Source organism: Lepisosteus oculatus, unplaced genomic scaffold (assembly GCF_040954835.1).
Source record: "Lepisosteus oculatus isolate fLepOcu1 unplaced genomic scaffold, fLepOcu1.hap2 HAP2_SCAFFOLD_68, whole genome shotgun sequence".
Lineage (NCBI taxonomy): Eukaryota > Metazoa > Chordata > Actinopteri > Semionotiformes > Lepisosteidae > Lepisosteus > Lepisosteus oculatus.
Window position 1 is genome coordinate 157,371 of NW_027168235.1, and position 72,089 is coordinate 229,459.

Genomic DNA, 72,089 nt, shown 5'->3' on the forward strand with positions numbered 1-72,089 from the left:
GTGTTTTATCATTTAAAAAAGTACTGGAAAATAATTAAAGGTTATCACGATACACAGAGGTTACTGATCTACTACTGTACGCTGTGACCAAAAATGAGAGTCCCCCGATCCTCGCAGCCTTCATGCTTTGGTCTTGGCCTGGCCGTTTTTTTTTTAAGATAATGGGGTCAAGTTAAGAAATTATGCAAGTTTCTAATCAAATCCAAGGGCGCCTCCATCTCCTAAACATCTTTAGAAGGCCGACGGACCACACTGCACGGTCCGGGTCCGGGCCCTGACCCGGTTCTGGATAATGCCAGCTTAAAGTGAAAAATTCTACTGTACATATTATGTTTCTTATTATGGTATATATGTATAATATAGCGCGACCGCTTCACGAAGCTAGAAAGAAAGTTATCCGCCATTTTTATTTTACCTGCAATTGAATTTGCCATTAAAATCATTATTAATACCGCAGCTGCTAAATTACTTACCTAAAAGCGTTCAGATACAAAAGCACTTGAGCTGTAATGTTTATATACTGTTGGCCCGATGACCTACTTCAAGAAGAATTGTTACATAGACCGCCAAGGACTGTCATCACACTTTACGTCATAAAGCGCTTTAAAACTTTTGACAAGTTCAACACCTCATATTTTGTACTGTTTATCGTGGTAAAAGCAACTCAAAGCAATTATAAAAATGATCGAAAGGTAAAAATACAAGCTTATACGAGCTGTCATTTTAACATTTATAACATATATTTAAACAAAATATATATAATCTATTTGAATAAAATAGAAAAGTGTTCTTAGTCTTCACTTAAAAGCTGTTAGAAGCTGCCTTTCTGACAAGTTCCACAGTCTCAGTGCATTAAAGTCAAAACCAGTTGCTTTTTATTTCCTGTTTTACGACAGAGCAAGGAGGGTGTCCACAGACCACTGTGCACCTGCAGGCTGATATGGGGGGTAAAAAGTCTAGAAGTGAGTAAATAAGATTTTAGCACATGTTCTAAAACAAACCGGACACTTGTACAGCGATGCCAACACAGTGATCTGAGCTCCTTCTTTGAGTTAAATCCTAGCATCTGCATTTTTTACAAGTTGTTGCTATGGCAGAGCATGACCAGAGCATAACAGAAACCACCCATTTTCTAACCGCTTCATCCAATTCAGGGTCAGGGGGTCAGGGGGTCGCGGGGCACGGGGGAGCCAGAGCCTCAGAAAGTAATAAGCAGGAGATACCTGGGACTGGATGGTAGTCCAATGCAGGGAAGACACAGACACTCACCAATTATCCCAGAAGCCAATTAACCTACCAGTAGTTCTTTGAAGTGTGGGAGGAAGCCGGAGCACCCAAAGCAAACTAATGCAAACATGGGGAGAACATACAAGCTCCATACAGATAGCACCCCAGGTCCAGAAGTGTACCCAGGGCCTCAGCACTGTGAGCTAGCAATGCTAAACGCTGGGCTACTGTGCATGCTAATTTCTAGGCATCAGGTGATCAATCAGGTAGTGTTTCTCAGATAAAAGGACACCAGTAATTTAGTATGAGATTCAAATTGACCTCAGAACAAAAAACTGTATAACTTATGTTATATAACTTATGTATAACTTACTACAGCATAACTGTCTTATTTGGCTCTTGTAGAAAATATTAACAGCATGCCTATTAAACATACAGTATCTAGCAATCAGCAATCAAAATAAAAACATTTCCAAACATGGAAACTGCCCAGTTAATGAAGCATTTCAAAGACATTAATCTATTCAATAATTACAGTTTCAAGTAGATAACAGATTTATATTCAGATTACGAAAGTATCATAACAACGGCTGCTTGTGTAAGGAATCCATGAATACCACTGTACATGAGAATTCCACACCTATTTGTAATCAATACACAAAATCCTATTGAATTTCAGGTACTTGTTCATTCAGCATTGCTTGACTCCGCGGACTCCTTGTTGTTTCAATATTCTAGCAATAGGACTAATCGCCAATACAGTGCCGTTGTAATCTATTCCTTCTGCCAGCAGAGGACGGTATTCGCACAGCCCGTTCAGGATAAGATACGGTCCTCGCAGTTCACAGTACAACTGGCCACAGCCGTACTCGGAATATGCTCTCGATAACCTCGTTTAGTTTAAGAACGGCCGTATTTCATATCAGCCCACAGATGCATTGCATAAACACTAGAATTCTGGTTGTACTTAAATTGACCTTATACGTTTTGGATTATGTTTAACCTTCTTCAATTTCTTCAACCATATTTTGAGATGATTACGTTTACAGAAGCAAATATTATTCACTGCTTTTTCTTCACTCCTTTAATCAAACCCACATTTCTTTAAGGAGGGCCATTGTGAAACTCCCCAAAGTGAGCTGAATTAATCTTTTATTCTTCACACCTGCGAAGTCATTCCTTCATTGTGTAATATAAAGGCCTTTCATTATTCACGTATACTACAACATCTGAAAATAATGGGTCTTGAAATAGTTGAATGAAAGAAAATCCTGAATAACTCCTCCAAATGCGTGTTACACTTTCATCAGGTACACACACTTTGAATGTGATGAACTATAAAAAGTTATTTTAACCATACCCAATGGAGCTCGGGAGTGCGATTGCATACACAATCATGTTTTCAGTGTTTGGACATCAGCCGTACATCAGAACAATCATTTCACTAACACAGCTCCATGTTGAGTGACTTCCCTCCAAAAACACAAAGTCACTTTCCCTTAGCAATTATTGCATGGACTTAGATTATCTGCCTTCTGCATCAAGCCCTGTTTGATATACTGTACAAAGCCAAGCTTTGGGATAGTGCTTTGTTTGGATCCTTGTACAACAGAATTCAGAAGTCACTAAGACCCATTTATTCTGTCTGGCAAATGCGCCTTTGCGGCAGTTTTTCAGAAGAGTACTTCATAAAACACTTATTTATTGTTTACATTGATTTATAAGCTGAGTCTGACTCTAGGAGAAAACAAGGGAAGCTTGGAAAGAGTTTAAGGATAGCCCTTACTACGATTGGCGGTTTAACCTTCTTCTTATGGATGTATGTCTCCAGTTCTGTTCCCTTGGCCCTGTGCTTGAAAGAGTCAAAAACCTTCCTCTTTGAATTCTGAAGCTTCTTGCAGATCTTGCTGTGTTTCTCCAGCCTCTCTACAGCAAACTTCCTGTGACACAGTTCACAGGGCACCAGCTGACGGTTTCCACTCTGGCTATTCTCATATGGAAATTGCTCAGCGGTAGGGCACATCAGACTTGTAGGGGACTGTTGTAACAGAAGAAATAAGGTTCTTGATCCCGAGATGAAGTAAAACAAATGAGTTTATTGCATGCAAGGAACAATAAAGCCGAAGTCTTGTTTCCCGCAAGAAACAACAAAACCGAAGTATTGTTCGCCGTACTGTTACAAACTTTTGGGTTATATAGTGTTTTCTTCACCGTTTCTGACGTCACTTGGTCTGATGGTAAAGAGGGGGGTTCATGGTATTTGGCCAGTTTACGATGTTCTGGACAAATGGTTAGTTTAAAATTACACCCAGGGGGGTTCCTAGCTTGCATCTACAGTCCTTATCAGTTAATCCCCTTTCCTGCCATAAACCCCAGCTTGTGACTTAGAAGTCTAAACCCCCTACAGAAAGGATTAAATTCAAACCCCCGTCTTCACATCATTCTTCAATGTCAAGTGCAAATGTTGACTGGTGATGTTATGTGAATCTTAGGAAATGGTCATTTTTCAATCGAGTCTATGTTTCTCAGAATTTGAGACAGAGAGGTCAATCTCTGCAATCCGAGCTGAGGGCATTTCTTGGAATGGAAAGGTAAGAGCAACGTGTTCTTTGATATTCTCTTAAGACTCTTCGCCAGATTTAACGATGAAAAATGTAAATAATAATAACAAACATTATTTTATATAGTGCCTTGAAAGGTGGCTTCTTTACAGAATGACAAAACCAACTACAATAAATAATACACAAGATATGCATGATGACAATACACAGTTAGAGGAGACAGTAGATGGTCATTGTCAGTGTATTCTGAAGGTAGTTTTCCAATTTTTTGGAACGGGGTAAAAGAGGCCACCTCTACTAGAATCTTTGTCCTAACCAAAAATGTAACAAAGTATAATAATAATATTTAAAATAATAATAATAAACTTTATCTATAGAGCACCTTTCATACAAATAGTGCTTTGGTGCTTTAAAAACCAAGCGTAAAAATAAAATATTAAAATTGAGAGATATACTTTCAGTTGTAAAGGAAAATACAGCAATACAGTAAAGCAACATACATGTCAATTAAATAAATAAAAATTAGGAAAGTCGTAATAAAATAAGAACAATTAAAGAGAACTAAAAAAAGAAACAGAAATAGAAAGAACAAAGAACCACTTTAACTAAAAGCAACATTTTCAAATGTTTTTTAAAACAATGTACCGAGCTTGACTGCCTAATAAAAAGTGGAAGTGAGTTTCATAATTTAGAAGCATAAAAACAAAAAGCAGCCTCTCCACTCTTTCTGCATTTCACATGTGGTATTTGCAGTAGGCCAGTATGTGCAGATCTCAGGTCACGTATAGGAACATATGAAGACAGACATTCAGTAAGGTACAGACGTGCTAGGTCGCTTAAAGCTTTAAAAACAAGTAAAAGAACTTTCAAATTTATCCTAGATAATACAGGTGACCAGTGAAGTTTTTTCAAAACAGGAATGATATTCTCTTTCTTGTATTTGTTAGGATCTGTGCTACTGCATTTCGAACAAGTAGTAAGGGATTTATTGTTTTCTTGGGAAGCCCACAAAACAGAGCATTATAATCATATCCACATCAATGTGAGCAATGGAGAAGTCAAATAAACGTGTCTAAATATCATCTAGTTCTATCCCAGGGAAGAGGGCTGTTGCCTACACAGACGACAAGACACAAAACGCTCAACTGTGCAAAACACGCATAAGGACATCAGTCAGGAGGAACAAGGTAAAGTGTTTTTTCTTCTTCACCATGGTCATGTAGTTTCACTCCAAGCACTGTCATATGAAATAACTGTGGAAACGACCTCCCCAACATTTTGGGTTGTTGCATTTTGCTTCAATGAATTTTAACCTTTTCTTTTAGACATTAAGAGGAAGGACACATTCACCCTTGGTAGAGATTCAGTTGTTCTATGAGATGTCAAGGTGAGAATTAACCACATCAGGCATAAGTCAATCCACATGACTGGAAATGGGGCAATGAACAGGATATGGGGATTTTGCTAGTTATAAAGTACAATAATCATCATTACATGATCTAAGACTACTGAAGTATAAGCTGTGTCCCTGACTGATTAATTAGCAAATTCATCTTTGTAGAGTGCAGCTACTATCTATTCAGTGGCATTTCCTTAAAACAATTGTATTCCCACATTCTGAATATGGAGTGAGATCATGTAGAGAATGTTGGACTTGTAATAACTAATTGAAGGATAATAATAATCAACGAAAGTGCTTAAAAGTATCAACAAATGCCTTCAAAGTACTTGACACGTACTTTGATTTCAAAAGGGAAACATAATTAATGCTTACGTAAGATTTCTCTTGACTTCTCAGGAGTATACTAACTCCAAGGACAAGTAACATCACAAACCATTATTTAAGTGCTGATGTTGGAGCTGCAATACTACTACCAAGACAAAAAATGATACAGGTAACACTGCTTTCAGATTTCTAAGAATTGCTAAAATAGTATGTTTACAGAGCATTCAGAGTTGAGAATATGACAAGTTCCTACCATCTCAAACACTGCCAATCTAGAACAAAAAGAAAGTACTTGAACGCCTGCAGTAATCGAACACAAACCAGAACATATCAGTGCATGACAAGGAAATGTAGTCACAAAATGATTCTACCCTTTCAAGTCCCAAAAAGGACCGAGGAACTTACCGGAGGCGATACCTGGATTTCAAACAGAGTACAATGTAGCCACTGTAGGGGAGAAGATCACAGAGAGCTCTTCTCAGATTGCTCAGAGTCAGCCCCAGCACCCTGTCCTGACTGAAGCAGACAAAGTGGTCAAACAGGTAGGTAGAAATGAGTAAGGAACAGAGAGTATGGTTATTCTTGCATTGTTTTGTTCGTCTGTCAAAGAAAAGAGTGCTTCTGACTTTTGTCAATGTTCATCTTTATTTTAGGAGAAGAACAAACGGTGGTATCACACTTTGCTCAAGTGTATGATACCATGTGTGTACAGCAGACATCACCAAAGGAACAGGAGACACCTGAGTAGAGAACAAGAACATGAAAAGACTGATGAAAAAAAGCACCAGGAGAAATCCATTGAATATGCACAATCTCGTCCAGTATTTCAATGAAAAGTTTCAGTGTTGTTTTTAGTGTCGTCGTATTGCATACATTTAAAACAATGTGTCTTGTTTAATGAACAATTTCATTTACTTTAGTAAAAAGTGTTGTTTACTGTAGTCCTAGCATGGATGCAATTGTTAGAAAAAACTTGAATGAAAAACTGAATGTTTCATACAATATGGGTTTGTGTTAACCCACACACCTAAGTGAAATGTTTGATTACGTTTACAAGACATAACACATAGTTCAGTTGAGTGTGAAAGGGAACAACAGAGAAAGTCACAAACAAAACATTTGTGAAGGACTTGATGAATGTTTTTTCTTTAGAAATGACAAAAAATAAAGAATTTTTCAACAAGATGTCTTTCTATAGCGAGTTTCATTTGAGATAGTCTTTTCTTAGAAGTGCAAGAGTGGTATTCCCTACAACTTATTCCCCAATTTGAACATTCTCAGAAATTAGGAGACGGAAACCACACCTCCTGTAATATTAGACCTTGTAACAAGGCAACTAAGTTTCAATGGCTTAAAAGGTGCAGAAAGAGGCTCATGTATAATGACCTCCAGTGTCCCACAGGTTTCCCAAATCATTTCTTAGAGTATGGAAAAAGAGGAAATAAAGTGTCTACAGAAAGCGTATACCCCCTTGAACTTTGTTCAGTTTGTTGCGCCAGTGCCAGAGTTTCATGCAATTAAATGAGGACCTCTTTCTCACACCACATATGTTATACTTTCAAAGGGAAAAAAGGAAATATTACAATTGTGTACATTTTCACCCACATGTTAATATTTGGTAGAAGCCCTTTTCACAGCAATTTCAGCTGTGAGTCTGTTGGTAATGGGCTCCACCACCTCTGCACCAACTAGATTTGATAATATTTGAGAATTTCAGAAGTCTGTCTGGTTTAGCTGAAGAATCAGTTAAGGTAAGTTTCAGGAAGAGCATCTGATTTCTTTCAAAAAAGCAGAACAGAGAAAAAACACACAATACAAAATCATGAGAATTTGTATCCATATGACACTTTGACTCGAATACTTTTATCAGACCTACACAGAGTATATACTGTACACACTTTTTCAGCCCAGGTTTATACATTTGGAACTGCCATTTGTAGGTGTTTTTGTGTCTTAGCTCAACACTGTGAAACCTGTAGTTACAAACATGGAGGATGAAGACATGAAGACATATATTGTACCTCTGACCGGCCTACCTTCCAAGAGGTGAAAGATGAAACTTTTCCTTTATCGTCAACTCAGTGAATGTCTTTAAACTTTCGAAAACTGTAACAAAGAATAAGTTAAAAAACTTATTTTCATTGGACCCACAGAAAAGTCAAAGTTGTCCATAGAAATGCCCGTCTAAATCAGAAATCTACAGCACAAAGGCAGTGGCCTTTCGGGACATAAAAATGAAATCAGACTTTACTCAGACGAATTGCCCTTGGTCACGGACATCTTGCTATCAGTCACTACAAAGATGTTTTCTCTCGTGCCATGGCTTGCCTGACTTGCTTCTTCTGCTGGATGGCTTCTGGTCGCTGGTCAGGATCGACAGCCAGCATGTCCTGGAGCAGTGTCCTTAGCTCAGTGCTTATGGCTCTATTGACTTTCAGGGGGATGTGGAACTGCAGCCAGGGGTTCTCATCCAGGGCCTCTCCAACAGGCCCTGACAGACATATGCTCCTGTATCGGAAACACACTTTAGTTCAATTCTAAAATATTTCTCATAGGACTGAAGGAACCTTTGCCTGTTAAGAGTTAACAATTAGGTCCTCAAGAACTGTTTTACGGTTTTCTACACTCCTGGCTGGCCAAGGTCTCTTTAAGGTCTCTTAAGTGGAGGTGTAACTCATGTATCCTACATGTGATTTAGCAACATGAAAGGGAATAGCTTCTTATCGGATTATGGTCTTGGTTAACTGCCTAAGGCTGACCTAAGTGCCTAACTTTCTGACTTTCTTTATACCTTATATGTTAAGAAGCTTCTTCTGACCAATCAGAAATGTATGCTTTATGTATGAACATTTTGCTCATCAAAGTGAGTGAGAGACAAGGTTAACAGAAATTAGCCACGGCAGTAAATGACAGCATATTTTTGGGTTCTTAAATGGTCTCTACCTGGCACACCTGCAGTGCAAACTGACACACACTGTTTAGAGAAACAGCTACTCTATTACTAATATTAATGAAACATTTCTTATTCTATGGAACAAAAACAAACAGTAAAACTAAAACACAGATCTCTTAGCTTCCTATTTCATGAACCAGATGACTGGATGACCAAGCCTAACTAGTAGCCAGAACCCCAGTTAACCCTCCGTAACAAAAATTAACCACACGACAGGAACTCTTTCAAACTGAGTGAAAATCATAAATGGATCCATAACTTTACATCAATTTACTATGTTGTGCCAATACCTGCATTTACATTTAGAACGAATGATGTCATAGAACCAGCATCACACCAGTTCCAGGTGTCTCCAAGGAGACAACAGAACTTCAGTTGTGTTTGCTAAAATACACACTTTGAAACATACTGTAACACTTAGTTAACATGTCTGGTTTAGTTGAAGAATCGGCTAAGGTAAGTTTCAGGGTTTAATGGTGGGATGGCACCTGTGCTTTTTTCCCCCAACCGCTAGAATATGATTCGCACCAAACCCAAAAGAAATACTGCACAGTTCAGGAACTTCATCAACCTAGCAACTGTAAAATAAGCTTACAAACAACTGAATTGAAATGCCAAAAAGTTCAGAGAAAGGCACAAACTATGTTTACTTGGGGTTTCCAAAATTAAAGCTAACTAAAACTGTAATGATAAACAATCATGCTGCCAATGGACAGAGAAATTTCATGTTTTTTGAATAATGTATTATTTGTTATATAGGAACCCAGTATAAGGGAATCCCTTGCGATCCTGTCTGCAGAGATAAAGGTAAGTATTTTTTTCTCTTTAGCTCTGTCACTCCAAGAAATATAATGAACATAAATATATTTGCCAATCTTTTCATAGTAATCCAAACAACTCTGCGTGCATCTGACATTTGTAATATTTATCTACCGCAGTATAACTCTTCTGGCAAGGCGATTGGTATTGTACCTTGAAAGAAAACTGATTGGAAATGTCATGTACTCTATGGTTTCTATTGATGTCAAGTGGCAAATGTTGACTGGTGATGTTATGTGAATCTTAGGAAATGGTCATTTTTCAATCGAGTCTATGTTTCTCAGAATTTGAGACAGAGAGGTCAATCTCTGCAATCCGAGCTGAGGGCATTTCTTGGAATGGAAAGGTAAGAGCAACGTGTTCTTTGATATTCTCTTAAGACTCTTCGCCAGATTTGACGATGAAAAATGTAAATAATAATAACAAACATTATTTTATATAGTGCCTTGAAAGGTGGCTTCTTTACAGAATGACAAAACCAACTACAATAAATAATACACAAGATATGCATGATGACAATACACAGTTAGAGGAGACAGTAGATGGTCATTGTCAGTGTATTCTGAAGGTAGTTTTCCAATTTTTTGGAACGGGGTAAAAGAGGCCACCTCTACTAGAATCTTTGTCCTAACCAAAAATGTAACAAAGTATAATAATAATATTAAAAATAATAATGATAAACTTTATCTATAGAGCACCTTTCATACAAATAGTGCTTTGGTGCTTTAAAAACCAAGCGTAAAAATAAAATATTAAAATTGAGAGATATACTTTCAGTTGTAAAGGAAAATACAGCAATACAGTAAAGCAACATACATGTCAATTAAATAAATACAAATTAGGAAAGTCGTAATAAAATAAGAACAATTAAAGAGAACTAAAAAAAGAAACAGAAATAGAAAGAACAAAGAACCACTTTAACTAAAAGCAACATTTTCAAATGTTTTTTAAAACAATGTACCGAGCTTGACTGCCTAATAAAAAGTGGAAGTGAGTTTCATAATTTGGAAGCATAAAAACAAAAAGCAGCCTCTCCACTCTTTCTGCATTTCACATGTGGTATTTGCAGTAGGCCAGTATGTGCAGATCTCAGGTCACGTATAGGAACATATGAAGACAGACATTCAGTAAGGTACAGACGTGCTAGGTCGCTTAAAGCTTTAAAAACAAGTAAAAGAACTTTCAAATTTATCCTAGATAATACAGGTGACCAGTGAAGTTTTTTCAAAACAGGAATGATATTCTCTTTCTTGTATTTGTTAGGATCTGTGCTACTGCATTTCGAACAAGTAGTAAGGGATTTATTGTTTTCTTGGGAAGCCCACAAAACAGAGCATTATAATCATATCCACATCAATGTGAGCAATGGAGAAGTCAAATTAACGTGTCTAAATATCATCTAGTTCTATCCCAGGGAAGAGGGCTGTTGCCTACACAGACGACAAGACACAAAACGCTCAACTGTGCAAAACACGCATAAGGACATCAGTCAGGAGGAACAAGGTAAAGTGTTTTTTCTTCTTCACCATGGTCATGTAGTTTCACTCCAAGCACTGTCATATGAAATAACTGTGGAAACGACCTCCCCAACATTTTGGGTTGTTGCATTTTGCTTCAATTAATTTTAACCTTTTCTTTTAGACATTAAGAGGAAGGACACATTCACCCTTGGTAGAGATTCAGTTGTTCTATGAGATGTCAAGGTGAGAATTAACCACTTCAGGGATAAGTCAATCCACATAACTGAAAAAGGGGCAATGAACAGGATATGGGGATTTTGCTAGTTATAAAGTACAATAATCATCATTACATGATCTAAGACTACTGAAGTATAAGCTGTGTCCCTGACTGATTAATTAGCAAATTCATCTTTGTAGAGTGCAGCTACTATCTATTCAGTGGCATTTCCTTAAAACAATTGTATTCCCACATTCTGAATATGGAGTGAGATCATGTAGAGAATGTTGGACTTGTAATAACTAATTGAAGGATAATAATAATCAACGAAAGTGCTTAAAAGTATCAACAAATGCCTTCAAAGTACTTGACACGTACTTTGCTTTCAAAAGGGAAACATAATTAATGCTTACGTAAGATTTCTCTTGACTTCTCAGGAGTATACTAACTCCAAGGACAAGTAACATCACAAACCATTATTTAAGTGCTGATGTTGGAGCTGCAATACTACTACCAAGACAAAAAATGATACAGGTAACACTGCTTTCAGATTTCTAAGAATTGCTAAAATAGTATGTTTACAGAGCATTCAGAGTTGAGAATATGACAAGTTCCTACCATCTCAAACACTGCCAATCTAGAACAAAAAGAAAGTACTTGAACGCCTGCAGTAATCGAACACAAACCAGAACATATCAGTGCATGACAAGGAAATGTAGTCACAAAATGATTCTACCCTTTCAAGTCCCAAAAAGGACCGAGGAACTTACCGGAGGCGATACCTGGATTTCAAACAGAGTACAATGTAGCCACTGTAGGGGAGAAGATCACAGAGAGCTCTTCTCAGATTGCTCAGAGTCAGCCCCAGCACCCTGTCCTGACTGAAGCAGACAAAGTGGTCAAACAGGTAGGTAGAAATGAGTAAGGAACAGAGAGTATGGTTATTCTTGCATTGTTTTGTTCGTCTGTCAAAGAAAAGAGTGCTTCTGACTTTTGTCAATGTTCATCTTTATTTTAGGAGAAGAACAAACGGTGGTATCACACTTTGCTCAAGTGTATGATACCATGTGTGTACAGCAGACATCACCAAAGGAACAGGAGACACCTGAGTAGAGAACAAGAATATGAAAAGACTGATGAAAAAAAGCACCAGGAGAAATCCATTGAATATGCACAATCTCGTCCAGTATTTCAATGAAAAGTTTCAGTGTTGTTTTTAGCGTCGTCGTATTGCATACATTTAAAACAATGTGTCTTGTTTAATGAACAATTTGATTTACTTTAGTAAAAAGTGTTGTTTACTGTAGTCCTAGCATGGATGCAATTGTTAGAAAAAACTTGAATGAAAAACTGAATGTTTCATACAATATGGGTTTGTGTTAACCCACACACCTAAGTGAAATGTTTGATTACGTTTACAAGACATAACACATAGTTCAGTTGAGTGTGAAAGGGAACAACAGAGAAAGTCACAAACAAAACATTTGTGAAGGACTTGATGAATGTTTTTTCTTTAGAAATGACAAAAAATAAAGAATTTTTCAACAAGATGTCTTTCTATAGCGAGTTTCATTTGAGATAGTCTTTTCTTAGAAGTGCAAGAGTGGTATTCCCTACAACTTATTCCCCAATTTGATCATTCTCAGAAATTAGGAGACGGAAACCACACCTACTGTAATATTAGACCTTGTAACAAGGCAACTAGGTTTCAATGGCTTAAAAGGTGCAGAAAGAGGCTCATGTATAATGACCTCCAGTGTCCCACAGGTTTCCCAAATCATTTCTTAGAGTATGGAAAAAGAGGAAATAAAGTGTCTACAGAAAGCGTATACCCCCTTGAACTTTGTTCAGTTTGTTGCGCCAGTGCCAGAGTTTCATGCAATTAAATGAGGACCTCTATCTCACACCACATATGTTATACTTTCAATGGGAAAAAAGGAAATATTACAATTGTATACATTTTCACCCACATGTTAATATTTGGTAGAAGCCCTTTTCACAGCAATTTCAGCTGTGAGTCTGTTGGTAATGGGCTCCACCACCTCTGCACCAACAAGATTTGATAATATTTGAGAATTTCAGAAGTCTGTCTGGTTTAGCTGAAGAATCAGCTAAGGTAAGTTTCAGGAAGAGCATCTGATTTCTTTCAATAAAGCAGAACAGAGAAAAAACACACAATACAAAATAATGAGAATTTGTATCCATATGACACTTTGACTCGAATACTTTTATCAGACCTACACAGAGTATATACTGTACACACTTTTTCAGCCCAGGATTATACATTTGATACATTTGGAACTGCCATTTGTAGGTGTTTTTGTGTCTTAGCTCAACACTGTGAAACCTGTAGTTACAAACATGGAGGATGAAGACATGAAGACATATATTGTACCTCTGACCGGCCAACCTTCCAAGAGGTGAAAGATGAAACTTTTCCTTTATCGTCAACTCAGTGAATGTCTTTAAACTTTCGAAAACTGAACAAAGAATAAGTTAAAAAACTTATTTTCATTGGACCCACAGAAAAGTCAAAGTTGTCCATAGAAATGCCCGTCTAAATCAGAAATCTACAGCACAAAGGCAGTGGCCTTTCGGGACATAAAAATGAAATCAGACATTACTCAGACGAATTGCCCTTGGTCACGGACATCTTGCTATCAGTCACTACAAAGATGTTTTCTCTCGTGCCATGGCTTGCCTGACTTGCTTCTTCAGCTGGATGGCTTCTGGTCGCTAGTCAGGATCGACAGCCAGCATGTCCTGGAGCAGTGTCCTTAGCTCCGTGCTTATGGCTCTATTTACTTTCAGGGGGATGTGGAACTGCAGCCAGGGGTTCTCATGCAGGGCCTCTCCAACAGGCCCTGACAGACATATGCTCCTGTATCGGAAACACACTTTAGTTCAATTCTAAAATATTTCTCATAGGACTGAAGGAACCTTTGCCTGTTAAGACTTAACAATTAGGTCCTCAAGAACTGTTTTACGGTTTTCTACACTCCTGGCTGGCCAAGGTCTCTTTAAGGTCTCTTAAGTGGAGGTGTAACTCATGTATCCTACATGTGATTTAGCAACATGAAAGGGAATAGCTTCTTAACGGATTATGGTCTTGGTTAACTGCCTAAGGCTGACCTAAGTGCCTAACTTTCTGACTTTCTTTATACCTTATATGTTAAGAAGCTTCTTCTGACCAATCAGAAATGTATGCTTTATGTATGAACATTTTGCTCATCAAAGTGAGTGAGAGACAAGGTTAACAGAAATTAGCCACGGCAGTAAATGACAGCATATTTTTGGGTTCTTAAATGGTCTCTACCTGGCACACCTGCAGTGCAAACTGACACACACTGTTTAGAGAAACAGCTACTCTATTACTAATATTAATGAAACATTTCTTATTCTATGGAACAAAAAAAAACAGTAAAACTAAAACACAGATCTCTTAGCTTCCTATTTCATGAACCAGATGACTGAATGACCAAGCCTAACTAGTAGCCAGAACCCCAGTTAACCCTCCGTAACACAAAGTTTAACCACACGACAGGAACTCTTTCAAACTGAGTGAAAATCATAAATGGATCCATAACTTTACATCAATTTACTATGTTGTGCCAATACCTGCATTTACATTTAGAACGAATGATGTCATAGAACCAGCATCACACCAGTTCCAGGTGTCTCCAAGGAGACAACAGAACTTCAGTTGTGTTTGCTAAAATACACACTTTGAAACATACTGTAACACTTAGTTAACATGTCTGGTTTAGTTGAAGAATCGGCTAAGGTAAGTTTCAGGGTTTAATGGTGGGATGGCACCTGTGCTTTTTTCCCCCAACCGCTAGAATATGATTCGCACCAAACCCAAAAGAAATACTGCACAGTTCAGGAACTTCATCAACCTAGCAACTGTAAAATAAGCTTACAAACAACTGAATTGAAATGCCAAAAAGTTCAGAGAAAGGCACAAACTATGTTTACTTGGGGTTTACAAAATTAAAGCTAACTAAAACTGTAATGATAAACAATCATGCTGCCAATGGACAGAGAAATATCATGTTTTTTGAATAATGTATTATTTGTTACATAGGAACCCAGTATAAGGGAATCCCTTGCGATCCTGTCTGCAGAGATAAAGGTAAGTATTGTTTTCTCTTTAGCTCTGTCACTCCAAGAAATATAATGAACATAAATATATTTGCCAATCTTTTCATAGTAATCCAAACAACTCTGCGTGTATCTGACATTTGTAATATTTATCTACCGCAGTATAACTCTTCTGGCAAGGCGATTGGTATTGTACCTTGAAAGAAAACTGATTGGAAATGTCATGTACTCTATGGTTTCTATTGATGTCAAGTGGCAAATGTTGACTGGTGATGTTATGTGAATCTTAGGAAATGGTCATTTTTCAATCGAGTCTATGTTTCTCAGAATTTGAGACAGAGAGGTCAATCTCTGCAATCCGAGCTGAGGGCATTTCTTGGAATGGAAAGGTAAGAGCAACGTGTTCTTTGATATTTTCTTAAGACTCTTCGCCAGATTTAACGATGAAAAATGTAAATAATAATAACAAACATTATTTTATATAGTGCCTTGAAAGGTGGCTTCTTTACAGAATGACAAAACCAACTACAATAAATAATACACAAGATATGCACGATGACAATACACAGTTAGAGGAGACAGTAGATGGTCATTGTCAGTGTATTCTGAAGGTAGGAATGATATTCTCTTTCTTGTATTTGTTAGGATCTGTGCTACTGCATTTCGAACAAGTAGTAAGGGATTTATTGTTTTCTTGGGAAGCCCACAAAACAGAGCATTATAATCATATCCACATCAATGTGAGCAATGGAGAAGTCAAATTAACGTGTCTAAATATCATCTAGTTCTATCCCAGGGAAGAGGGCTTTTGCCTACACAGACGACAAGACACAAAACGCTCAACCGTGCAAAACACGCATAAGGACATCAGTCAGGAGGAACAAGGTAAAGTGTTTTTTCTTCTACACCATGGTCATGTAGTTTCACTCCAAGCACTGTCATATGAAATAACTGTGGAAACGACCTCCCCAACATTTTGGGTTTTTGCATTTTGCTTCAATGAATTTTAACCTTTTCTTTTAGACATTAAGAGGAAGGACACATTCACCCTTGGTAGAGATTCAGTTGTTCTATGAGATGTCAAGGTGAGAATTAACCACTTCAGGGATAAGTCAATCCACATAACTGAAAAAGGGGCAATGAACAGGATATGGGGATTTTGCTAGTTATAAAGTACAATAATCATCATTACATGATCTAAGACTACTGAAGTATAAGCTGTGTCCCTGACTGATTAATTAGCAAATTCATCTTTGTAGAGTGCAGCTACTATCTATTCAGTAGAATTTCCTTAAAACAATTCTATTCCCACATTCTGAATATGGAGTGAGATCATGTAGAGAATGTTGGACTTGTAATAACTAATTGAAGGATAATAATAATCAACGAAAGTGCTTAAAAGTATCAACAAATGCCTTCAAAGTACTTGACACGTACTTTGCTTTCAAAAGTGAAACATAATTAATGCTTACGTAAGATTTCTCTTGACTTCTCAGGAGTATACTAACTCCAAGGACAAGTAACATCACAAACCATTATTTAAGTGCTGATGTTGGAGCTGCAATACTACTACCAAGACAAAAAATGATACAGGTAACACTGCTTTCAGATTTCTAAGAATTGCTAAAATAGTATGTTTACAGAGCATTCAGAGTTGAGAATATGACAAGTTCCTACCATCTCAAACACTGCCAATCTAGAACAAAAAGAAAGTACTTGAACGCCTGCAGTAATCAAACACAAACCAGAACATATCAGTGCATGACAAGGAAATGTAGTCACAAAATGATTCTACCCTTTCAAGTCCCAAAAAGGACCGAGGAACTTACCGGAGGCGATACCTGGATTTCAAACAGAGTACAATGTAGCCACTGTAGGGGAGAAGATCACAGAGAGCTCTTCTCAGATTGCTCAGAGTCAGCCCCAGCACCCTGTCCTGACTGAAGCAGACAAAGTGGTCAAACAGGTAGGTAGAAATGAGTAAGTAACAGAGAGTATGGTTATTCTTGCATTGTTTGGTTTGTCTGTCAAAGAAAAGAGTGCTTCTGACTTTTGTCAATGTTCATCTTTATTTTAGGAGAAGAACAAACGGTGGTATCACACCTTGCTCAAGTGTATGATACCATGTGTGTACAGCAGACATCACCAAAGGAACAGGAGACACCTGAGTAGAGAACAAGAATATGAAAAGACTGATGAAAAAAAGCACCAGGAGAAATCCATTGAATATGCACAATCTCGTCCAGTATTTCAATGAAAAGTTTCAGTGTTGTTTTTAGTGTCGTCGTATTGCATACATTTAAAACAATGTGTCTTGTTTAATGAACAATTTCATTTACTTCAGTAAAAAGTGTTGTTTACTGTAGTCCTAGCATGGATGCAATTGTTAGAAAAAACGTGAATGAAAAACTGAATGTTTCATACAATATGGGTTTGTGTTAACCCACACACCTAAGTGAAATGTTTGATTACGTTTACAAGACATAACACATAGTTCAGTTGAGTGTGAAAGGGAACAACAGAGAAAGTCACAAACAAAACATTTGTGAAGGACTTGATGAATGTTTTTTCTTTAGAAATGACAAAAAATAAAGAATTTTTCAACAAGATGTCTTTCTATAGCGAGTTTCATTTGAGATAGTCTTTTCTTAGAAGTGCAAGAGTGGTATTCCCTACAACTTATTCCCCAATTTGATCATTCTCAGAAATTAGGAGACGGAAACCACACCTACTGTAATATTAGACCTTGTAACAAGGCAACTAGGTTTCAATGGCTTAAAAGGTGCAGAAAGAGGCTCATGTATAATGACCTCCAGTGTCCCACAGGTTTCCCAAATCATTTCTTAGAGTATGGAAAAAGAGGAAATAAAGGGTCTACAGAAAGCGTATACCCCCTTGAACTTTGTTCAGTTTGTTGCGCCAGTGCCAGAGTTTCATGCAATTAAATGAGGACCTCTTTCTCACACCACATATGTTATACTTTCAAAGGGAAAAAAGGAAATATTACAATTGTATACATTTTCACCCACATGTTAATATTTGGTAGAAGCCCTTTTCACAGCAATTTCAGCTGTGAGTCTGTTGGTAATGGGCTCCACCACCTCTGAACCAACAAGATTTGATAATATTTGAGAATTTCAAAATGTCTGTCTGGTTTAGCTGAAGAATCAGCTAAGGTAAGTTTCAGGAAGAGCATCTGATTTCTTTCAATAAAGCAGAACAGAGAAAAAAACACACAATACAAAATCATGAGAATTTGTATCCATATGACACTTTGACTCGAATACTTTTATCAGACCTACACAGAGTATATACTGTACACACTTTTTCAGCCCAGGTTTATACATTTGGAACTGCCATTTGTAGGTGTTTTTGTGTCTTAGCTCAACACTGTGAAACCTGTAGTTACAAACATGGAGGATGAAGACATGAAGACATATATTGTACCTCTGACCGGCCTACCTTCCAAGAGGTGAAAGATGAAACTTTTCCTTTTATCGTCAACTCAGTGAATGTCTTTAAACTTTCGAAAACTGAACAAAGAATAAGTTAAAAAACTTATTTTCATTGGACCCACAGAAAAGTCAAAGTTGTCCATAGAAATGCCCGTCTAAATCAGAAATCTACAGCACAAAGGCAGTGGCCTTTCGGGACATAAAAATGAAATCAGACATTACTCAGACGAATTGCCCTTGGTCACGGACATCTTGCTATCAGTCACTACAAAGATGTTTTGTCTCGTGCCATGGCTTGCCTGACTTGCTTCTTCTGCTGGATGGCTTCTGGTCGCTAGTCAGGATCGACAGCCAGCATGTCCTGGAGCAGTGTCCTTAGCTCCGTGCTTATGGCTCTATTTACTTTCAGGGGGATGTGGAACTGCAGCCAGGGGTTCTCATGCAGGGCCTCTCCAACAGGCCCTGACAGACATATGCTCCTGCATCGGAAACACACTTTAGTTCAATTCTAAAATATTTCTCATAGGACTGAAGGAACCTTTGCCTGTTAAGACTTAACAATTAGGTCCTCAAGAACTGTTTTACGGTTTTCTACACTCCTGGCTGGCCAAGGTCTCTTTAAGGTCTCTTAAGTGGAGGTGTAACTCATGTATCCTACATGTGATTTAGCAACATGAAAGGGAATAGCTTCTTATCGGATTATGGTCTTGGTTAACTGCCTAAGGCTGACCTAAGTGCCTAACTTTCTGACTTTCTTTATACCTTATATGTTAAGAAGCTTCTTCTGACCAATCAGAAATGTATGCTTTATGTATGAACATTTTGCTCATCAAAGGGAGTGAGAGACAAGGTTAACAGAAATTAGCCACGGCAGTAAATGACAGCATATTTTTGGGTTCTTAAATGGTCTCTACCTGGCACACCTGCAGTGCAAACTGACACACACTGTTTAGAGAAACAGCTACTCTATTACTAATATTAATGAAACATTTCTTATTCTATGGAACAAAAACAAACAGTAAAACTAAAACACAGATCTCTTAGCTTCCTATTTCATGAACCAGATGACTGAATGACCAAGCCTAACTAGTAGCCAGAACCCCAGTTAACCCTCCGTAACACAAAGTTTAACCACACGACAGGAACTCTTTCAAACTGAGTGAAAATCATAAATGGATCCATAACTTTACATCAATTTACTATGTTGTGCCAATACCTGCATTTACATTTAGAACGAATGATGTCATAGAACCAGCATCACACCAGTTCCAGGTGTCTCCAAGGAGACAACAGAACTTCAGTTGTGTTTGCTAAAATACACACTTTGAAACATACTGTAACACTTAGTTAACATGTCTGGTTTAGTTGAAGAATCGGCTAAGGTAAGTTTCAGGGTTTAATGGTGGGATGGCACCTGTGCTTTTTTCCCCCAACCGCTAGAATATGATTCGCACCAATCCCAAAAGAAATACTGCACAGTTCAGGAACTTCATCAACCTAGCAACTGTAAAATAAGCTTACAAACAACTGAATTGAAATGCCAAAAAGTTCAGAGAAAGGCACAAACTATGTTTACTTGGGGTTTACAAAATTAAAGCTAACTAAAACTGTAATGATAAAAAATCATGCTGCCAATGGACAGAGAAATATCATGTTTTTTGAATAATGTATTATTTGTTATATAGGAACCCAGTATAAGGGAATCCCTTGCGATCCTGTCTGCAGAGATAAAGGTAAGTATTGTTTTCTCTTTAGCTCTGTCACTCCAAGAAATATAATGAACATAAATATATTTGCCAATCTTTTCATAGTAATCCAAACAACTCTGCGTGCATCTGACATTTGTAATATTTATCTACCGCAGTATAACTCTTCTGGCAAGGCGATTGGTATTGTACCTTGAAAGAAAACTGATTGGAAATGTCAGGTACTCTATGGTTTCTATTGATGTCAAGTGGCAAATGTTGACTGGTGATGTTATGTGAATCTTAGGAAATGGTCATTTTTCAATCGAGTCTATGTTTCTCAGAATTTGAGACAGAGAGGTCAATCTCTGCAATCCGAGCTGAGGGCATTTCTTGGAATGGAAAGGTAAGAGCAACGTGTTCTTTGATATTCTCTTAAGACTCTTCGCCAGATTTTACGATGAAAAATGTAAATAATAATAACAAACATTATTTTATATAGTGCCTTGAAAGGTGGCTTCTTTACAGAATGACAAAACCAACTACAATAAATAATACACAAGATATGCATGATGACAATACACAGTTAGAGGAGACAGTAGATGGTCATTGTCAGTGTATTCTGAAGGTAGTTTTCCAATTTTTTGGAACGGAGTAAAAGAGGCCACCTCTACTAGAATCTTTGTCCTAACCAAAAATGTAACAAAGTATAATAATAATATTAAAAATAATAATAATAAACTTTATCTATAGAGCACCTTTCATACAAATAGTGCTTTGGTGCTTTAAAAACCAAGCGTAAAAATAAAAAATTAAAATTGAGAGTTATACTTTCAGTTGTAAAGGAAAATACAGCAATACAGTAAAGCAACATACATGTCAATTAAATAAATAAAAATTAGGAAAGTCGTAATAAAATAAGAACAATTAAAGAGAACTAAAAAAAGAAACAGAAATAGAAAGAACAAAGAACCACTTTAACTAAAAGCAACATTTTCAAATGTTTTTTAAAACAATGTACCGAGCTTGACTGCCTAATAAAAAGTGGAAGTGAGTTTCATAATTTAGAAGCATAAAAACAAAAAGCAGCCTCTCCACTCTTTCTGCATTTCACATGTGGTATTTGCAGTAGGCCAGTATGTGCAGATCTCAGGTCACGTATAGGAACATATGAAGACAGACATTCAGTAAGGTACAGACGTGCTAGGTCGCTTAAAGCTTTAAAAACAAGTAAAAGAACTTTCAAATTTATCCTAGATAATACAGGTGACCAGTGAAGTTTTTTCAAAACAGGAATGATATTCTCTTTCTTGTATTTGTTAGGATCTGTGCTACTGCATTTCGAACAAGTAGTAAGGGATTTATTGTTTTCTTGGGAAGCCCACAAAACAGAGCATTATAATCATATCCACATCAATGTGAGCAATGGAGAAGTCAAATTAACGTGTCTAAATATCATCTAGTTCTATCCCAGGGAAGAGGGCTTTTGCCTACACAGACGACAAGACACAAAACGCTCAACCGTGCAAAACACGCATAAGGACATCAGTCAGGAGGAACAAGGTAAAGTGTTTTTTCTTCTACACCATGGTCATGTAGTTTCACTCCAAGCACTGTCATATGAAATAACTGTGGAAACGACCTCCCCAACATTTTGGGTTTTTGCATTTTGCTTCAATGAATTTTAACCTTTTCTTTTAGACATTAAGAGGAAGGACACATTCACCCTTGGTAGAGATTCAGTTGTTCTATGAGATGTCAAGGTGAGAATTAACCACTTCAGGGATAAGTCAATCCACATAACTGAAAAAGGGGCAATGAACAGGATATGGGGATTTTGATAGTTATAAAGTACAATAATCATCATTACATGATCTAAGACTACTGAAGTATAAGCTCTGTCCCTGACTGATAAATAGCAAATTCATCTTTGTAGAGTGCAGCTACTATCTATTCAGTGGCATTTCCTTAAAACAATTGTATTCCCACATTCTGAATATGGAGTGAGATCATGTAGAGAATGTTGGACTTGTAATAACTAATTGAAGGATAATAATAATCAACGAAAGTGCTTAAAAGTATCAACAAATGCCTTCAAAGTACTTGACACGTACTTTGCTTTCAAAAGTGAAACATAATTAATGCTTACGTAAGATTTCTCTTGACTTCTCAGGAGTATACTAACTCCAAGGACAAGTAACATCACAAACCATTATTTAAGTGCTGATGTTGGAGCTGCAATACTACTACCAAGACAAAAAATGATACAGGTAACACTGCTTTCAGATTTCTAAGGATTGCTAAAATAGTATGTTTACAGAGCATTCAGAGTTGAGAATATGACAAGTTCCTACCATCTCAAACACTGCCAATCTAGAACAAAAAGAAAGTACTTGAACGCCTGCAGTAATCGAACACAAACCAGAACATATCAGTGCATGACAAGGAAATGTAGTCACAAAATGATTCTACCCTTTCAAGTCCCAAAAAGGACCGAGGAACTTACCGGAGGCGATACCTGGATTTCAAACAGAGTACAATGTAGCCACTGTACGGGAGAAGATCACAGAGAGCTCTTCTCAGATTGCTCAGAGTCAGCCCCAGCACCCTGTCCTGACTGAAGCAGACAAAGTGGTCAAACAGGTAGGTAGAAATGAGTAAGGAACAGAGAGTATGGTTATTCTTGCATTGTTTTGTTCGTCTGTCAAAGAAAAGAGTGCTTCTGACTTTTGTCAATGTTCATCTTTATTTTAGGACAAGAACAAACGGTGGTATCACACTTTGCTCAAGTGTTTGATACCATGTGTGTACAGCAGACATCACCAAAGGAACAGGAGACACCTGAGTAGAGAACAAGAATATGAAAAGACTGATGAAAAAAAGCACCAGGAGAAATCCATTGAATATGCACAATCTCGTCCAGTATTTCAATGAAAAGTTTCAGTGTTGTTTTTAGTGTCGTCGTATTGCATACATTTAAAACAATGTGTCTTGTTTAATGAACAATTTCATTTACTTTAGTAAAAAGTGTTGTTTACTGTAGTCCTAGCATGAATGCAATTGTTAGAAAAAACGTGAATGAAAAACTGAATGTTTCATACAATATGGGTTTGTGTTAACCCACACACCTAAGTGAAATGTTTGATTACGTTTACAAGACATAACACATAGTTCAGTTGAGTGTGAAAGGGAACAACAGAGAAAGTCACAAACAAAACATTTGTGAAGGACTTGATGAATGTTTTTTCTTTAGAAATGACAAAAAATAAAGAATTTTTCAACAAGATGTCTTTCTATAGCGAGTTTCATTTGAGATAGTCTTTTCTTAGAAGTGCAAGAGTGGTATTCCCTACAACTTATTCCCCAATTTGATCATTCTCAGAAATTAGGAGACGGAAACCACACCTACTGTAATATTAGACCTTGTAACAAGGCAACTAGGTTTCAATGGCTTAAAAGGTGCAGAAAGAGGCTCATGTATAATGACCTCCAGTGTCCCACAGGTTTCCCAAATCATTTCTTAGAGTATGGAAAAAGAGGAAATAAAGGGTCTACAGAAAGCGTATACCCCCTTGAACTTTGTTCAGTTTGTTGCGCCAGTGCCAGAGTTTCATGCAATTAAATGAGGACCTCTTTCTCACACCACATATGTTATACTTTCAAAGGGAAAAAAGGAAATATTACAATTGTATACATTTTCACCCACATGTTAATATTTGGTAGAAGCCCTTTTCACAGCAATTTCAGCTGTGAGTCTGTTGGTAATGGGCTCCACCACCTCTGCACCAACAAGATTTGATAATATTTGAGAATTTCAGAAGTCTGTCTGGTTTAGCTGAAGAATCAGCTAAGGTAAGTTTCAGGAAGAGCATCTGATTTCTTTCAATAAAGCAGAACAGAGAAAAAAACACACAATACAAAATCATGAGAATTTGTATCCATATGACACTTTGACTCGAATACTTTTATCAGACCTACACAGAGTATATACTGTACACACTTTTTCAGCCCAGGATTATACATTTGATACATTTGGAACTGCCATTTGTAGGTGTTTTTGTGTCTTAGCTCAACACTGTGAAACCTGTAGTTACAAACATGGAGGATGAAGACATGAAGACATATATTGTACCTCTGACCGGCCTACCTTCCAAGAGGTGAAAGATGAAACTTTTCCTTTTATCGTCAACTCAGTGAATGTCTTTAAACTTTCGAAAACTGAACAAAGAATAAGTTAAAAAACTTATTTTCATTGGACCCACAGAAAAGTCAAAGTTGTCCATAGAAATGCCCGTCTAAATCAGAAATCTACAGCACAAAGGCAGTGGCCTTTCGGGACATAAAAATGAAATCAGACATTACTCAGACGAATTGCCCTTGGTCACGGACATCTTGCTATCAGTCACTACAAAGATGTTTTGTCTCGTGCCATGGCTTGCCTGACTTGCTTCTTCTGCTGGATGGCTTCTGGTCGCTAGTCAGGATCGACAGCCAGCATGTCCTGGAGCAGTGTCCTTAGCTCCGTGCTTATGGCTCTATTTACTTTCAGGGGGATGTGGAACTGCAGCCAGGGGTTCTCATGCAGGGCCTCTCCAACAGGCCCTGACAGACATATGCTCCTGCATCGGAAACACACTTTAGTTCAATTCTAAAATATTTCTCATAGGACTGAAGGAACCTTTGCCTGTTAAGACTTAACAATTAGGTCCTCAAGAACTGTTTTACGGTTTTCTACACTCCTGGCTGGCCAAGGTCTCTTTAAGGTCTCTTAAGTGGAGGTGTAACTCATGTATCCTACATGTGATTTAGCAACATGAAAGGGAATAGCTTCTTATCGGATTATGGTCTTGGTTAACTGCCTAAGGCTGACCTAAGTGCCTAACTTTCTGACTTTCTTTATACCTTATATGTTAAGAAGCTTCTTCTGACCAATCAGAAATGTATGCTTTATGTATGAACATTTTGCTCATCAAAGTGAGTGAGAGACAAGGTTAACAGAAATTAGCCACGGCAGTAAATGACAGCATATTTTTGGGTTCTTAAATGGTCTCTACCTGGCACACCTGCAGTGCAAACTGACACACACTGTTTAGAGAAACAGCTACTCTATTACTAATATTAATGAAACATTTCTTATTCTATGGAACAAAAACAAACAGTAAAACTAAAACACAGATCTCTTAGCTTCCTATTTCATGAACCAGATGACTGAATGACCAAGCCTAACTAGTAGCCAGAACCCCAGTTAACCCTCCGTAACACAAAGTTTAACCACACGACAGGAACTCTTTCAAACTGAGTGAAAATCATAAATGGATCCATAACTTTACATCAATTTACTATGTTGTGCCAATACCTGCATTTACATTTAGAACGAATGATGTCATAGAACCAGCATCACACCAGTTCCAGGTGTCTCCAAGGAGACAACAGAACTTCAGTTGTGTTTGCTAAAATACACACTTTGAAACATACTGTAACACTTAGTTAACATGTCTGGTTTAGTTGAAGAATCGGCTAAGGTAAGTTTCAGGGTTTAATGGTGGGATGGCACCTGTGCTTTTTTCCCCCAACCGCTAGAATATGATTCGCACCAAACCCAAAAGAAATACTGCACAGTTCAGGAACTTCATCAACCTAGCAACTGTAAAATAAGCTTACAAACAACTGAATTGAAATGTCAAAAAGTTCAGAGAAAGGCACAAACTATGTTTACTTGGTGTTTCCAAAATTAAAGCTAACTAAAACTGTAATGATAAACAATCATGCTGCCAATGGACAGAGAAATATCATGTTTTTTGAATAATGTAATATTTGTTATATAGGAACCCAGTATAAGGGAATCCCTTGCGATCCTGTCTGCAGAGATAAAGGTAAGTATTTTTTTCTCTTTAGCTCTGTCACTCCAAGAAATATAATGAACATAAATATATTTGACAATCTTTTCATTGTAATCCAAACAACTCTGCGTGTATCTGACATTTGTAATATTTATCTACCGCAGTATAACTCTTCTGGCAAGGCGATTGCTATTGTACCTTGAAAGAAAACTGATTGGAAATGTCATGTACTCTATGGTTTCTATTGATGTCAAGTGGCAAATGTTGACTGGTGATGTTATGTGAATCTTAGGAAATGGTCATTTTTCAATCGAGTCTGTTTCTCAGAATTTGAGACAGAGAGGTCAATCTCTGCAATCCGAGCTGAGGGCATTTCTTGGAATGGAAAGGTAAGAGCAACGTGTTCTTTGATATTCTCTTAAGACTCTTCGCCAGATTTTACGATGAAAAATGTAAATAATAATAACAAACATTATTTTATATAGTGCCTTGAAAGGTGGCTTCTTTACAGAATGACAGAACCAACTACAATAAATAATACACAAGATATGCATGATGACAATACACAGTTAGAGGAGACAGTAGATGGTCATTGTCAGTGTATTCTGAAGGTAGTTTTCCAATTTCTTGGAACAGGGTAAAAGAGGCCACCTCTACTAGAATCTTTGTCCTAACCAAAAATGTAACAAAGTATAATAATAATATTAAAAATAATAATAACAAACTTTATTTATAGAGCACCTTTCATACAAATAGTGCTTTGGTGCTTTAAAAAGCAAGCGTAAAAATAAAATATTAAAATTGAGAGATATACTTTCAGTTGTAAAGGAAAATACAGCAATACAGTAAAGCAACATACATGTCAATTAAATAAATACAAATTAGGAAAGTCGTAATAAAATAAGAACAATTAAAGAGAACTAAAAAAAGAAACAGAAATAGAAAGAACAAAGAACCACTTTAACTAAAAGCAACATTTTCAAATGTTTTTTAAAACAATGTACCGAGCTTGACTGCCTAATAAAAAGTGGAAGTGAGTTTCATAATTTAGAAGCATAAAAACAAAAAGCCGCCTCTCCACTCTTTCTGCATTTCACATGTGGTATTTGCAGTAGGCCAGTATGTGCAGATCTCAGGTCACGTATAGGAACATATGAAGACAGACATTCAGTAAGGTACAGACGTGCTAGGTCGCTTAAAGCTTTAAAAACAAGTAAAAGAACTTTCAAATTTATCCTAGATAATACAGGTGACCGGTGAAGTTTTTTCAAAACAGGAATGATATTCTCTTTCTTGTATTTGTTAGGATCTGTGCTACTGCATTTCGAACAAGTAGTAAGGGATTTATTGTTTTCTTGGGAAGCCCACAAAACCGAGCATTATAATCATATCCACATCAATGTGAGCAATGGAGAAGTCAAATTAACGTGTCTAAATATCATCTAGTTCTATCCCAGGGAAGAGGGCTGTTGCCTACACAGACGACAAGACACAAAACGCTCAACTGTGCAAAACACGCATAAGGACATCAGTCAGGAGGAACAAGGTAAAGTGTTTTTACTTCTTCACCATGGTCATGTAGTTTCACTCCAAGCACTGTCATATGAAATAACTGTGGAAACGACTTCCCCAACATTTTGGGTTGTTGCATTTTGCTTCAATGAATTTTAACCTTTTCTTTTAGACATTAAGAGGAAGGACACATTCACCCTTGGTAGAGATTCAGTTGTTCTATGAGATGTCAAGGTGAGAATAAACCACTTCAGGCATAAGTCAATCCACATGACTGAAAAAGGGGCAATGAACAGGATATGGGGATTTTGCTAGTTATAAAGTACAATAATCATCATTACATGATCTAAGACTACTGAAGTATAAGCTGTGTCCCTGGCTGATTAATTAGCAAATTCATCTTTGTAGAGTGCAGCTACTATCTATTCAGTGGCATTTCCTTAAAACAACTGTATTCCCACATTCTGAATATGGAGTGAGATCATGTAAGAATGTTGGACTTGTAATAACTAATTGAAGGATAATAATAATCAACGAAAATGCTTAAAAGTATCAACAAATGCCTTCAAAGTACTTGACACGTACTTTGCTTTCAAAAGTGAAACATAATTAATGCTTACGTAAGATTTCTCTTGACGTCTCAGGAGTATACTAACTCCAAGGACAAGTAACATCACAAACCATTATTTAAGTGCTGATGTTGGAGCTGCAATACTACTACCAAGACAAAAAATGATACAGGTAACACTGCTTTCAGATTTCTAAGAATTGCTAAAATAGTATGTTTACAGAGCATTCAGAGTCTCATAGAGAAAATAAGTTGAGAATATGACAAGTTCCTACCATCTCAAACACTGCCAATCTAGAACAAAAAGAAAGTACTTGAACGCCTGCAGTAATCGAACACAAACCAGAACATATCAGTGCATGACAATTAGTCACAAAATAATTCTACCCTTTCAAGTCCCAAAAAGGACCGAGGAACTTACCGGAGGCGATACCTGGATTTCAAACAGAGTACAATGTAGCCACTGTAGGGGAGAAGATCACAGAGAGCTCTTCTCAGATTGCTCAGAGTCAGCCCCAGCACCCTGTCCTGACTGAAGCAGACAAAGTGGTCAAACAGGTAGGTAGAAATGAGTAAGGAACAGAGAGTATGGTTATTCTTGCATTGTTTGTTTGTCTGTCAAAGAAAAGAGTGCTTCTGACTTTTGTCAATGTTCATCTTTATTTTAGGAGAAGAACAAACGGTGGTATCACACTTTGCTCAAGTGTATGATGCCATGTGTGTACAGCAGACATCACCAAAGGAACAGGAGACACCTGAGTAGAGAACAAGAATATGAAAAGACTGATGAAAAAAAGCACCAGGAGAAATCCATTGAATATGCACAATCTCGTACAGTATTTCAATAAAAAGTTTCAGTGTTGTTTTTAGTTTCGTCGTATTGCATACATTTAAAACAATTTGTCTTGTTTAATGAACTATTTCATTTACTTTCGTAAAAAGTGTTGTTTACTGTAGTCCTAGCATGGATGCAATTGTTAGAAAAAACGGGAATGAAAAACTGAATGTTTCATACAATATGGGTTTGTGTTAACCCACACACCTAAGTGAAATGTTTGATTACGTTTACAAGACAATACACATAGTTCAGTTGAGTGTGAAAGGGAACAACAGAGAAAGTCACAAACAAAACATTTGTGAAGGACTTGATGAATGTTTTTTCTTTAGAAATTACAAAAAATAAAGAATTTTTCAACAAGATGTCTTTCTATAGCGAGTTTCATTTGAGATAGTCTTCTCTTAGAAGTGCAAGAGTGGTATTCCCTACAATTTATTCCCCAGTTTGATCATTCTCAGAAATTAGGAGACGGAAACCACACCTACTGTAATATTAGACCTTGTAACAAGGCAACTAGGTTTCAATGGCTTAAAAGGTGCAGAAAGAGGCTCATGTATAATGACCTCCAGTGTCCCACAGGTTTCCCAAATCATTTCTTAGAGTATGGAAAAAGAGGAAATAAAGGGTCTACAGAAAGCGTATACCCCCTTGAACTTTGATCAGTTTGTTGCGCCAGTGCCAGAGTTTCATGCAATTAAATGAGGACCTCTTTCTCACACCACATATGTTATACTTTCAATGGGAAAAAAGGAAATATTACAATTGTATACATTTTCACCCACATGTTAATATTTGGTAGAAGCCCTTTTCACAGCAATTTCAGCTGTGAGTCTGTTGGTAATGGGCTCCACCACCTCTGCACCAACAAGATTTGATAATATTTGAGAATTTCAGAAGTCTGTCTGGTTTAGCTGAAGAATCAGCTAAGGTAAGTTTCAGGAAGAGCATCTGATTTCTTTCAATAAAGCAGAACTGAGAAAAAACACACAATACAAAATCATGAGAATTTGTATCCATATGACACTTTGACTCGAATACTTTTATCAGACCTACACAGAGTATATACTGTACACACTTGTTCAGCCCAGGTTTATACATTTGATACATTTGGAACTGCCACTTGTAGGTGTTTTTGTGTCTTAGCTCAACACTGTGAAACCTGTAGTTACAAACATGGAGGATGAAGACATGAAGACATATATTGTACCTCTGACCGGCCTACCTTCGAAGAGGTGAAAGATGAAACTTTTCCTTTATCGTCAACTCAGTGAATGTCTTTAAACTTTCGAAAACTGTAACAAAGAATAAGTTAAAAAACTTATTTTCATTGGACTCACAGAAAAGTCAAAGTTGTCCATAGAAATGCCCGTCTAAATCAGAAATCTACAGCACAAAGGCAGTGGCCTTTCGGGACATAAAAATGAAATCAGACTTTACTCAGACGAATTGCCCTTGGTCACGGACATCTTGCTATCAGTCACTACAAAGATGTTTTCTCTCGTGCCATGGCTTGCCTGACTTGCTTCTTCAGCTGGATGGCTTCTGGTCGCTGGTCAGGATCGACAGCCAGCATGTCCTGGAGCAGTGTCCTTAGCTCCGTGCTTATGGCTCTATTTACTTTCAGGGGGATGTGGAACTGCAGCCAGGGGTTCTCATGCAGGGCCTCTCCAACAGGCCCTGACAGACATATGCTCCTGTATCGGAAACACACTTTAGTTCAATTCTAAAATATTTCTCATAGGACTGAAGGAACCTTTGCCTGTTAAGAGTTAACAATTAGGTCCTCAAGAACTGTTTTACGGTTTTCTACACTCCTGGGTGGCCAAGTTCTCTTTAAGGTCTCTTAAGTGGAGGTGTAACTCATGTATCCTACATGTGATTTAGCAACATGAAAGGGAATAGCTTCTTATCGGATTATGGTCTTGGTTAACTGCCTAAGGCTGACCTAAGTGCCTAACTTTCTGACTTTCTTTATACCTTATATGTTAAGAAGCTTCTTCTGACCAATCAGAAATGTATGCTTTATGTATGAACATTTTGCTCATCAAAGTGAGTGAGAGACAAGGTTAACAGAAATTAGCCACGGCAGTAAATGACAGCATATTTTTGGGTTCTTAAATGGTCTCTACCTGGCACACCTGCAGTGCAAACTGACACACACTGTTTAGAGAAACAGCTACTCTATTACTAATATTAATGAAATATTTCTTATTCTATGGAACAAAAACAAACAGTAAAACTAAAACACAGATCTCTTAGCTTCCTATTTCATGAACCAGATGACTGAATGACCAAGCCTAACTAGTAGCCAGAACCCCAGTTAACCCTCCGTAACACAAACTTTAACCACACGACAGGAACTCTTTCAAACTGAGTGAAAATCATAAATGGATCCATAACTTTACATCAATTTACTATGTTGTGCCAATACCTGCATTTACATTTAGAACGAATGATGTCATAGAACCAGCATCACACCAGTTCCAGGTGTCTCCAAGGAGACAACAGAACTTCAGTTGTGTTTGCTAAAATACACACTTTGAAACATACTGTAACACTTAGTTAACATGTCTGGTTTAGTTGAAGAATCGGCTAAGGTAAGTTTCAGGGTTTAATGGTGGGATGGCACCTGTGCTTTTTTCCCCCAACCGCTAGAATATGATTCGCACCAAACCCAAAAGAAATACTGCACAGTTCAGGAACTTCATCAACCTAGCAACTGTAAAATAAGCTTACAAACAACTGAATTGAAATGCCAAAAAGTTCAGAGAAAGGCACAAACTATGTTTACTTGGGGTTTACAAAATTAAAGCTAACTAAAACTGTAATGATAAACAATCATGCTGCCAATGGACAGAGAAATATCATGTTTTTTGAATAATGTAATATTTGTTATATAGGAACCCAGTATAAGGGAATCCCTTGCGATCCTGTCTGCAGAGATAAAGGTAAGTATTTTTTTTCTCTTTAGCTCTGTCACTCCAAGAAATATAATGAACATAAATATATTTGCCAATCTTTTCATAGTAATCCAAGCAACTCGGCGTGTATCTGATATTTGTAATATTTATCTACCGCAGTATAACTCTTCTGGCAAGGCGATTGCTATTGTACCTTGAAAGAAAACTGATTGGAAATGTCATGTACTCTATGGTTTCTATTGATGTCAAGTGGCAAATGTTGACTGTTGATGTTATGTGAATCTTAGGAAATGGTCATTTTTCAATCGAGTCTATGTTTCTCAGAATTTGAGACAGAGAGGTCAATCTCTGCAATCCGAGCTGAGGACATTTCTTGGAATGGAAAGGTAAGAGCAACGTGTTCTTTGATATTCTCTTAAGACTCTTCGCCAGATTTTACGATGAAAAATGTAAATAATAATAACAAACATTATTTTATATAGTGCCTTGAAAGGTGGCTTCTTTACAGAATGACAAAACCAACTACAATAAATAATACACAAGATATGCATGATGACAATACACAGTTAGAGGAGACAGTAGATGGTCATTGTCAGTGTATTCTGAAGGTAGTTTTCCAATTTTTTGGAACGGGGTAAAAGAGGCCTCCTCTACTAGAATCTTTGTCCTAACCAAAAATGTAACAAAGTATAATAATAATATTAAAAAGAATAATAATAAACTTTATTTATAGAGCACCTTTCATACAAATAGTGCTTTGGTGCTTTAAAAACCAAGCGTAATAATAAAATATTAAAATTGAGATATATACTTTCAGTTGTAAAGGAAAATACAGCAATACAGTAAAGCAACATACATCTTCTTCTTCTTCTTCTTTTTCACAGCCTTAGTCCCAGACTGTCCTGGGGTCAGCTGCTTTGGTTGCTCTTCTCCATTTGTCTCTGTCGAGCACATCTTCCTCACTCACTTCACATACCTCCATATCTTTTCTCACACAATCTATCCATCTCTTTCTAGGCCTGCCTCTTCCTCTGTTACCTTCCACCTCAAATTCCATTACCCTCTTTGTTACTTCCTCAACGTCCCTCCTCATGATATGTCCATACCACCGTGACCTCGCCTCTCGCATCTTCTCAACCACATCCAACACCCTACATCGTCTAAGGATTTCTTCATTTCTGATCTTATCCTTCATTGAAATCTGCAGAATCCATCTCAACATCCTCATTTCAGTTCTTCTCATCAAGTTCTCTTCCCTCTTTCCAACTGCCAAGCATTCAGCTCCATATAGTAGTACAGGTCTAATCATAGTCTTGTACATTTTGTACTTTAACTTTCTGGGAATTTTCCTGTCACAGATTATTCCAGTTATTTCTCTCCACTTGTTCCATCCAGCTTTCACTCTTTGTTTTACTGCCTCCAGTGTTTCTCCTCCCTTTACCAGTTTTGATCCAAGGTATTTAAAGTCATCAACTTGTTTCAGTTTTCCTCCATTTGTCTCCTCAACATTGGTCATAGTATCTCTTCTTCTCTCCATTACCATTATTTCAGATTTTTCTGCATTCATTTTCAGTCCACCCTTTTCCAGACTCCTCTGCCATTTGAACACTTTCTCCTGTAGTTCTACTTCTGAGTCTGCCATCAGTGCCACATCATCAGCAAAGATGAGTTCCCAAGGCACTTCTGTTCTTACCTCCTCTGTCAGTGTGTCAATGTTTATGAAAAGGAAAGGACTTAGTGCTGATCCTTGGTGTACTCCAACTGTGATTTCAAACTCTTTTGTCTCTCCCTGTTGTGTTATCATCTTCGTAGTTGCATCTCTATAGGTTGCTTGAACTAACTTCACCATGCTTTCTGGTACTCCTTTCTTCCTCAAGCACCAATACACCACCTCTCTGGGCACACGGTCATATGCCTTCTCCAAGTCCAGAAAGGCCACATACAGCTTTTTCCCTTTCTCTAGTGTCTTCTCCTGTAACTGTCTCATCACAAAAATGGCATCTGTTGTGCTTTTCCCCGCTGAGAATCCAAATTGTGAGTTGTGGATCCTGATTATCTTCCTGAGTCTCTTGTCCAGAATTTTTTCCAGGATTTTCAATCCATGTTCCAGAAGTTTTATTCCTCTATAGTTTTTACACTCCATTGGGTCTCCTTTCTCCTTGTAGATGGCAACCATACTGCTTTTTGTCCATTCTTCTGGAATTCTCTCTTCCTTTGCAATATTGTTTAGCAATCTCGTCAGCCACTGAATCCCCTCTCCATCGAGGTTCTTAAAGTGTTCTGCTGCTATTCCTGATGGTCCAGTTGCTTTGCCCACTTTCATCTCTTTGATGGCTTCTGTCACTTCCTTTACTGAAATTTCTTGGACTGGTCCACACACTACGTCTGCCTCCACTAGGTTCTCCCTCTCATTTTCTACATTTAACATATTTTGAAGTACTCCAGCCATCTTTGCTTGATCTGTTCTTCTTTAATCAAGACTCTGCCTTCTCCATCCTTGAGTACCGCCTCCCGGATAATATCTTTTTTCTGTCTCGCTCTATGTTCAGCAATCTTGTAGATTTGGTCCTCTCCTTCCTTTGTTTCAAGTTTCTCATACCATTCTTTCCAGGCTCTTTCCTTTGCTCTTGCTACACTTCTTTTTGCTACCTTCTTTAGTCTCTTATATTCTTGTAATTCTCTAGTGCCATCTTTCAGTGCCTTGTATGCTTTTTTCTTTTCCTTCAGTGTTTCCTGAACTTCCATATCCCACCACCACTCTTCATTTTCCCTCGGTCTGCCTCCTCTTGTCTTTCCACAAACCCTGGTAGCAGCCTCTTCTAGGATGTGGCTCATCTCAGTCCACTCTTCTTCAACTGAAGGCTCCTCTGTTTCCTCTGTGTTGTTTTTCATTTCTTTCACCAGCCTGTTGAAATCTACTTTGTTTTCTCTCAGTTTCCACACTTTTGTTCGTGCTGGGTGTTTCCTCTGCCTTATTCTTCGCTCCTTCAATATTGTGATGTCCATCACCAGTAGCCTGTGTTGTCTGGTAACAGCCTCATAGGGCAGGACATTAGCATCTTGGACTTTCGCTCTATCAATTCTTCTCACTAATATGTAATCTATTTGGGTATCATGGCCTCCACTCCTGTATGTCACCTTTTGCTCATAATTCTTCGTGAACCCTGTGTTCACTGCAAACAATTCAAGAGCTTGGAGTGTTTCTAGTAGCCTTCCTCCTTCTTCATTTCTCTCTCCTAGCCCTCTCTGACCATGTTCATCTGGATAATCTGGGCATTTCTCTCCTAAATGTGCATTGAAGTCTCCTCCAATTACCACCATTTCATTTCCTGGGATTCTGCTAACCACTTCTTCGAGATCTTCCAAAAAGCTATCCTTTTCCTCCTGTGGTCTTCCTACCTGTGGTGCATATACAGAGATGATATTCCATAACCCACTCTCAAAAGCCACCTGTACATTGATAATCCTGTCTGAGTGTCTAACCACCCTCACTATCTTGTCTGCTAGGTCTTTGCACACTATCACACCCACCCATACTGCTTTTTGTCCATTCTTCTGGAATTCTCTCTTCCTTTGCAATATTGTTTAGCAATCTCGTCAGCCACTGAATCCCCTCTCCATCGAGGTTCTTAAAGTGTTCTGCTGCTATTCCTGATGGTCCAGTTGCTTTGCCCACTTTCATCTCTTTGATGGCTTCTGTCACTTCCTTTACTGAAATTTCTTGGACTGGTCCACACACTACGTCTGCCTCCACTAGGTTCTCCCTCTCATTTTCTACATTTAACATATTTTGAAGTACTCCAGCCATCTTTGCTTGATCTGTTCTTCTTTAATCAAGACTCTGCCTTCTCCATCCTTGAGTACCGCCTCCCGGATAATATCTTTTTTCTGTCTCGCTCTATGTTCAGCAATCTTGTAGATTTGGTCCTCTCCTTCCTTTGTTTCAAGTTTCTCATACCATTCTTTCCAGGCTCTTTCCTTTGCTCTTGCTACACTTCTTTTTGCTACCTTCTTTAGTCTCTTATATTCTTGTAATTCTCTAGTGCCATCTTTCAGTGCCTTGTATGCTTTTTTCTTTTCCTTCAGTGTTTCCTGAACTTCCATATCCCACCACCACTCTTCATTTTCCCTCGGTCTGCCTCCTCTTGTCTTTCCACAAACCCTGGTAGCAGCCTCTTCTAGGATGTGGCTCATCTCAGTCCACTCTTCTTCAACTGAAGGCTCCTCTGTTTCCTCTGTGTTGTTTTTCATTTCTTTCACCAGCCTGTTGAAATCTACTTTGTTTTCTCTCAGTTTCCACACTTTTGTTCGTGCTGGGTGTTTCCTCTGCCTTATTCTTCGCTCCTTCAATATTGTGATGTCCATCACCAGTAGCCTGTGTTGTCTGGTAACAGCCTCATAGGGCAGGACATTAGCATCTTGGACTTTCGCTCTATCAATTCTTCTCACTAATATGTAATCTATTTGGGTATCATGGCCTCCACTCCTGTATGTCACCTTTTGCTCATAATTCTTCGTGAACCCTGTGTTCACTGCAAACAATTCAAGAGCTTGGAGTGTTTCTAGTAGCCTTCCTCCTTCTTCATTTCTCTCTCCTAGCCCTCTCTGACCATGTTCATCTGGATAATCTGGGCATTTCTCTCCTAAATGTGCATTGAAGTCTCCTCCAATTACCACCATTTCATTTCCTGGGATTCTGCTAACCACTTCTTCGAGATCTTCCAAAAAGCTATCCTTTTCCTCCTGTGGTCTTCCTACCTGTGGTGCATATACAGAGATGATATTCCATAACCCACTCTCAAAAGCCACCTGTACATTGATAATCCTGTCTGAGTGTCTAACCACCCTCACTATCTTGTCTGCTAGGTCTTTGCACACTATCACACCCACTCCATTCATTTTTGTACTCTTTCCAGCATATAGAATCTTGTATCCCTCCCTAGGTGTCTTGAGCTGTTTCCTTTCCACTGGGTTTCTTGCGCACACACACACAAGATCTCCACTTTTCTCCTTGCCATAGTTTCAACCAATTCTCTCCCTCTCCCTGTCATGGTGCCAACATTCCAACTCCCCACTCTCATTGACTTAACATTCCTTCCAGGCCCCTTCACCTTGTTTCTTTTCTGTAGCCCCCACTCTACAGTTTTCCCCACAGTAGCATAATTTCCATTAGTACCCTGTTGGGACACAGCACTAATGGCGGACGTTGTTAACCCGGGCCCCGGCCGATCCGGTATGTGCTTTGTGTTCTTTGCAACCACGGTTTTGGCAAGATGGTTTTACGTTGGATGCCCTTCCTGACACAACCCGTTTAGTCGCCTCTTATGACAGGCAGGGATACCCAGGAGGTATTCTGATCCCCCTCCCGAGGGATTAAAGCAACATACATGTCAATTAAATAAATAAAAATTAGGAAAGTCGTAATAAAATAAGAACAATTAAAGAGAACTAAAAAAAGAAACAGAAATAGAAAGAACAAAGAACCACTTTAACTAAAAGCAACATTTTCAAATGTTTTTTAAAACAATGTACCGAGCTTGACTGCCTAATAAAAAGTGGAAGTGAGTTTCATAATTTAGAAGCATAAAAACAAAAAGCAGCCTCTCCACTCTTTCTGCATTTCACATGTGGTATTTGCAGTAGGCCAGTATGTGCAGATCTCAGGTCACGTATAGGAACATATGAAGACAGACATTCAGTAAGGTACAGAAGTGCTAGGTCGCTTAAAGCTTTAAAAACAAGTAAAAGAACATTCAAATTTATCCTAGATAATACAGGTGACCAGTGACGTTTTTTCAAAACAGGAATGATATTCTCTTTCTTGTATTTGTTAGGATCTGTGCTACTGCATTTCGAACAAGTAGTAAGGGATTTATTGTTTTCTTGGGAAGCCCACAAAACAGAGCATTATAATCATATCCACATCAATGTGAGCAATGGAGAAGTCAAATAACGTGTCTAAATATCATCTAGTTCTATCCCAGGGAAGAGGGCTGTTGCCTACACAGACGACAAGACACAAAACACTCAACTGTGCAAAACACGCATAAGGACATCAGTCAGGAGGAACAAGGTAAAGTGTTTTTACTTCTTCACCATGGTCATGTAGTTTCACTCCAAGCACTGTCTTATGAAATAACTGTGGAAACGACCTCCCCAACATTTTGGGTTGTTGCATTTTGCTTCAATGAATTTTAACCTTTTCTTTTAGACATTAAGAGGAAGGACACATTCACCCTTGGTAGAGATTCAGTTGTTCTATGAGATGTCAAGGTGAGAAATAACCACTTCAGGCATAAGTCAATCCACATGACTGAAAAAGGGGCAATGAACAGGATATGGGGATTTTGCTAGTTATAAAGTACAATAATCATCATTACATGATCTAAGACTACTGAAGTATAAGCTCTGTCCCTGACTGATTTATTAGCAAATTCATCTTTGTAGAGTGCAGCTATTATCTATTCAGTGGCATTTCCTTAAAACAACTGTATTCCCACATTCTGAATATGGAATGAGATCATGTAGAGAATGTTGGACTTGTAATAACTAATTGAAGGATAATAATAATCAACGAAAGTGCTTAAAAGTATCAACAAATGCCTTCAAAGTACTTGACACGTACTTTGCTTTCAAAAGTGAAACATAATTAATGCTTACGTAAGATTTCTCTTGACTTCTCAGGAGTATACTAACTCCAAGGACAAGTAACATCACAAACCATTATGTAAGTGCTGATGTTGGAGCTGCAATACTACTACCAAGACAAAAAATGAAACAGGTAACACTGCTTTCAGATTTCTAAGAATTGCTAAAATAGTATGTTTACAGAGCATTCAGTCTCATAGAGAACATAAGTTGAGAATATGACAAGTTCCTACCATCTCAAACACTGCCAATCTAGAACAAAAAGAAAGTACTTGAACCCCTGCAGTAATCGAACACAAACCAGAACATATCACTGCATGACAATGAAATGTAGTCACAAAATGATTCTACCCTTTCAAGTCCCAAAAAGGACCGAGGAACTTACCGGAGGCGATACCTGGATTTCAAACAGAGTACAATGTAGCCACTGTAGGGGAGAAGATCACAGAGAGCTCTTCTCAGATTGCTCAGAGTCAGCCCCAGCACCCTGTCCTGACTGAAGCAGACAAAGTGGTCAAACAGGTAGGTAGAAATGAGTAAGGAACAGAGAGTATGGTTATTCTTGCATTGTTTTGTTCGTCTGTCAAAGAAAAGAGTGCTTCTGACTTTTGTCAATGTTCATCTTTATTTTAGGAGAAGAACAAACGGTGGTATCACACTTTGCTCAAGTGTATGATGCCATGTGTGTACAGCAGACATCAACAAAGGAACAGGAGACACCTGAGTAGAGAACAAGAATATGAAAAGACTGATGAAAAAAAGCACCAGGAGAAATCCATTGAATATGCACAATCTCGTCCAGTATTTCAATGAAAAGTTTCAGTGTTGTTTTTAGTGTTGTCGTATTGCATACATTTAAAACAATCTGTCTTGTTTAATGAACAATTTCATTTACTTTAGTAAAAAGTGTTGTTTACTGTAGTCCTCGCATGGATGCAATTGTTAGAAAAAACGGGAAAGAAAACTGAATGTTTCATACAATATGGGTTTGTGTTAACCCACACACCTAAGTGAAATGTTTGATTATGTTTACAAGACATAACACATAGTTCAGTTGAGTGTGAAAGGGAACAACAGAGAAAGTCACAAACAAAACATTTGTGAAGGACTTGATGAATGTTTTTTCTTTAGAAATTACAAAAAATAAAGAATTTTTCAACAAGATGTCTTTCTATAGCGAGTTTCATTTGAGATAGTCTTTTCTTAGAAGTGCAAGAGTGGTATTCCCTACAACTTATTCCCCAATTTGATCATTCTCAGAAATTAGGAGACGGAAACCACACCTACTGTAATATTAGACCTTGTAACAAGGCAACTAGGTTTCAATGGCTTAAAAGGTGCAGAAAGAGGCTCATGTATAATGACCTCCAGTGTCCCACAGGTTTCCCAAATCATTTCTTAGAGTATGGAAAAAGAGGAAATAAAGTGTCTACAGAAAGCGTATACCCCCTTGAATTTTGTTCAGTTTGTTGCGCCACTGCCAGAGTTTCATGCAATTAAATGAGGACCTCTTTCTCACACCACATATGTTATACTTTCAATGGGAAAAAAGGAAATATTACAATTGTATACATTTTCACCCACATGTTAATATTTGGTAGAAGCCCTTTTCACAGCAATTTTACCTGTGAGTCTGTTGGTAATGGGCTCCACCACCTCCGCACCAACAAGATTTGATCATATTTGAGAATTTCAGAAGTCTGTCTGGTTTAGCTGAAGAATCAGCTAAGGTAACTTTCAGGAAGAGCATCTGATTTCTTTCAATAAAGCAGAACAGAGAAAAAACACACAATACAAAATCATGAGAATTTGTAACCATATGACACTTTGACTCGAATACTTTTATCAGACCTACACAGAGTATATACTGTACACACTTTTTCAGCCCAGGTTTATACATTTGATACATATGGAACTGCCACTTATAGGTGTTTTTGTGTCTTAGCTCAACACTGTGAAACCTGTAGTTACAAACATGGAGGATGAAGACATGAAGACATATATTGTACCTCTGACCAGCCTACCTTCGAAGAGGTGAAAGATGAAACTTTTCCTTTATCGTCAACTCAGTGAATGTCTTTAAACTTTCGAAAACTGTAACAAAGAATAAGTTAAAAAACTTATTTTCATTGGACCCACAGAAAAGTCAAAGTTGTCCATAGAAATGCCCGTCCAAATCAGAAATCTACAGCACAAAGGCAGTGGCCTTTCGGGACATAAAAATGAAATCAGACTTTACTCAGACGAATTGCCCTTGGTCACGGACATCTTGCTATCAGTCACTACAAAGATGTTTTCTCTCGTGCCATGGCTTGCCTGACTTGCTTCTTCAGCTGGATGGCTTCTGGTCGCTGGTCAGGATCGACAGCCAGCATGTCCTGGAGCAGTGTCCTTAGCTCCGTGCTTATGGCTCTATTTACTTTCAGGGGGATGTGGAACTGCAGCCAGGGGTTCTCATGCAGGGCCTCTCCAACAGGTCCTGACAGACATATGCTCCTGTATCGGAAACACACTTTAGTTCAATTCTAAAATATTTCTCATAGGACTGAAGGAACCTTTGCCTGTTAAGAGTTAACAATTAGGTCCTCAAGAACTGTTTTACGGTTTTCTACACTCCTGGCTGGCCAAGGTCTCTTTAAGGTCTCTTAAGTGGAGGTGTAACTCATGTATCCTACATGTGATTTAGCAACATGAAAGGGAATAGCTTCTTATCGGATTATGGTCTTGGTTAACTGCCTAAAGCTGACCTAAGTGCCTAACTTTCTGACTTTCTTTATACCTTATATGTTAAGAAGCTTCTTCTGACCAATCAGAAATGTATGCTTTATGTATGAACATTTTGCTCATCAAAGTGATTGAGAGACAAAGTTTAACAGAAATTAGCCACGGCAGTAAATGACAGCATATTTTTTCGTTCTTAAATGGTCTCTACCTGGCACACCTGCAGTGCAAACTGACACACACTGTTTAGAGAAACAGCTACTCTATTACTAATATTAATGAAACATTTCTTATTCTATGGAACAAAAACAAACAGTAAAACTAAAACACAGACCTCTTAGCTTCCTATTTCATGAACCAGATGACTGAATGACCAAGCCTAACTAGTAGCCAGAACCCCAGTTAACCCTCCGTAACACAAACTTTAACCACACGACAGGAACTCTTTCAAACTGAGTGAAAATCATAAATGGATCCATAACTTTACATCAATTTACTATGTTGTGCCAATACCTGCATTTACATTTAGAACGAATGATGTCATAGAACCAGCATCACACCAGTTCCAGGTGTCTCCAAGGAGACAACAGAACTTCAGTTGTGTTTGCTAAAATACACACTTTGAAACATACTGTAACACTTAGTTAACATGTCTGGTTTAGTTGAAGAATCGGCTAAGGTAAGTTTCAGGGTTTAATGGTGGGATGGCACCTGTGCTTTTTTCCCCCAACCGCTAGAATATGATTCGCACCAAACCCAAAAGAAATACTGCACAGTTCAGGAACTTCATCAACCTAGCAACTGTAAAATAAGCTTACAAACAACTGAATTGAAATGCCAAAAAGTTCAGAGAAAGGCACAAACTATGTTTACTTGGGGTTTACAAAATTAAAGCTAACTAAAACTGTAATGATAAACAATCATGCTGCCAATGGACAGAGAAATATCAGTTTTTTTGAATAATGTATTATTTGTTATATAGGAACCCAGTATAAGGGAATCCCTTGCGATCCTGTCTGCAGAGATAAAGGTAAGTATTGTTTTCTCTTTAGCTCTGTCACTCCAAGAAATATAATGAACATAAATATATTTGCCAATCTTTTCATAGTAATCCAAACAAATCTGCGTGTATCTGACATTTGTAATATTTATCTACCGCAGAATAACTCTTCTGGCAAGGCGATTGGTATTGTACCTTGAAAGAAAACTGATTGGAAATGTCATGTACTCTATGGTTTCTATTGATGTCAAGTGGCAAATGTTGACTGGTGATGTTATGTGAATCTTAGGAAATGGTCATTTTTCAATCGTATCTATGTTTCTCAGAATTTGAGACAGAGAGCTCAATCTCTGCAATCCGAGCTGAGGGCATTTCTTGGAATGGAAAGGTAAGAGCAACCTGTTCTTTGATATTCTCTTAAGACTCTTCGCCAGATTTTATGATGAAAAATGTAAATAATAATTACACACATTATTTTATATAGTGCCTTGAAAGGTGGCTTCTTTACAGAATGACAAAACCAACAACAATAAATAATACACAAGATATGCATGATGACAACACACAGTTAGAGGAGACAGTAGATGGTCATTGTCAGTGTATTCTGAAGGTAGTTTTCCAATTTTTTGGAACGGGGTAAAAGAGGCCACCTCTACTAGAATCTCTGTCCTAACCAAAAATGTAACAAAGTATAATAATAATATTAAAAATAATAATAATAAACTTTATCTATAGAGCACCTTTCATACAAATAGTGCTTTGGTGCTTTAAAAACCAAGCGTAAAAATAAAATATTAAAATTGAGAGATATACTTTCAGTTGTAAAGGAAAATACAGCAATACAGTAAAGCAAAATACATTTCAATTAAATAAATAAAAATTAGGAAAGTCGTAATAAAATAAGAACAATTAAAGAGAACTAAAAAAAGAAACAGAAATAGAAAGAACAAAGAACCACTTTAACTAAAAGCAACATTTTCAAATGTTTTTTAAAACAATGTACCGAGCTTGACTGCCTAATAAAAAGTGGAAGTGAGTTTCATAATTTAGAAGCATAAAAACAAAAAGCAGCCTCTCCACTCTTTCTGCATTTCACATGTGGTATTTGCAATAGGCCAGTATGTGCAGATCTCAGGTCACGTATAGGAACATATGAAGACAGACATTCAGTAAGGTACAGACGTGCTCGGTCGCTCAAAGCTTTAAAAACAAGTAAAAGAACTTTCAAATTTATCCTGGATAATGCAGGTGACCAGTGAAGTTTTTTCAAAACAGGAATGATATTCTCTTTCTTGTATTTGTTAGGATCTGTGCTACTGCATTTCGAACAAGTAGTAAGGGATTTATTGTTTTCTTGGGAAGCCCACAAAACAGAGCATTATAATCATATCCACATCAATGTGAGCAATGGAGAAGTCAAATTAACGTGTCATCATCTAGTTCTATCCCAGGGAAGAGGGCTGTTGCCTTCACAGACGACAAGACACAAAACGCTCAACTGTGCAAAACACGCATAAGGACATCAGTCAGGAGGAACAAGGTAAAGTGTTTTTACTTCTTCACCATGGTCATGTAGTTTCACTCCAAGCACTGTCATATGAAATAACTCTGGAAACGACCTCCCCAACATTTTGGGTTGTTGCATTTTGCTTCAAAGAACTTTAACCTTTTCTTTTAGACATTAAGAGGAAGGACACATTCACCCTTGGTAGAGATTCAGTTGTTCTATGAGATGTCAAGGTGAGAATGAACCACTTCAGGCATAAGTCAATCCACATGACTGAAAAAGGGGCAATGAACAGGATATGGGGATTTTGCTAGTTATAAAGTACAATAATCATCATTAAATGATCTAAGACTACTGAAGTATAAGCTGTGTCCCTGACTGATTAATTAGCAAATTCATCTTTGTAGAGTGCAGCTACTATCTATTCAGTGGCATTTCCTTAAAACACCTGTATTCCCACATTCTGAATATGGAGTGAGATCATGTAAGAATGTTGGACTTGTAATAACTAATTGAAGGATAATAATAATCAACGAAAGTGCTTAAAAGTATCAACAAATGCCTTCAAAGTACTTGACACGTATTTTGCTTTCAAAAGTGAAACATAATTAATGCTTACGTAAGATTTCTCTTGACTTCTCAGGAGTATACTAACTCCAAGGACAAGTAACATCACAAACCATTATTTAAGTGCTGATGTTGGAGCTGCAATACTACTACCAAGACAAAAAATGATACAGGTAACACTGCTTTCAGATTTCTAAGAATTGCTAAAATAGTATGTTTACAGAGCATTCAGAGTCTCATAGAGAAAATAAGTTGAGAATATGACAAGTTCCTACCATCTCAAACACTGCCAATCTAGAACAAAAAGAAAGTACTTGAACGCCTACAGTAATCAAACACAAACCAGAACATATCAGTGCATGACAATGAAATGTAGTCACAAAATGATTCTACCCTTTCAAGTCCCAAAAAGGACCGAGGAACTTACCGGAGGCGATACCTGGATTTCAAACAGAGTACAATGTAGCCACTGTAGGGGAGAAGATCACAGAGAGCTCTTCTCAGATTGCTCCGAGTCAGCCCCAGCACCCTGTCCTGACTGAAGCAGACAAAGTGGTCAAACAGGTAGGTAGAAATGAGTAAGGAACAGAGAGTATGGTTATTCTTGCATTGTTTTGTTCGTCTGTCAAAGAAAAGAGTGCTTCTGACTTTTGTCAATGTTCATCTTTATTTTAGGAGAAGAACAAACGGTGGTATCACACTTTGCTCAAGTGTATGATACCATGTGTGTACAGCAGACATCACCAAAGGAACAGGAGACACCTGAGTAGAGAACAAGAATATGAAAAGACTGATGAAAAAAAGCACCAGGAGAAATCCATTGAATATGTACAATCTCGTACAGTATTTCAATGAAAAGTTTCAGTGTTGTTTTTCATGCCGTCGTATTGCATACATTTAAAACAATTTGTCTTGTTTAATCAACAATTTCATTTACTTTAGTAAAAAGTGTTGTTTACTGTAGTCCTAGCATGGATGCAATTGTTAGAAAAAATGTGAATGAAAAACTGAATGTTTCATACAATATGGGTTTGTGTTAACCCACACACCTAAGTGAAATGTTTGATTACGTTTACAAGACATAACACATAGTTCAGTTGAGTGTGAAAGGGAACAACAGAGAAAATCACAAACAAAACATTTGTGAAGGACTTGATGAATGTTTTTTCTTTAGAAATGACAAAAAATAAAGAATTTTTCAACAAGATGTCTTTCTATAGCGAGTTTCATTTGAGATAGTCTTTTCTTAGAAGTGCAAGAGTGGTATTCCCTACAACTTATTCCCCAATTTGATCATTCTCAGAAATTAGGAGACAGAAACCACACCTACTGTAATATTAGACCTTGTAACAAGGCAACTAGGTTTCAATGGCTTAAAAGGTGCAGAAAGAGGCTCATGTGTAATGACCTCCAGTGTCCCACAGGTTTCCCAAATCATTTCTTAGAGTATGGAAAAAGAGGAAATAAAGTGTCTACAGAAAGCGTATACCCCCTTGAACTTTGTTCAGTTTGTTGCGCCAGTGCCTGAGTTTTATGCACTTAAATGAGGACCTCATTCTCACACCACATATGTTATACCTTCAATGGGAAAATACATTTTCAGCCATGTGTTCATATTTGGTAGAAGCCCTAACAACACCTAAAAAACACCTAACAACGGGTACAGGACCGAATTAGGGCAGTACCCACTATTGATAAACATACAGAAAACAATATTAAAGTTCTGGCTTTAATATTAGCCAGACACAGCTGGATGAGCTCTACCAGCCAGGACAGGAGGCTCTACTGTACACAGAGAGGGGAGGGAGGGGGGAACAAGCTGCCCAGCCCTGTGGAATGCTACAGAACCCTAAACAGACAAAACATACTACCCGAATATTTGACCAAGATATCCAGACACAGCTGGATGAGCTCCACCAGTCAGGACAGGCTAATAAGATACACTCCACAGACATTCACAACAGTGACATATCATAAACACTTGAATTACTTATCTAGTCTCTCGAAACAAAATTTCAAGAAAAAACACATTGCCCAACGTTAGAAAGCACCTTGCATTACATTGCTTGAAAAACAATTTTATTTCGAAGGAATTATGGATCGGGAATTCTTCGAGGAAGTCGGGGTCACACAGCATGCCGCCCCATATATCAGGGAGCACATTGGATCAAGGCACCGTCTCTTTCAAGACAACGTTCCGAAACACACAGCAGCAAGGGCGAGGCTTATAGCAGAACAAGTGAACTGGGTGAAAACTCCAGCCGAATCTCCAGATTTAAATCCAATAGAGATGGTATGGCATTAGCTGAAAGACTATGTTTGGAAAGCAAGAACTGATACTGATACAATGTCTGTTGATACTGATACTGTATGAGTAGGGCTGTTTCACCACTCCTTTTTTTTTGTTGCATACAGCAGTACTTCTTATGGTAGTACTTAAGTACAGTACAGTAGGTACTTACATTAGTACTTCTCGCGTTAAAAAAGTTAGGTGTTAGCATAAACTATTAGTAAATAAAAAATATTAAACTTAGCACTGTAATAAATTATGCTAATATTAAATTCGATTCTGCTCTGAGAATGTAGGGGGAAGGAAAAATGCCAGTGGTCTTTTCACTGATGAACTTGTGCCTGATGAACACCACTGCGTCACATCACACAGCTGCCAGCGCACCTCACTGTGCCCAGCCACCACTGCATCACACAACTGCCAGCACACCTCACCGTGCCAGGCCACCACTGAGTCACACCACACAGCCGCCAGCGCACCTCACCGTGCCAGGCCACCACTGCGTCCCAAAGGTGCCAGCACACCTCACCGTACCAGGCCGCCACTGCGTCATACCACACAGCTACCAGCGCAACTCACCGTGCCAGGCCACCACTGCATCACACCACACAGTTGCCAGTGCACATCACTCTCCCCGGCCACCATTTCATTACACAGATGCCAAGGCATCTCACCGTGCCAGGCCACCACTGCGTCAAACCACACAGGTGCCAGTGCACCTCACTGTGCCAGGCCACCACTGCGTCACACAGCTGCCAGCACACCTCACCATGCCAGGCCACCACTGGGTCACACCACACAGCTGCCAGTGCACCTCACTGTGCCAGGCCACCACTGAGTCACACCACACAGCCGCCAGCGCACCTCACCGTGCCAGGCCACCACTGCGTCCCAAAGGTGCCAGCACACCTCACCGTACCAGGCCGCCACTGCGTCATACCACACAGCTACCAGCGCAACTCACCGTGCCAGGCCACCACTGCATCACACCACACAGTTGCCAGTGCACATCACTCTCCCCGGCCACCATTTCATTACACAGATGCCAAGGCATCTCACCGTGCCAGGCCACCACTGCGTCAAACCACACCGGTGCCAGTGCACCTCACTGTGCCAGGCCACCACTGCGTCACACAGCTGCCAGCACACCTCACCATGCCAGGCCACCACTGCGTCAGACCACACACAGCTGAAAGCGCACCTCACCGTACCAGGCCACCACTGAGTCACAACACACAGCTGCCAGGGCACCTCACCGTACCAGGCCACCACTGAGTCACAACACACAGCTGCCAGCGCACCTCAACGTGCCAGGCCACCACTGCGTCCCACAGCTGCCAGCACACCTCATGCCTTTAAATCTCTTTGTAGGATTTTTTCAACATGGTCTTTTTGAAGATCACAAAACAAACCTGCTAGCCTGGATTTTACTTAAAAAAATCACGCCCGAGAAAGAGAAGTACTGTAGCATTAACTAGAAAAGGTGTTTTGCAGACATAGGCATAGTACGTAATTCAGGCTTTATGAACTTTATGAATAATAAATAACCCTAATTAATCGAATCCCAGGTGTGAGTTCATAAGGCCTGATTTCCGTACTATGCCTACGTCTGCGAAACACCTGATCATCTACTCGAAAGATTTTAGTGCTTTGTGTATATTCTAATCGCAGTGGGGGGAGGGTGTGTGGGGACAGGTTTGGTTGAAATTGCATTGGGGATCTGTGTTCTTGAAACCTGAAACATTTTTTCTGAAAGTGTTTTCTTCCCAGTTTAGCTGTTCTTTACTCAGCAGCTTATTAAAAACAGGGTGTTCAAAAAGTTTTTTTTTACCCAGAAGAGTGACACAGCTTTGCGTTGTGAATCTGTTATTCCGTATTTACAAAGAAAGTGGAATACAGTAATACTACCTGCTATATAGATACATATTTTTAAATTAATATCATTATTCATTTCTTTAGATACGTGATTCCATACTATATTCCCTATTACAAAACCAATAATTCCAGTCCTGAAATCTGATTGGCTGACACACATTCGAAGAACATACTGTAACACTTAGTTAACATGTCTGGTTTAGTTGAAGAATCGGCTAAGGTAAGTTTCAGGGTTTAATGGTGGGATGGCACCTGTGCTTTTTCCCCCCAACCGTTAGAATATGATTTGCACAAAACCCAAAAGAAATACTGCACAGTTCAGGAACCTAGCAACTGTAAAATAAGCTTAAAAACAACTGAACTGAAATGCAAAAAAGTTCAGAGAAAGGCACAAAATATGTTTACCTGGGGTTTAAAAAATTAAAACTAACTAAAACATTCCAAACAGAAGCCGACCTACCTTCTTTTCTTTGTACCTGATAAGGATGAGGATGGCTTTAAAGATACAGCTAAACTTTTGCAGAAACATTCAAGCGCGTTGTTACTGTTTGTTGTAGAAGCCAAAAATATGAGAATCTCAAAATCTAAAAATCTCATGGCGTCAGAATGTACAACTTTAAAAAAATAAATAATAATAATAATAAAAATAAACATTAATTTATATAGCGCCTTGAAAGGTGGCTTCTTAATAGAATGACAAAACCAACAACAATAAATAATACACAAGATATGCATGCTGACAATACACAGTTAGAGGAGACAGTAGATGGCGGTAATAAACACAGTGAGAGCAGAAGGATAAAGAACAGGGGTGAGTTTCCCGAAAACAACTAATCTTAGAGACTTTCAAGCAACTTTACGATGTACGTATGTACGTATGTAAACAATCGAATGACAATTCTTTCATTATATGGTGTCGGTTTTGGTCCTTCAGTGGGATGAAATAAAGTTGTGAAAAGGAATATGAAGTAAACTTGACATCATAGTTTAAGCAAAAGCATATAGATAGGCACAAAAAGGGACCTTATTGTTTCTAAGAGCAAAGAAAAGAAATGACTGAAAACCAAGATTAACTGCGTGGACAGTGTATGCGTCCCGCACGACGTCCTTGATTTAAAGCAATATTTTTGGGCGCGCTGCCATAGTTAAGAATCAATATTTCATGAGAAAAAACTGTTATTTATAGTTATTGGGTGTACTGGAACTCAATGGAAACATTAACTGCTAAGCTTGGCATGTGTCACTCAACAAATACAGGACCTATAATCAAATTTAAAAACAAGTAGATCTAAGCTTTACCGTCAACAATCACGACAGAACATCAAACGGTGTTGAACTACGCGGTATCGACCGCGGGTTTGGGTACGGAATGGAGCAGGCGTGGGACTCAGGACTGGGGCTGAACAACACATTTATTAACTCGAATCGGGAAAGGTACACACACAGGGACAGGGGTTACAGCGCTGCACCTTCACTAACACACACACACACACACCTGAAGGGAAGAGACTGTATCCCAGCCTCCGTCCCGCTATACAGTCCGGTAGAACCCAGGTGCTGTTCTCAGCCCGCCTTGCGTGCGCATGACTAAAGCGCCCTGCGTGGCGCTACATTATAAATACATGTCAGGCCCAATGATTTCACTAAAATAATGCATTGCTGCACTTCATACTGAAAATAATATCATCTAGTCAAGTATAAAAATGAATATGAAATATACCCAGGATGACTCATAAATTCATCACTGTATAAATAAATGTTCTTTTTTCGAATTTCCTCTGACACAGTACAACACAATATCAAAGTCCTTCATATAAACTCTTAGTGTCCTGTATTCCCAGAGGATGCCCCTGCCGTGAAGTGACTGTGCTCTGTCTGGCGATCTCTGGCGCTCAGGGTGGGCAGGAGGAGGCCAGTTTAAGAAGCACTTAGTGATGAACGAGCGGGTCGGGGAGCACGTAGATGACGAAGGATTTAACGTGCTACTTCAGTTACGATGGGTTTGGGGAAACACTCGTCAATTAACGATCGAGCTTAAGAGCGAGTTTACGATGTTCTTAGCGCTACGATGCTTTCGGGAAACAGAATCATAATATCTAGAAGGATTACCATATATCAAAATAGAAAGAATGATATATGATATATACAAGTAATTATATCATATCATATATTATTAACACCATACCCACCATCTATGTACATTCACATGACCACACATATCAGATCAATATCAAATCAATCACAATGATTAGAATGCGCGCAGAAATCGCCCCTTTCTCTTCCCATCTTTCAGCACATTATACGTCCTCTCCACGATACAAGCCGATATCCGTTATCTTACTCTACAATGCACCTTTTCCCGTGTTGTACGTTAACATTTGGTTCATAAAATCGACACACCTGAAATACTAAATAAGAAAGAAAACAATTATAACACAACGGATGACAGAGCCTCTAGAACAGAAAACCCGTTGGCGTCACACACGCTGAATGTCTCTCTCTCTCCTGCTCAGCAAAACACAACATGTGGGTCAACACCGTGTGAGGCATTAAACATCACCTTCGTGCATTACCGCGATTCATCTGGCACACAACTGTACCACTACAGAAATAATATATATATATAATGTCGCCACACGAATCTGTAATGAAAATAAAATTAAAAATGCCGCTGGCGTCTCACCCGACTGGCGGCCACAGCGCGTCTGAGGGCTCCCCAGAGAAACGAGCCGCCTGTGACCCCAGGGGCACCTTCACAAACCCCAAGGGCTGTCGCAAAGCCAACTCCATACAGAAAAACGGAACTCATCTGGGGGAAGTTCACAAAATAAAATAATAAAATAAAAGATGACATCATATAACCACGGCTCAACGCAGCTGGCTACACGTGTGAGAAGGTGCAGTACTTGAAGTGCGCTGGGCAAACTTCCGAGGTCAAATTCTTCAGCACGGTTGTACCTTTAAAGCGGAGACGACGGCACCGACATTTTTTGGCGCGCCTTCTCTTTAAAGCCCTGGCCAAATATGAAGACAGTACGTACAGTTATAATTCAAACGGAATTAAAAACTACACATCCCAGTTACCATGGTGGTGCTTGTGATCATTGCGTTTAACCAACGAAACAGGGCGAAAAATCAGTCACATGAATTTGGGGCAGAGTTTCGAAAGCTTAACCTATCAGCAACAAAGCGAAATTTACACGATAGGCTACCTCAAACTGTCAGTTACACGACTGTGTATGTCGCTTAAGCCACTCCTATTTGGCATTTTAGTTATGGAGGCGAGAAGACGCCCCCCCCCCCTCTCTGGGTGCCTGATTTGCCGCCATCTTTAACCGCTTCGTGTCCAAATCGCGTACGAAATAAAGTTCATCCCAGCTACAAAACATATATATTTTTGTGGTAAGAGGGAGCAAAACATCAGTATTTACTGCTATTAATTAGTGTACGATTTATAGTTGAAATCTGAGCCTAAATATAAAGTTAAAATCTCGACAAAGCAATGTAGGAAATACAGAGAAAATAAATCCTTTCTGACATCTATAATCAGTTTCGATCAAGGTCTCTAAAACGAACAAGAAAAAGAGGATTTTCGGAGGGCAATTACGCTGTATTTATATAGAATAAGTGATTTATGAGCAATCTAATTTCTTGTTCGTTTAAAACAGTGAAATGTCAGCTGCAAAAGATCGCCCCAGAAACAGCACTCTCTCTGCCTGTCATAGACGTTCAGGAAAGGCTGAATGAAGTCATGGTGATCAATAATAACAGTTGTAGGACAAGAAACAAAAGATAGTGAAAACTTAAGATTTTTAAGGCTAAAACTCAAATTCATTCTACAAATTAAGGCAAATGAAAATTCAGGACGTTAAAGTGCTAGAGGTGTAAAAAAATACAAAAATGCACATGAGCAAAAAGTTTTAGAAATGGAGCAAACAGAATAAAAGCCATGCCTATAGTGCAGAAGAGGGATGCAGGAACACTTGCTTAGATATACAACAACATTACTTTATTAACCCTTTACAATTTCTTGCATTAGTAATTATCTTTTCGCATACCCCAGGTTGCTCTCCATGAGATACACAGACACACAGATGAAAGAGATAGGGAGAGCCTGTGGTCAGAGTACAGGGTCAGCCATTGTACAGCGCCCCTGGAGCAGTTGGGGTTAAGGGCCTTGCTCAGCAGCCCAACGGAGTAGGATTCTTCTGCTGGGTGCGGGATTTATTGTTAAATTATTACTTTAAATGAATACTTTGAGTTACTGAAACAGCCCGCTAATAAAATTGTCGCAATTTTGTTCTCGTTTGGAAGAGAGAATCAAAAATGAGACATAATGATGGTTTCCGGCTTAGACCTTTAAAGGTACCCCCATCACGGAAGAATTTGACCTCGGAACGTTTACCCAGCGTAATATTGTATTTCATTTCACTTTGACCGATTGTCTTTAAATCAATTGTTGTCAGAATATCCCCACCTCCAAACAAGAACAAAATTGCAACGATTTTATTAACTGGCTGTTTCAGTAACTTAAAGTACATATTTAAAGTAATAATTTAACAAGATATGTAAATGTTTTAAGATATGTATATGTTGTGAATGTCTGTAGATTGTATCTTATGATTTAAATACTTTTATTTTTTCACAATCTGGCAATGCCAGACAGAATTCTAATGGCCTTGCAGATCAGAAAATCAAGGAACAAAACAATTATTGCGCCCAGCTCCTCAATGGGATAGCTTTAACTTGCTAATGCGTTGGTGTAACAGTCCGGGTGTGGCAAGCTTCTAATGTCTCCAGACTTCGCGAAAGGAACCCGTCTTTCATAGGCACTCTTTCCCCTAGTTTAACAGTCTGTCCAGAAACAAAACATTCCTGTTAAACAAGAGGAATGTAAAACAAATTGTACAAAAGTAAAAAACAATTACTTTTTGACAATGAAAACTGGTGTGTATCTCTCTCTTTGCTGGCGCGCGGGCGCGGTGGGGTGCTGTACCACCCGCACAGAACATTAAAGTGTCCCTTTCCATTCAATGGGTGTCTGAGTTGCTGTGTCCTACCTTCTGACAGTCGCTGTTGTGAATGTCTGCAGAGTGTGTCTTATTTTTAGCATTGTAGCGCTTTCGGCCTGGGGGGCGGCTGAAGAACACCCGGCTGGGGTGGGCGGTGAGGGGCAGGACAGGAGTGGTCAGGGCGGGGTTTAGGTAGGCCGCTGACTATTGCAGCTGCCACACAGTGAAAGGGACATACGGGCTGGGGAGATCGCCCGTTTTCCATGTAAATAGTTCCCTGGTTCCGCACCCCTCTCTCCCTCCCTCTCCAGATACAGCTGTATGAGCTCCACCAGTCAGGACAAGAGGCTCTACTGTACGCACAGAGGGGTGGTAGAGGGGAACAAGTTGCAAGCCGTGGGGTTGAAGCTGATACCCTGGATCCTCTCCAGACACAGCTGTATGAGCTCCACCAGTCAGGAAGGAGGCTCTACTGTACACAGAGAGGGGTGGGAGGGGGGAACAAGCTGCCCAGCCGTGGGTTTGAAGCTGATACCCCGCTTGATCCTCTCCAGATACAGCTGAATGAGCTCCACCAGTCAAGACAGGAGGCTCTACTGTACACAGAGAGGTGCAGGGGGGGGAAACAAGCTGCATAGCCATGGGGTTGACCCTGATACCATGGATCCTCTCCAGACACAGTTGTATGAGCTCCACCAGTCAGGACACGAGCCTCAACTGTACACAGAGGGGGGCAGGAGGGGGGAACAAGCTGCCCAGCCGTGGGTTTGAAGCTGATACCCCGCTTGATCCTCTCCAGATACAGCTGAATGAGCTCCACCAGTCAAGACAGGAGGCTCTACTGTACACAGAGAGGTGCAGGGGGGGGAAACAAGCTGCATAGCCATGGGGTTGACCCTGATACCCTGGATCCTCTCGAGACACAGCTGTATGAGCTCCACCAGTCAGGACAGGAGGCTCTACTGTACACAGAGAGAGGCGGTGGGGGGAACAAGCTGATACCCTGGCTTCTCACACAAACCTTAAAATCACGTAATAGGTTTATTCCATGCTGAAAAAAAGAAGAAAGAATACACATTCCATAGGAATCAGTGCCTTTATATAGCGCCTTTAAAGGTGGCTTCTCAAAGCGCCTTACGGGATAAAAACAACAAAAACAAAAACAATATTGTTTTCCATTGCACTTTGACAGATCATCTTTAAATCAATTGTTGATTTAAAGTTTGACAGTAAATGTTTATATTGTAAAGCATACAGCCGCCATTTCTTTCTAAAAATTAAAAAAATTGTTTGCGCAGTCTAAGAGGGGGGGGGGGTCTGCTGACAATCCCCCATACACTCAAGTGAAATATTAATAACCCCAATGTAAACAGCGTATTTACAATTTGTTGATAATAAAAATGTTAAGTTCTCTAAGACTTTGTGATACTTTACCCAGGGAGCTGTGTAAGCATGCGTGGTGACTATTCATTGTTATTAAAAAATGACTTAGATTCGAACATGTTGCGATATTTAGAAATATAAAAAGGTCCATTAATTGTCCATAATATTGCTATTTTATTTCTTCAAAGAAATGCTTGTTAAAAGAAAAGTCATGGCACAGGCTGGATTTGAACAGCCAACCTCTCGCTTACGAGTTCAGCACATGAATAGAATTATATCATTATTAATTTCTTTAGATGAAGAAATGCAGTAGGGCCATATTTCATATCAACCCACAGATGCATTGCATAAACACTAGAATTCTGGTTGTACTTAAATTGACCTTATACGTTTTGGATTATGTTTAACCTTCTTCAATTTCTTTCATTTCTTCAACCATATTTTGAGATGATTACGTTTACAGAAGCAAATATTATTCAGTGCTTTTTCTTCACTCCTTTAATCAAACCCACATTTCTATAAGGAGGGCCATTGTGAAACTCCCCAAAGTGAGCTGAATTAATCTATTATTCTTCACACCTGCAAAGTCATTCCTTCATTGTGTAATATGAAGGCATTTCATTATTCACATATACTACAACATCTGAAAATAATAGGTCTTGAAATAGTTGAATGAAAGAAAATCCTGAATAACTCCTCCAAATGCGTGTTACACTTTCATCAAGTACACACACTTTGAATGTGATGAACTATAAAAAGTTATTTTAACCATACCCAATGGAGCTCGGGAGTGCGATTGCATACACAATCATGTTTTCAGTGTTTGGACATCAGCCGTACATCAGAACAATCATTTCACTAACACAGCTCCATGTTGAGTGACTTCCCTCCAAAAACACAAAGTCACTTTCCCTTAGCAATTATTGCATGGACTTAGATTATCTGCCTTCTGCATCAAGCCCTGTATGATATACTGTACAAAGCCAAGCTTTGGGAAAGTGCTTTGTTTGGATCCTTGTCATCATCCTTTTGGATCCCAGGCTGCTCATTTGCAAATGTGTTTTGACATTAATTATAGTGACTATAGCAATGAGGTGGGACTGTGGTTCACAGAGCTGGGGTCCTGGGTTCAATTCCTGGGGTGCAGTCTGGATGGAATTGTATGTTCTCCCTTCATTTGTGTGGATTTCTTCCAGGTGCTCCAGTTTCTTCCCACAGTCCAAAGACATACAGTACTGGTAGGTTAAGGTGGAACTACAGTCCCAATTTTGCAGACACAAAATCATTTAATTTCAGTCACAAAATAAAATCATTGACATTTTAGAAAAAACTTTACAAACTCAAAATTGAGCACAAAATCATGAACTTTGTGAAAGTACTGTAAGTTAGGCCATGTTGTAACAAATTCGCATTCAAGTTCCACACAAATTGCGATGTGATGCAGCCTTTCCTGCTCACTAATCACTGTAATGACTAATGCAATGTGATGTAGGAGAGAAAAGGTATAGGTTATGCAGCAAACATTTCACTGCAAAAAACGTTCCATTCCAAAGTTCTTTATGCAGAGTTAACAATATATTATTATTTATTGGCAAAAACGTAAAAAAGTTGAGAGCAATATTTCCATTGGATTAAACGAGATGTATTCACAAGCCTGCTCCTTTACAATGTCATAGGGCCACATCAGATTACAGGAAGTTTTGCTGCCTCGTTCTGAATCGCAGAACATGGTAATTCTTTAACCTTGAAATGTAGTCTATTTTGTGATGTAAATTGGAGGTTTTACAAGTTATTGTGTGTTCCCCTTTAATTGGCTTCTGGGAAAACTGGCCCTTAGGCACTTAGAAAACAGATTCATGCGTGGACCACAGCAATGTCCCTTTACTGAGAGTCAGCAATCAACGGATGTGTCTGATCGTGAATGGTTTTCCCTGTTGTTTGTTGTATTACTCGGTGTTGCATTTTAAGCTGTGCATGAGGCAGGACCCGGAGGCTGCTGCTTCTGCTGGTGCTTCTGCTGGGATTGAGGAAGAGCTGAGCGCCATGTAAGGCAAAGACACTGCGTTCCACTTTATCAGGTGCCTGGAGTGTAAGAGCTGCAGATAATATTGAGTCACATTAATCCCAACATATTTCAAATATTATGAAAATTAAATAAATTAAATCAAATAACTTTCATTAAAAAAATCAATCACTCTTTACCTTGCTTTTTCAGTTGTTTTTAAGGAAAATTGATGCCGAGAATGTGTGAATACTACTTTTTGATGGTTCCAAGGCCAATGTGACCTGTTCTATTGCCTGCTAATTGTACGTTGCAGGTTGAAAAATTATTTTTAGGAGGTCAAGGTGTATGAATGATAAGAACAGCATGAAATTTATTTTCACGGTCGACACACATTTTCGCAAGGGAAAAAAACTGAAATAACCACAGTTACGCAAACACCAGTCCACCAAAAAAAAATCATTTTATTAAAACAAGGTAACATTTTTTTTATCATCATACGGATGAACTGTGCTAAATATATTTCTAAAAAGAAAAAGCAGGACGTGAGTCGTGAGCCAAGATCATGACTCTTTTGCTCTTCTTCACATCAGTTTTCATCTGCGTGGAGGAGGAGGAGGAGGGCGGCTCCTGATGTGCTGACACTTGGGGATGTGCCTCTGTGCCGGCCTGGGGGCAAAGCGCCGGCCGCAGTGAGGGCAGGGCACGTAGTCGGGGTTTGGATTCGCGGGGGGCTGGGGCAGGTTCACAACCTTCCCTCCTTGCGTGATCACCTGCTGCAGCTTCCTGGCTTGTTTGTTACTCCGAATGAAATCCTCGTGCTTCTGCCTCCAGTTGTTCTTTCTCAGCTGGGAACAGGAAATGAAACCAATGAAACAGCTTCCAGAAAAAGTCCAGACTAGCACTGCGTACACAGTCTGGTTGCAAACCATTCACAAGGCAAGAAAATATCAATACAGTAATAACTTAGCTTTCTGGGGCTACCTTTCAGGTCATTGGGTAGAGAGTACAATTTAGTTATGTTTTTTTTCCCGTGAGTGCTATTTGCTTGATATCTCATGTAGATTTTTACAACAGAATTCAGAAGTCACTAAGACCCATTTATTCTGTCTGGCAAATGTGCCTTTGCGGCAGTTTTTCAGAAGAGTACTTCATAAAACACTTATTTATTGCTTACATTCATTTATAAGCTGAGTCTGACTCTAGGAGAAAACAACGGAAGCTTGGAAAGAGTTTAAGGATAGCCCTTACCACGTTTGGCGGTTTAACCTTCTTCTTATGGATGTATGTCTCCAGTTCTGTTCCCTTGGCCCTGTGCTTGAAAGAGTCAAAAACCTTCCTCTTTGAATTCTGAAGCTTTTTGCAGATCTTGCTGTGTTTCTCCAGCCTCTCTACAGCAAACTTCCTGTGACACAGTTCACAGGGCACCAGCTGAGGGTTTCCACTCTGGCTATTCTCATATGGAAATTGCTCAGTGGTAGGGCAGATCAGACTTGTAGGGGACAAATATCTGTTTTCCACTGACAGAGTTTGTTCATCCAGACATGCGGTGTTATTTCTGAAGTGGGCCTGCGCGGCCTGTGCCGCTGACACATCGCTTTCAGGGAGCCTTGCTTTCTTGAGATACTTTCTCCTTCCACAGGGGACGTCTTCTAGCCCACGGCTGCAAGGGCTCACTTGACGTCTCTCCTGATGGGAAAGCGCAGAGGGAAAGTGCGATTCTGCGCATCCGCCGTCTTCCATTGGAGAACCATAATCAAGGTTGTCTCCTTTGAAAGGAAGGGCTTTCCTTGGAGTGAAGGCTTTTTGCTTCTCCATTCTGCAGGTCAGAAGAGGCACGGCCTTAGAGCGGTGGTTGGCCCACGGTCCTCTGGGGCAAAGCTCGCTCTGCCTCGCCTGGAGTGTCTTCCTTCGGGTCAGGAGTCCTCTATTTTCCCTTCCGGCCACCTCTCTGGAGTCTTCCATCTCTCTCTGAACCATCCTCAGCTCCTCCTGAGCTCTGAAGAGCTTCGCCTGCATCATGGCCTGCCTCTGGCGAATCTCGTCCTTCATCATGGCCTCCTTCCGGCGCATCTCATCCTGCAGGCTGGCCTCCCTCCGGCGATGCTCCTCCTTCAGCGCGGCCTCTGCCTCGGCCACTTTTCGTAGCTCCTCTTGCAACTGAAAGTGCTCCTTCCCATTGGCATGAGAAGGGCATTGCCCTGGAGGGGTCGCCACCATAGGGAGGACAGTCCTGTCCTTAGGTTTGCGTACTCTTGAGTCCCTCCTGCCCGGCCTCTCGCAGGGCCTCTCATGACCATCCTGAGGCGGGGTGGGGGCAAACAAGGAATCACTCTGTGCTTCCGGGCGGTCCACAGCCGGAACCTCACCAGGGCCGGAGACTTTCCTGTTACCCATAGGCTTCAGGGGGTAAGACCGATCATACCCCACAATGTTCTTCTCGGGGCCCTGTTGGGTTTGGAAGCGATAGCTGTTCCCCGTCTTCTTCTCCGCAGCGTATTTGACTTATTGGAAACATTTTCTCATCTTCTGTAGAGCCGCCTCCTGCTGTCGATTGTATATGACGATCATTTTTTTCTCCTTTTCCTGCATCAGTTTCTCTTGGAAGGTGTCCTTCAGAAGCTGTATCTTGGGAGGCGGGCAGTACATGGAGATCAGATCCTGTCGCCTTAAGGGCGCGGGTCGATTCGAGTCTGTGTCCTTCGGGGAGGGGGACAGAGCACCAGGCTTAGGACTGGGCTCCATTGGCAAATGAGATATGAGCTTTGTTTCCCAGGTATCTGGAAAAGGCAAAAATGGCAAATAAATGATATCCTGCACAGTCTAGTATGGTCTAATAGAAAAGAATAAAAAAAACAATTCAGGAAATACACAACTTTTTAATATTAAACCTAATGGTGTTGAATGCTGCATGCTGACTCAGTAGGAGACAGATCCTAAACATAAACATTATAATAAACATTTGTTTCCCAAATAACATTCTCAATGTTCAGAATGCTTAAAGTCATGAGCTTTTTTAAAAATGTTTAACTGAAACCTGGAAATGTACTATTTCATTTCAAAGCTTGTATTATATCTATGATATAAATGTTTTTTATATAAAATTAACCCATTATGCAACAGGGGTTTGAGCAAAAGTCACTGTGAATAAGGGAATTTATCAATATTAATTAGCCGTTTCACTACATTATAGATAGCTGAAGGATTATGATACAGTATATCGATTTCGCTACAAATTGACAAGCATATTTGATGACACTTACCAAACAAGTTTTAAACAGCGGAGAAATAGTTCACCACGACGATAGCAATGCAATGTTTGACTGCATCTCCCTATGTGATATATCTGTATTTGGGTAAATACAGATCACGTAATTCAGGGAGCACTGTTACGTCAGGTCACCAACCATTATTACGACGCTCATATGTCATAGAGCTCATTAGGATGTTTGTATAATATTTATCCAAATTTTCATATGGCCGCAGTTACGGCGTTTATTTTACAGTTAATGTAACAGGATGTCATTATATTTTTCTGTCTTTATGGTGGCAGACCACTTAACTAAATCTGAGTAGGCGGTTTCTACAAATGGGTCAGATAAAATCACATACACATTTTCAAAGTAACTGTACCCCTTTTAATTATGATCCCCATCGCTCACAGCTCCGAAGCTGAGACGAGGGCTACTTCAGATGTGATATCCAACATTTCTCTCTTAGCTTGTATACCGGTGGAAAGGAGAGGGCTCTTAAAACGTGTTGATAGTAAGATTGGGATGTATTTGCAGTCTAGATATAGTTTTTTAATGTTCGGAGCCGCCACAGATTCATTTTCTTACGACTGCTTTTCTGGATGACAATAACAATGCAAACGATGGTGTTAAGGCGAGGCTGTGCCTTAAGGCTCCTCTGCTTACAATATTCAGCGTGTAAATCGCAAACGAGCGCCTCTCTTACGATGAAAATGCGGCAAATAAGACCACGAGATTTAAACCTACGGCTTACAAATTTATGCGTAAACACTAAAACCGTATCTTTAGCAAAACTGGCGAGACAATGTGTTTTATCATTTAAAAAAGTACTGGAAAATAATTAAAGGTTATCACGATAAACAGAGGTTACTGATCTACTACTGTACGCTGTGACCAAAAATGAGAGTCCCCCGATCCTCGCAGCCTTCATGCTTTGGTCTGGGCCTGGCCGTTTTTTTTTTAGGATAATGGGGTCAAGTTAAGAAATTATGCAAGTTTCTAATCAAATCCAAGGGCGCCTCGATCTCCTAAACATCTTTAGAAGGCCGACGGACCACACTGCACGGTCCGGGTCCGGGCCCTGACCCGGTTCTGGATAATGCCAGCTTAAAGTGAAAAATTCAACTGTACATATTATGTTTCTTATTATTGTATATATGTATAATGTGGCGCGACCACTTCACGAAGCTAGAAAGAAAGTTATCCGCCATTTTTATTTTACCTGCAATTGAATTTGCCATTAAAATCACGATTAATACCGCAGCTGCTAAATAACTTACCTAAAAGCGTTCAGATACAAAAGCACTTGAGCTGTAATGTTTATATACTGTTGGCCCGATGACCTACTTCAAGAAGAATTGTTACATAGACCGCCAAGGACTGTCATCACACTTTACGTCATAAAGCGCTTTAAAACTTTAGACAAGTTCAACACCTCATATTTTGTACTGTCTATCATGGTAAAAGCAACTCAAAGCAATTCTAAAAATGATCGAAAGGTAAAAATACAAGCTTATACGAGCTGTCTTTTTAACATTTATAACATATATTTAAACAAAACATATATAATCTATTTTAATAAAATAGAAAAGTGTTCTTAGTCTTCACTTAAAAGCTGTTAGAAGCTGCCTTTCTGACAAGAGAGTTCTGTGAGCTCCACAGTCTCAGTGCATTAAAGTCAAAACCAGTTGCTTTTTATTTCCTCTTTTACGACAGAGCAAGGAGGGTGTCCACAGACCACTGTGCACCTGCAGACTGATATGGGGGGTAAAAAGTCTAGAAGTTAGTAAATAAGATTTTAACATATGTTCTAAAACACACCGGACACCTGTACAGTGATGCCAACACAGTGCTCTGAGCTCCTTCTTTGAGTTAAATCCTAGCATCTGCATTTTTTACAAGTTGTTGCTATGGCAGAGCATGACCAGAGCATAACAGAAACCACCCATTTTCTAACCGCTTCATCCAATTCAGGGTCAGGTGGTCAGGGGGTCGCGGGGTCACGGGGGAGCCAGAGCCTCAGAAAGTAATAAGCAGGAGATACCTGGGACTGGATGGTAGTCCAATGCAGGGAAGACACAGACACTCACCAATTATCCCAGAAGCCAATTAACCTACCAGTAGTTCTTTGAAGTGTGGGAGGAAGCCGGAGCACCCAAAGCAAACTCATGCAAACATGGGGAGAACATACAAGCTCCATACAGATAGCACCCCAGGTCCAGAAGTGTACCCAGGGCCTCAGCACTGTGAGCTAGCAATGCTAAACGCTGGGCTACTGTGCATGCTAATTTCTAGGCATCAGTTGATCAATCAGGTAGTGTTTCTCAGATAAAAGGACACCAGTAATTTAGTATGAGATTCAAATTGACCTCAGAACAAAATATAACTTATGTTATATAACTTATATAGAACTTACTACAGCATAACTGTCTTATTTGGCTCTTGTTGAAAATATTAACAGCATGCCTATTAAACATACAGTATCTAGCAATCAGCAATCAAAATAAAAACATTTCCAAACATGGAAACTGCCCAGTTAATGAAGCATTTCAAAGACATTAATCTATTCAATAATTACAGTTTCAAGTAGATAACAGATTTATATTCAGATTACGAAAGTATCATAACAACGGCTGCTTGTGTAAGGAATCCATGAATACCACTGTACATGAGAATTTCACACCTATTTGTAATCAATACACAAAATCCTATTGAATTTCAGGTACTTGTTCATTCAGCATTGCTTGACTCCGCGGACTCCTTGTTGTTTCAATATTCTAGCAATAGGACTAATCGCCAATACAGTGCCGTTGTAATCTATTCCTTCTGCCAGCAGAGGACGGTATTCGCACAGCCAGTTCAGGATAAGATACGGTCCTCGCAGTTCACAGTACAACTGGCCACAGCCGTACTCGGAATATGCGCTCGATAACCTCGTTTAGTTTAAGAACGGCCGTATTTCATATCAACCCACAGATGCATTGCATAAACACTAGAATTCTGGTTGTACTTAAATTGACCTTATACGTTTTGGATTATGTTTAACCTTCTTCAATTTCTTTAACCATATTTTGAGATGATTACGTTTACAGAAGCAAATATTATTCAGTGCTTTTTCTTCACTCCTTTAATCAAACCCACATTTCTTTAAGGAGGGCCATTGTGAAACTCCCCAAAGTGAGCTGAATTAATCTTTTATTCTTCACACCTGCGAAGTCATTCCTTCATTGTGTAATATGAAGGCCTTTCATTATTCACGTATACTACAACATCTGAAAATAATCGGTCTTGAAATAGTTGAATGAAAGAAAATCCTGAATAACTCCTCCAAATGCGTGTTACACTTTCATCAGGTACACACACGTTGAATGTGATGAACTATAAAAAGTTATTTTAACCATACCCAATGGAGCTCGGGAGTGCGATTGCATACACAATCATGTTTTCAGTGTTTGGACATCAGCCGTACATCAGAACAATCATTTCACTAACACAGCTCCATGTTGAGTGACTTCCCTCCAAAAACACAAAGTCACTTTCCCTTAGCAATTATTGCATGGACTTAGATTATCTGCCTTCTGCATCAAGCCCTGTATGATATACTGTACAAAGCCAAGCTTTGGGATAGTGCTTTGTTTGGATCCTTGTCTTGATCCTTTTGGATCCCAGGCTGCTCATTTGCAAATGAGTTTTGACATTAATTAAAGTGACTATAGCAATGAGGTGGCACTGTGGTTCACAGAGCTGGGGTCCTGGGTTCAATTCCTGGGGTGCAGTCTGGATGGAATTGTATGTTCTTCCTTCATTTGTGTGGATTTCTTCCAGGTGCTCCAGTTTCTTCCCACAGTCCAAAGACATACAGTACTAGTAGGTTAAGGTGGAACTACAGTCCCAATTTTGCAGACACACAAGTATTTAATTTCAGTCACAAAATAAAATCATTGACATTATAGAAAAACTTTACAAACTCAAAATTGAGCACAAAATCATGAATTTTGTGAAAGGACTGTAAGTTATGCCATGTTGTAACAAATTCGCATTCAAGTTCCACACAAATTGCGATGTGATGCAGCCCTTCCTGCTCACTAATCACTGTAATGACTAATGCAATGTGATGTAGGAGAGAAAGGGTATAGGTTATGCAGCAAACATTTCACTGCAAAAAACGTTCCATTCCAAGGTTCTTTATGCAGAGTTAACAATGTAGTATTATTTATTGGCAAAAACGTAAAAAAGTTGAGAGCAATATTTCCATTGGATTAAACGAGATGTATTCACAAGCCTGCTCCTTTACAATGTCACAGGGCCACAACAGATTATAGGAAGTTTTGCTGCCTCGTTCTGAATCGCAGAACATGGTAATTCTTTAACCTTGAAATGTAGTCTATTTTGTGATGTAATGATGCAATGTCCCTTTACTGAGAGCCAGCAATCAACGGATGTGTCTGATCGTGAATGGTTTTCCCTGTTGTTTGTTGTATTACTTGGTGTTGCATTTTAAGCTGTGCATGAGGCAGGACCCGGAGGCTGCTGCTTCTGCTGGTGCTTCTGCTGGGATTGAGGAAGAGCTGAGCGCCATGTAAGGCAAAGACACTGCGTTCCACTTTATCAGGTGCCTGGAGTGTAAGAGCTGCAGATAATATTGAGTCACATTAATCCCAACATATTTCAAATATTATGAAAATTAAATAAATTAAATCAAATAACTTTCATTAAAAAAATCAATCACTCTTTACCTTGCTTTTTCAGTTGTTTTTAAGGAAAATTGATGCCGAGAATGTGTGAATACTACTTTTTGATGGTTCCAAGACCAATGTGACCTGTTCTATTGCCTGCCAATTGTACGTTCCAGGTTGAAAAATTATTTTTAGGAGGTCAAGGTGTATGAATGATAAGAGAAAAACTGAAATAATCACAGCTACGCAAACACCAGTCCACCAAAAAAAAAATCATTTATTTAAAATAAGGTAACATTTTTTTTTCATCATCATACGGATGAACTGTGCTAAATGTGTTTCTAAAAAGAAAAAGCAGGACGTGAGTCGTGAGCCAAGATCATGACTCTTTTGCTCTTCTTCACATCAGTTTTCATCTGCGAGGAGGAGGAGGAGGGCGGCTCCTGATGTGCTGACACTTGGGGATGTGCCTCTGTGCCGGCCTGGGGGCAAAGCGCCGGCCGCAGTGAGGGCAGGGCACGTAGTCGGGGTTTGGATTCGCGGGGGGCTGGGGCAGGTTTACAACTTTCCCTCCTTGCGTGATCACCTGCTGCACCTCCCTGGCCTGTTTGATGCTCCGAATGAAATCCTCGTGCTTCTGCCTCCAGTTGTTCTTTCTCAGCTGGGAACAGGAAATGAAACCAATAAAACAGCTTCCAGAAAAAGTCCAGACTAGCACTGCGTACACAGTCTGGTCGCAAACCATTCACAAGGCAAGAAAATATCAATACAGTAATAACGTAGCTTTCTGGGGCTACCTTTCAGGTCATTGGGTAGAGAGTACAATTTACGTAGTTATGGTTTTGTTTCCTGTGAGTGCTATTTGCTTGATATGTAGATTTTTACAACAGAATTCAGAAGTCACTAAGACACATTTATTCTGTCTGGCAAATGTGCCTTTGCGGCAGTTTTTCAGAAGAGTACTTCATAAAACACTTATTTATTGTTTACATTGATTTATAAGCTGAGTCTGACTCTAGGAGAAAAAAAGGGAAGCTTGGAAAGAGTTTAAGGATAGCCCTTACCACGATTGGCGGTTTAACCTTCTTCTTATGGATGTATGTCTCCAGTTCTGTTCCCTTGGCCCTGTGCTTGAAAGAGTCAAAAACCTTCCTCTTTGAATTCTGAAGCTTCTTGCAGATCTTGCTGTGTTTCTCCAGCCTCTCTACAGCAAACTTCCCGTGACACAGTTCACAGGGCACCAGCTGAGGGTTTCCACTCTGGCTATTCTCATATGGAAATTGCTCAGCGGTAGGGCACATCAGACTTGTAGGGGACAAATATCTGTTTTCCACTGACAGAGTTTGTTCATCCAGACATGTGGTGTTATTTCTGAAGTGGCCCTGCGCGGCCTGTGCCGCTGACACGTCGCTTTCAGGGAGCCTTGCTTTCTTGAGATACTTTCTCCTTCCACAGGGGACGTCTTCTAGCCCACGGCTGCAAGGGCTCACTTGACGTCTCTCCTGATGGGAAAGCGCAGAGGGAAAGTGCGATTCTGCGCATCCGCCATCTTCCATTGGAGAACCATAATCAAGGTTGTCTCCTCTGATAGGAAGGGCTTTCCTTGGAGTGAAGGCTTTTTGCTTCTCCATTCTGCAGGTCAGAAGAGGCACGGCCTTAGAGCGGTGGTTGGCCCATGGTCCTCTGGGGCAAAGCTCGCTCTGCCTCGCCTCTATTTTCCCTTCCGGCCACCTCTCTGGAGTCTTCCATCTCTCTCGGAACCATCCTCAGCTCCTCCTGAGCTCTGAAGAGCTTCGCCTGCATCATGGCCTCCTTCTGGCGAATCTCGTCCTTCATCATGGCCTCCTTCCGGCGCATCTCATCCTGCAGGCTGGCCTCCCTCCGGCGATGCTCCTCCTTCAGCGCGGCCTCTGCCTCGGCCACTTTTCGTAGCTCCTCTTGCAACTGAAAGTGCTCCTTCCCATTGGCATGAGAAGGGCATTGCCCTGGAGGGGTCGCCACCATGGGGAGGACAGTCCTGTCCTTAGGTTTGCGTACTCTTGAGCCCCTCCTGCCCGGCCTCTTGCAGGGCCTCTCATGACCATCCTGAGGCGGGGTGGGGGCAAACAAGGAATCACTCTGTGCGTCCGGGCGGTCCACAGCCCGAACCTCACCAGGGCCGGAGACTTTCCTGTTACCCATAGGCTTCAGGGGGTAAGACCGATCATACCCCACAATGTTCTTCTCGGGGCCCTGTTGGGCTTGGAAGCGATAGCTGTTCCCCATCTTCTTCTCCGCAGCGTATTTGACATATTGGAAACATTTTCTCATCTTCTGTAGAGCTGCCTCCTGCCGCCGATTGTACATGGCGATCATTTTTTTCTCCTTTTCCTGCATCAGTTTCTCTTGGAAGGTGTCCTTCAGAAGCTGTATCTTGGGAGGCGGGCAGTACGTGGAAATCAGATCCTGTTGCCTTAAGGGCGCGGGTCGATTCGAGTCTGTGTCCTTCGGGGAGGGGGACAGAGCACCAGGCTTAGGACTGGGCTCCATTGGCAAATGAGATATGAGCTTTGTTTCCCAGGTATCGTGAAAAGGCAAAAATGGCAAATAAATGATATCCTGCACAGTCTAGTATGGTCTAAAAACAATTCAGGAAATAAACAACTTTTTAATATTAAACCTAATGGTGTTGAATGCTGCATGCTGACTCAGTAGGAGACAGATCCTAAACATAAACATTATAATAAACATTTGTTTCCCAAATAACATTCTCAATGTTCAGAATGCTTAAAGTCATGAGCTTTTTTAAAAATGTTTAACTGAAACCTGGAAATGTGCTATTTCATTTCAAAGCTTGTATTATATCTATGATATAAATGTTTTTTTATATAAAATTAACCCATTATGCAACAGGGGTTTGAGCAAAAGTCACTGTGAATAAGGGAATTGATCAATATTAATTAGCCGTTTCACTACATTATAGATAGCTGAAGGATTATGATACAGTATATCGATTTCGCTACAAATTGACAAGCATATTTGATGACACTTACCAAACAAGTTTTAAACAGCGGAGAAATAGTTCACCACGACGATAGCAATGCAATGTTTGACTGCATCTCCCTATGTGATATATCTGTATTTGGGTATATACAGATCACGTAATTCAGGGAGCACTGTTACGTCAGGTCACCAACCATTATTACGACGCTCATATGTCATAGAGCTCCTTAGGATGTTTGTATAATCTTTATCCAAATTTTCATATGGCCGCAGTTACGGCGTTTATTTTACAGTTAATGTAACAGGGTGTCATTATATTTTTCTGTCTTTATGGTGGCAGACCACTTAAATAAATCTGAGTAGGCGGTTTCTACAAGTGGGTCAGATAAAATATTAAATATACAGTAAAAGCTCACACCTATTCATACCCTTTATGTACTGTATATCTACAATTACGTATACTACGTATACAGTTATCGTATACTATAATACGATAACTACCATTACAAAATGTCTCCCTTTTGATTTGAAGTGGTTCTTTTAAATAAGTAAATTGCAATCACTTAGCCTACATCTGAGCTCCTAATTCATCGCGACGACGGACTGAGACTCCAGTCGGATTTGTGAGAAGGGGTGTGCCTGTTTTAAAACCGATTCATACGTCTTAAACACATGGACATAGATAGCAGTCTGTGTTATATAATTTATCTTTTTATTTTATTTAAATTTAAGTATCACATACACATTTTCAAAGTAACTGTACCCCTTTTAATTATGATCCCCATCGCTCACAGCTCCGAAGGTGAGACGAGGGCTACTTCAGATGGGATTTCCAATATTTCTCTCTTAGCTTGTATACCGGTGGAAAGGAGAGGGGTCTTAAAACGTGTTGATAGTAAGATTGGGATGTATTTGCAGTCTAGATATAGTTTTTTTAATGTTCGGAGCCGCCACAGATTCATTTTCTTACGACTGCTTTTCTGGATGACAATGACAATGCAAACGATGGTGTTAAGGCGAGGCTGTGCCTTAAGGCTCCTCTGCTTACAATGTTCAGCGCGTAAATCGCAAACGAGCGCCTTCCCTTACGATGAAAATGCAGAAAATAAGACCACGAGATTTAAACCTACGGCTTACAAATTTATGCGTAAACACTAAAACCGTATCTTTAGCAAAACTGGCGAGACAATGTGTTTTATCATTTAAAAAGGTACTGGAAAATAATTAAAGGTTATCACGATAAACAGAGGTTACTGATCTACTACTGTACGCTGTGACCAAAAATGAGAGTCCCCCGATCCTCGCAGCCTTCATGCTTTGGTCTTGGCCTGGCCGTTTTTTTTAAGATAATGGGGTCAAGTTAAGAAATTATGCAAGTTTCTAATCAAATCCAAGGGCGCCTCGATCTCCTAAACATCTTTAGAAGGCCGACGGACCACACTGCACGGTCCGGGTCCGGGCCCTGACCCGGTTCTGGATAATGCCAGCTTAAAGTGAAAAATTCTACTGTACATATTATGTTTCTTATTATGGTATATATGTATAATATAGCGCGACCGCTTCACGAAGCTAGAAAGAAAGTTATCCGCCATTTTTATTTTACCTGCAATTGAATTTGCCATTAAAATCATTATTAATACCGCAGCTGCTAAATAACTTACCTAAAAGCGTTCAGATACAAAAGCACTTGAGCTGTAATGTTTGTATACTGTTGGCCCGATGACCTACTTCAAGAAGAATTGTTACATAGACCGCCAAGGACTGTCATCACACTTTACGTCATAAAGCGCTTTAAAACTTTAGACAAGTTCAACACCTCATATTTTGTACTGTTTATCATGGTAAAAGCAACTCAAAGCAATTCTAAAAATGATCGAAAGGTAAAAATACAAGCATATACGAGCTGTCGTTTTAACATTTATAACATATATTTAAACAAAACATATATAATCTATTTTAATAAAATAGAAAAGTGTTCTTAGTCTTCACTTAAAAGCTGTTAGAAGCTGCCTTTCTGACAAGAGAGTTCTGTGAGTTCCACAGTCTCAGTGCATTAAAGTCAAAACCAGTTGCTTTTTATTTCCTCTTTTACGACAGAGCAAGGAGGGTGTCCACAGACCACTGTGCACCTGCAGACTGATATGGGGGGTAAAAAGTCTAGAAGTTAGTAAATAAGATTTTAGCACATGTTCTAAAACACACCGGACACCTGTACAGTGATGCCAACACACTGATCTGAGCTCCTTCTTTGAGTTAAATCCTAGCATCTGCATTTTTTACAAGTTGTTGCTATGGCAGAGCATGACCAGAGCATAACAGAAACCACCCATTTTCTAACCGCTTCATCCAATTCAGGGTCAGGGGGTCAGGGGGTCGCGGGGCACGGGGGAGCCAGAGCCTCAGAAAGTAATAAGCAGGAGATACCTGGGACTGGATGGTAGTCCAATGCAGGGAAGACACAGACACTCACCAATTATCCCAGAAGCCAATTAACCTACCAGTAGTTCTTTGAAGTGTGGGAGGAAGCCGGAGCACCCAAAGCAAACTCATGCAAACATGGGGAGAACATACAAGCTCCATACAGATAGCACCCCAGGTCCAGAAGTGTACCCAGGGCCTCAGCACTGTGAGCTAGCAATGCTAAACGCTGGGCTACTGTGCATGCTAATTTCTAGGCATCAGGTGATCAATCAGGTAGTGTTTCTCAGATAAAAGGACACCAGTTATTTAGTATGAGATTCAAATTGACCTCAGAACAAAATATAACTTATGTTATATAACTTATATAGAACTTACTACAGCATAACTGTCTTATTTGGCTCTTGTAGAAAATATTAACAGCATGCCTATTAAACATACAGTATCTAGCAATCAGCAATCAAAATAAAAACATTTCCAAACATGGAAACTGCCCAGTTAATGAAGCATTTCAAAGACATTAATCTATTCAATAATTACAGTTTTAAGTAGATAACAGATTTATATTCAGATTACGAAAGCATCATAACAACTGCTGCTTGTGTAAGGAATCCATGAATACCACTGTACATGAGAATTCCACACCTATTTGTAATCAATACACTATTGAATTTCAGGTACTTGTTTATTCAGCATTGCTTGACTCCGCGGACTCCTTGTTGTTTCAATATTCTAGCAATAGGACTAATCGCCAATACAGTGCCGTTGTAATCTATTCCTTCTGCCAGCAGAGGACGGTATTCGCACAGCCAGTTCAGGATAAGATACGGTCCTCGCAGTTCACAGCACAACTGGCCAAAGCCGTATTCGGAATATACTCTCGATAACCTCGTTTAGTTTAAGTACGGCCATATTTCATATCAACCCACAGATGCATTGCATAAACACTAGAATTCTGGTTGTACTTAAATTGACCTTATACGTTTTGGTTTATGTTTAACCTTCTTCAATTTCTTCAACCATATTTTGAGATGATTACGTTTACAGAAGCAAATATTATTCAGTGCTTTTTCTTCACTCCTTTAATCAAACCCACATTTCTATAAGGAGGGCCATTGTGAAACTCCCCAAAGTGAGCTGAATTAATCTTTTATTCTTCACACCTGCGAAGTCATTCCTACATTGTGTAATATGAAGGCCTTTCATTATTCACGTATGCTACAACATCTGAAAATAATGGGTCTTGAAATAGTTGAATGAAAGAAAATCCTGAATAACTCCTCCAAATGCGTGTTGCACTTTCATCAAGTACACACACTTTGAATGTGATGAACTATAAAAAGTTATTTTAACCATACCCAATGGAGCTCAGGAGTGCGATTGCATACACAATCATGTTTTCAGTGTTTGGACATCAGCCGTACATCAGAACAATCATTTCACTAACACAGCTCCATGTTGAGTGACTTCCCTCCAAGAACACAAAGTCACTTTCCCTTAGCAATTATTGCATGGACTTTGATTATCTGCCTTCTGCATCAAGCCCTGTATTATATACGGTACAAAGCCAAGCTTTGGGATAGTGCTTTGTTTGGATCCTTGTCTTGATCCTTTTGGATCCCAGGCTGCTCATTTGCAAATGAGTTTTGACATTAATTATAGTGACTATAGCAATGAGCTGGCACTGTGGTTCACAGAGCTGGGGTCCTGGGTTCAATTCCTGGGGTGCAGTCTGGATGGAATTGTATGTTCTCCCTTCATTTGTGTGGATTTCTTCCAGGTGCTCCAGTTTCTTCCCACAGTCCAAAGACATACAGTACTAGTAGGTTAAGGTGGAACTACAGTCCCAATTTTGCAGACACAAAATTATT

General features: G+C 39.3%; 7 long non-coding RNA genes across 10 annotated transcripts; 4 read left to right on the forward strand and 3 right to left on the reverse strand.

Moving 5' to 3' along the window:
• Window positions 1-5,676: 5,676 nt before the first annotated feature.
• Window positions 5,677-18,996, reverse strand: LOC138233640 (uncharacterized). Its single transcript, XR_011187568.1, has 6 exons — window positions 18,822-18,996; window positions 13,374-13,443; window positions 11,734-11,844; window positions 7,843-8,022; window positions 7,551-7,620; window positions 5,677-6,030 (listed from the first exon to the last, which is right to left on the reverse strand). It is a non-coding gene; the product is annotated as an uncharacterized lncRNA (long non-coding RNA).
• LOC138233641 (uncharacterized) lies at window positions 16,104-16,950 on the forward strand. Its single transcript, XR_011187569.1, has 3 exons — window positions 16,104-16,152; window positions 16,564-16,660; window positions 16,872-16,950. It is a non-coding gene; the product is annotated as an uncharacterized lncRNA (long non-coding RNA).
• Window positions 18,997-22,761: 3,765 nt separating the features above from the next.
• LOC138233642 (uncharacterized) lies at window positions 22,762-28,618 on the reverse strand. 3 transcript variants are annotated; one of them, XR_011187571.1, is made up of 4 exons: window positions 28,549-28,618; window positions 24,647-24,826; window positions 24,355-24,425; window positions 22,762-22,824 (listed from the first exon to the last, which is right to left on the reverse strand). It is a non-coding gene; the product is annotated as an uncharacterized lncRNA (long non-coding RNA). The 3 variants fall into 3 exon arrangements; XR_011187572.1 differs by lacking the exon at window positions 22,762-22,824 and adding an exon at window positions 22,970-23,048; XR_011187570.1 differs by lacking the exon at window positions 22,762-22,824 and having other exon boundaries at window positions 23,916-24,425.
• On the forward strand, window positions 28,214-28,953 carry LOC138233643 (uncharacterized). The gene is made up of 3 exons (XR_011187573.1): window positions 28,214-28,300; window positions 28,524-28,685; window positions 28,796-28,953. It is a non-coding gene; the product is annotated as an uncharacterized lncRNA (long non-coding RNA).
• Window positions 28,954-30,505: 1,552 nt separating this feature from the next.
• LOC138233647 (uncharacterized) lies at window positions 30,506-51,280 on the reverse strand. Of its 2 annotated transcripts, XR_011187577.1 has the most exons (4): window positions 51,178-51,280; window positions 40,559-40,628; window positions 38,920-39,030; window positions 30,506-30,659 (listed from the first exon to the last, which is right to left on the reverse strand). It is a non-coding gene; the product is annotated as an uncharacterized lncRNA (long non-coding RNA). The 2 variants fall into 2 exon arrangements; XR_011187578.1 differs by lacking the exon at window positions 30,506-30,659 and having other exon boundaries at window positions 38,872-39,030.
• LOC138233637 (uncharacterized) lies at window positions 31,851-37,935 on the forward strand. The gene is made up of 3 exons (XR_011187565.1): window positions 31,851-31,913; window positions 32,211-32,272; window positions 37,860-37,935. It is a non-coding gene; the product is annotated as an uncharacterized lncRNA (long non-coding RNA).
• Window positions 44,383-45,199, forward strand: LOC138233649 (uncharacterized). The gene is made up of 3 exons (XR_011187580.1): window positions 44,383-44,502; window positions 44,732-44,893; window positions 45,005-45,199. It is a non-coding gene; the product is annotated as an uncharacterized lncRNA (long non-coding RNA).
• Window positions 51,281-72,089: the final 20,809 nt, after the last annotated feature.